Genomic DNA, 72,089 nt, shown 5'->3' with positions numbered 1-72,089 from the left:
GACACTGCAAAGTGATGAGACTGTGACCAGGGACCTGGCACAGGAAAGACATCCCTGCGGGGATAGGGAATCCCCAAATCAAAGACAGAGACATACCTTTCATAGGGAAGCAGCTGAATAATTATGTGTGGCTAGAAGATCACTGTGAGGGGCAGTTAGCCCACAACCGTCAATAAAGATGTTCCTGATTAAAGATACTCTCGTATGTGAGTGTGGAGTCATTACACCGAGAGGGGCACCACGGAGGAGTTCCTCAACAGGACCATCCCCAAGCGACAGCAGGGATCCTGATGAGGTGGAGGCGCTGCACTGGATCTAGGTAGGACTCAAGCACACTACCTCAGCTGCCTGTCTGGGTTGGCAATCCCCACACAACATCATGCGGGAGACTCAGGAGTCCTGTTGCCAACAGGTGCACCACCAGACATCACACTGTAATGTTGACTGGTTAGACCACAGGGGCCAATATGAGATTGGGTGGGTCAGCCCAGTCCAGAAAATCCATTACATATAGTTATCAAATCAGCAGATAAGGGCAGAGGCGTAGTGACCCTTGATAAGGAGAACTACATTGCGGAGTCCCTTAAACTGCTTAATGATACAGAAATTTAGATTAGATTATCTAATAATCCTACAGAAGATTATCTGTATGAATTGGAAAACATTCTAACCATAGGTTTAAAAAACATTTTGTGTGTAAAGAAGAATTTAAATTTATTTTGATCAAAAAAAAGAATTTTGTTAATTCTTTATTATTTACCAAAATTGCATAATGACCCCATATATCCCCCTGGTAGACCTATAATTTCAGGGGTTCAATCTATCACATTTGGTTTTTTTCTTGCAGAAATCGGTCAAGAAACTCAAAGACACTGCACACATTTTAGAATTAGAAGGCATTTATTCTTATTTTTATATGCATTTGTGGGGCGTGGGGTATTTTTTATATGCATTTGTGGGGCGTGGGGTATTTTTTATATGCATTTGTGGGGCGTGGGGGTATTTTTTATGTGTTCGGGGGGTTGTCAAGTATTTTTGGACAACCACCTGGCATCCCTACCCATGCGTGCCCACCAATGCTAAAAATCTCCATTCTAAGTCTAACTAGGAGGGCTCGCTCTCTCCCCGCCGTGGCGCCCGGCACCCCGGCTCGCTCTCCCTCCCCCGCCCGCCCAGCACCCCGGCTCTCTCTCCCCCACCCGCCCGGCACCCCGGCTCGCGTCACAACCGCTCGCAGCCTAGCAGTGCAGCATTTCCAGTGCCTGCTGCTGCTAGTGAGTGTCTGGGAGGCTGGGAGCGACAGTGTAGGCAGGGCCCCGTGCACTCAATGTTGTTAAGATGGCCCTGCCCGCTCCCGCCTTCCCGCGAGCCGCAGAGAACCCGCTCCCGCCTCCCCATGACCAGCCGAGAACCCACTACCGCCTCATGAGCCGCCGAGCTCCCGTGAGCTGCCCTCCCCCCAGTGAGCCGCCGCCGAACGCCCCGGTGTCCTCTTACCTCGGGGGGAGCTGGAGGGCTGGCTCCAACAGAAGGTACCAGCGGTGGGGAGGAGGGTCAGACAGACCCCCCATATGTCTCCACGGGGGAGAGAGTCAGGAGAGAGGGGGGAAGGACCCTGAGTGACACACACACACTGACAGTCAGTGTGTGTGTGTGTGTGTGTGTGTGTGTCAGTCAGTGTGTGTGACTGACAGTCAGTCAGTGTGTGTGTCTGTCTGTCAGACAGACAGACACACACTGACTGACTGACACACACAAGAAATTCAGTTACTATAAATATAGAAGTGCAAATAGTTAAAACTCGCGTTCTATGTCAAACTTCTTTGCGTTTTGGCACTGATTGTGTTTTCATTATTAATTAAAAACATCACCATTACAAATACAATTTCTGTGACGAAAGACAAAGTAGTATGGTAAAGTATACTTATATTACTGGTTGTTTTAAATTATATTACTTAAATGTTCTTTTGTATTGGTTACATTTTATATGTTATGAGTTCATAATCTCATATTGTCTACACCTGTCACCTGTATGGGGCTTTCATCTGGTTGGTATAGATGTTCCGACTTGTGACCAATCATGGCGGCGTTCAATCTACTTAAGATCCCCACACAGGTGTGACTACATACCCCTGGAAAAAGTCTGTTAAGACGAAATGCATAGGGCTACGATAGTCTTGTCGCCTGAATCTTAATAACCTTCTTTAAGCTGCATGCCTTATTTAAGGCAATTCGAAATTTAATTAATATCCTCACGCTGACGGCACCAACGGAGATACTTCCGGAACAAACAGATGGAAGCAAAAACGTCATCGCGCAAACATCGCGAGACTTCGCGATCGAGGAGGCAGAGAAATGGAGCACAAGCGTCGGATATCAGACAGTGTCCCATCAAGTTCGTGCAACGGATCCTGTGGTTACCTGTTCCTTTATTGCAGTTAATGACTAGCATTTTATCCTGACATGTCCATTATTATCTACCACTTTGTAAGTAGAATCTGTGCGTACGCTGTGTGTCACTAAACATACTTACGTCACCATATTTGGCTATTTTTCTTATTTCTAGGTTTCTCCCCGCTTTGGATTCTACAGATTGGACTTTCATTATACCATATCCCTACAAGTATTTATTAGTTTAAACATGGTTTACAGTGGTTTGCACCATTTGTTTTTTTTCTTTCCTTTATATTTACTAGAGTTGTGTGTTTCCTACACAGTGTGGCAGCATCCACTAGTATCCTTATAAATCATTATAAAACATTGTTTACAGTGGTTTGCACCCTTTGTTGTTTTTATATGTACCGGTTCTAGGGCCCCCACCCAATCTCAGATTGGCCCCTGTGGTCTAATCGGCCCCAATTACGTCTGTGTGGTGTGGTGCACCTGCTGGTAACAGGACTCCTGAGTCTCCCGCTGGGTTGGTATGGGGAATATCACCATGACAGGCGTCTGAGGTAGTGTTCTGAGTTCTACTCACATTCGGTACAGCGCCTCCACCCCATCAGGATCCCTACGGCAGCAGGGGGAAGTATCTGATGGGGAATTCCTTCTTGGTGCATCCTCCTGGGGAATAACTCCACACTCACACAGGAGGGATCTTTTGAACCAGGGCATCTTTAATGTCATCTCCTCTGGCAGACTGCCCCTCATAGCGGTCGTCCTTAGCCGCTCATTTTATATATATATCATACCTTTCATTTTCCCGCCCAAACTCCCTAACCACGCCCTCCCTCTAATCACAGCCCACCTGCCCAGCACCTACTCCTCAGCCAATCACCTGACACCTGTCCCACATCTGCCTGGTAACAACAGGATCTGTTTCCCACCAAAACTAAACTAGCCCCAAACAAAGGCCAGAGGTGAGCGAGGGGCTTCCCTAGTCCTGTGCCCCCCCCCCCCCACATTCCCATACATCCCCCCACTCCTGTGCGCCCCCACAGTCCCATGCCCCAAACCCCCCGCAGTCCCGCGCCCCCAACACCCTGCAGTCCCGCGCCCCTCAGCTAAATGCTTTTCATTCTGGGTTAGAGTTACAAATACAAAATAAAGTTGGGTGTGTCTCCTGGACTCTGACCATAGATTTTGGCCTCAGATTCCCCTATGAACACCTCCCTCAGCCTGGCAATGTGTGTGTGGGGAGGTAACGCCAGCGCATGTGTAACAGGAATCTCTGCCATAGAGGTGTGCAAGTGTAACCATCACTGGGAAAGGCCCATGTTTGAGCTGGCACCACTTGTTACATCATTACTGCAAATGTATATGTCATTTATAAAGGGACACTTAACCCCCTCAGGTGCATTATCATATATACGTGTAACCTGTGAAATAGATAATCAGCTCTTGCTGTCTCTAGAGATATTAAAGGAACATGACACACAGTATGTAAAGGCGGCTGCATTTATGTCCCTCACTTGGGACCTTGCTCTGTGTATTTGTCCTCCACCTCAGTATTCACAGGACATTCTAGGACATTTGGTCGTGGCTGTTTCGCCACTACTCACCACACCACTGGCAACTTCACCACTAATGTAAGTGCCTAAACCCCCTACCCTAAACCCCTTCTTTCCAAAGCCCCCTCTTACCCTAAAAAACGCTACCTCAAGTCCTTAAACACCCTTTGCTAAGCTTACCCTAAAACCCCTTAAATTAATTCCCTACCCAAAACAGTAATACAATTTACATTAGAAGCGGCCGGTGGTGGAGGGTCTGTCTGCGGCCTAACGACGACGGCCAATTGGTCGCAGTGAAACTATTCCGATTCACAGCTGAGTGAGACTACTGACCGCTTCAGCATAATGAGGAACGCACATTTTATTAGAACCAACAGCATGGAAAGTAAAAGTACAATAAGTAGTTATGAAGTTTAAAAAGGAAGTTGGGTATATTGAATCACTGATCTCATCTCATCTCTTCTCTTTCCTCAGGTAAAAACATATTTCAAATTGTCTGTCTGTCCTGATATCCTCCCCTGCTGTGTATTTAGTTCTATTTAGGTAAAACATATTTCAAATTGTCTGTCTCCAAATCACCCCCCTGCTGTCTTAATTTAATTCAGCTTTCACACTTGTGCAAGACAACACCCATCTTAGAAAAACCATTTGCTTTAACGTCCCTCACATGTGCTAATTAAGTTTGTTAGGCCAGCCAGGTGACTTTGTAAAAGTATATAAGTAAACTCATAGCAGCCATAGCTGCCTGTAGCCATGCTCTTTTAAGCAGATATGTTTAAAGTAGTTATGAAGTTTAAAAAGGAAGTTCAAAAAGAAGTGGAAAAGTGGACACCACCTACTGCTTCTGATTCCTGCATTTGATCTACGTTGGAAAGGAGGATATTATCCCAGACTGCACATCTCAACACTTCACTATTGCTGTGATGCCACCTTTACTTTTATATTTGCTGTGACCTCACTTATTTTCAAATTATGACCTTCCTTCCATCAGTCTCCTTATGTCTCTAACTCTATTCATATATCTCCATCTCTCCTTTCTTCCCCACTTCTCAGTTCACATGAACTCCTTTCTTACCTGCGCCCTCTGTCACCACACAGCTATACACCCTGCACTAAAACACACCCCTACAATTATCCTCACACATTCTCTTTCTATCCATGCTTCTCCTCCTTGCTTCTGGGGATATCTCTCCCAATCCTGGTCCCTGCCTTATTTCTACTTGCTCTCGTCCTCGCCTCCCACATGCAACTTCTACTCCTTCTGGTGTTAACCCCTTCAACCTCATACCCATCCCCTGCCACCCTCCCTCCTCTCTCCCTTTCTCCTGTGCCCTTTGGAATGCTCGCTCCCTCTCTAACAAGTTCCTCTCTGTGCATGACTTCTTTCTCTCTCACTTCCTGCTCCTATTTGCTATAACTGAGACCTGGCGCACCCAGTCTGACTCTGCTCTGGAAGCTACCCTCTCCTATGGTGGCCTTTCCTTCTCCCACACTCCGTGTCCGGATGGCAGTGGTGGAGGCATGGGGCTCCTGCTCTCCTCTCTCTGCCGTTACCGAACCCTTCCTATTCCCCCCTCTCTTGCTTTTCCCTCCTTTGAGGTTCACATTGTCCAGATCTTCTCTCCTCTCCCTGTCCATGTGGTGGTCATCTATCACCCACCTACCTCTACTCATCCCCCTTCTGCCTTTCTCTCTCACTTTGAATTATGGCGCTCTTTCTTTCTCTCCTCAGACTCCCCTGTTCTTCTCTTTGGGGACATCAATTGCCACATTGATAACCCCTCTCTCCCTTGGGCTTCCCGCTTTCTTTCTCTAACCTCTTCTTTTGGCCTTCAACAGTGGACTGCAGCCAGCACCCACAAGGATGGCCACTACTTAGACCTGGTTTTCACTAAAAACTTCTCTCTCTCTGATTTCTCCATTTCCCCTTTTCCTCTCTCTGACCATCACCTCATTTCATTCTCTCTATCTCGCTTCTCCCCTTCTCCACCTCCATCTACCCCCTGGTTCTGCAGAAACCTGCGCTCTATTCACTTACCTGACTTTGAGTCCACTTTACACTCCTCCCTCTCCTCTCTCAGCTCTGCTACAGACCCCGACAACTTGGTCCAGAACTACAACTCTGCCTTGTCCTCCTCTCTTGATCTACATGCCCCGCTTTCTCTCTGCCGCACTCGCCCTTCTAACCCTAGACACTGGGTTAATTCCCACACACGCATGCTGCGTTCCTCCACTCGTTCCTCTGAACGCCTCTGGAGGAAATCTCATACTCTCGCAGACTTCCTTCACTACAAATTTATGCTATCCTGTTTCAACTCTGCCCTCTCGCAAGCTAAACAAGCCTACTTTTCTTCACTAATCAACATGCACAAGTCTAACCCACGCTGACTGTTTTCTGTCTTTGATACTCTACTCAAACCACCCTCAGCTGCCTCTCCTTCCTCCATCTCCGCTCAGGACTTTGCTGACTATTTTAAGGAAAAGGTGGAATCCATACGTCAGAACATCCCCTCTGTTTCTTCCTCCCATCCTACACCTCTTCCTAACTCTCCTCCTGCCTTCCTTGACTCTTTTTCCACTGTCTCAGAGGATGTGTCGCTGTTGATCGCTTCTTCTCCCTCGACCACTTGCCCTCTTGACCCCATTCCCTCCCATCTCCTAAAACCTCTTGCTCCTACTATAATCACTACGCTCACACACATTTTTAATTCCTCCCTCTGCTCAGGAACCTTTCCATCCTCCTTCAAACATGCAAGTCATACCATTACTCAAAAACAGCAAGCTTGACCCTACCTACCTAACTACCGACTTGTCTCCCTCCTGCCTTTTGCCTCTAAACTCCTTGTACGTCTTGTATTCTCTCGCTTGCTCCATTTTCTCAACACCTATTCTCTCCTAGACACTCTACAATCTGACTTCCGCACTGCTCACTCTACGGAAACAGCCTTCACTAAAATAACTGACAACCTCCATGCTGCCAAAGACAGAGGTCATTACACTCTGCTCATATTACTCGACCTCTCTGCAGCATTTGACACCGTGGAGAATCCTCTTCTCCTTCACATTCTCCATACTCTTGGTATTCGGAACAAAGCTCTATGCCGGATCTCACCCTACCTCTCCCATTGTACTTTCAGTGTCTCTTCTGCTAACACCTCCTCCTCTATTGATCTCTCTGTGGGGGTACCCCAGGGCTCTGTCCTGGGACCTCTTCTCTTTTCTCTGTACACACTCTCTCTAGGTGACCTAATAACATCTTTTGGGTTTAATTATCACCTCTATGCTGACGACACACAAATATACTTTTCAACACCCGACCTTACACCTGCTGTACGAACCAAAGTTTCTGAATGTCTGCTATATCATCCTGGATGGCCATCCCCCCGCCTTAAACTCAACATGGCTAAAACAGCGCTCCTCATACTTCCTCCCAAACCTGGCCCTACTACCTCCTTCCACATTACTGTTGGAACTACGATCATTCACCCAGTAGCCTAAGCACGCTACGTAGGGGTCACACTCTAATCCTCTCTCACATTCGCCCCTCACATTCAAAACATTTCTAAAACCTGTCGCTTTTTCCTACGCAACATAACAAAGATCGCCCTTTCCTCTGTTGCTCGACTGCTAAAACTCTGACTCAGGCCCTCATTCTCTCCCGTCTTGATTACTGTAACCTCCTGCTGTCCGGCCTTCCTGCCTGTCACCTGTCTCCCCTACAATCTATCCTAAACGCTGCTGCCAGAGTCACACTACTCTTTCCTAGATCTGTCTCAGCATCTCCCCTCATGAAATCACTCTCCTGGCTTCCGATCAAATCCCGCATCTCACACTCCATTCTTCTCCTCACTTTTAAAGCTTTACACTCTTCTGCCCCTCCTTACATCTCAGCCCTAATTTCTGGTTATGCACCATCCAGACTCTTGCGTTCTTCTCAAGGATGTCTTCTTTCTACCCCCTTTGTATCTAAAACCCTCTATACACAAAAGAGAAACCCGCACAGCTGATGCTAACCACAGTGAGGTGCTGACTGGATGGAGACTGATTGTATCATATGGGAGAAAAAAGAACCCAGTCTTCCAGCACTCAATCACAAACAAATGTATAATTGTAAATTTAAAATACTTTATTGATGCCAAGAATAAAAAAATGGGTGTTAAAACGTAATTAAACGATGTATTGCAACAGCACGTGACTGTGTCCAATTGTTACCCACCTAGAGCTGGGTGGGTGGATGTTGTAATAAAATCCCTTATAGATATTCGGGATTTGGACTGCTATATGTTATAGCTTCCTAAAAGGTATAGGAAAGGAGCCTATAGAAACTCACCCAGAGGTGTTGTCAATATAAGTGTATCCGGGTATGTAGTGCACACTCACAAGATACACTTATGGCGCACTTGTATTAGTATAATGTGCAAGGTCAGACCGTATCCACCCCTATTGTGGGAATAAACTGCTCCCTGCGTGATATCTTAATTGGCGCTAGATCTATTGTGGATTCATATTACGCCCACATAATATGGTAAAACACAGGCTTGTAGGCAAGTATAAGGTTCATCAGGTATAAACTTTATTGACTGCAGAGTGTTAATTGATATAGAAACACCATAGGTGATAGTGATAATGCCGTGGTGTTTCTATGTGTACTATAAACCCTGAGGGCTCACCTATGGTACTGTCAGTGAGGTGTAGGTGATCTTGACTCAGTATAGAGGTCTGTATATATTTATATTAGCCTGTTGATGCAAACCCCACTGTAGTTGTGGTTGCTGCAGCTGAGATCAGCACTAGTTATGGGGCTAATAAATAGACATAACAACTGACAGAATATATGAATCTCCTGAGCAGTTAAACACACTGACAAAATGCAAATAATGCCACCTAATAGGGTATGTGTGGGGTTAATGATGGGATGGAATCAGTGTGCAATCACCCCACCCCCCTTTCCCTATATAGCAGCTATATACCAATTGCCAGTTTATATAGGGGCCGGTCTAGCTGTAATGTATATAGCATGCCTGTCTGTAGGTGAGTTGTATAGTCCCCTAGAGGTACGAGGATCACGCTATATTGTTACAGAGCGCGATCCCGGCTTCACATGCACGCCGGGGGAAGCCGCAAATCACTCAACGCAGATCAGTATCCAACTGCTGTAGAATTTCAAATGCACTGGCTTCCCGCGTGTGCAGGAGATGATTGCCTGGGTAAGAGGATCACGCTGTATGGTAACAAAGCGTGATCCCCACTGAACATACACTTCGGGGGAAGCCACAAATCTTTTAACGCGGATCAATATCCCTCTGCTGTTAGTTTTGAATGAACTGGCTTCCCGCGTGTGCAGGAGAAAAATGCCGACGCGCGCGTTTCACGTAGTGAACGCTTCTTCAGGGCACGTAGGGGGAGGTCCCTGCGTGTGGAGGCAAGTTTATATAGCCAACGTGAGAGTGCCTGTTCCTGCACTTAACCCCTTCGTTACTGCTGATAGACAGATATAATATCCCATTGCCATAGATGCACTAATTGTGGTCTACAGACTAGTAACTGCCTTATTGCCAGATTCAATATGCCCATTAGGTAGTTGCATAAGTTGCAAACTAATTACAACTTTTGTAATGGGCTGAATGGCTATGGCTACAATACTGGTAATATATGTGATGTATTACTGTTGTATTTACTCACATGAGCTGGGGTGTTCGTGTTGTAAATTTTTATATTCATGGTAAGGAGTGATGGTTGGTCACTAATATTGAAGGTAAGTCTATGTTTCTAGATCATACCAAAAGCAAATACACTGTATTCCATTGATGGAAATAAAATGAAATAAACTAAAAGTCCACTATGTCATTGTTTTATTTGTACTCAATTCATTGTCAGAGTGTAGGTGTGTGATGGCGTCCGAGTGGTTGTTAGTATACTGCAAATAGTGCAGGGGAATGGAACATGGGAGATGTTTTACGTTCAAATTCGTGGGTACGGTGTTATAGGTATAGTTTCTGGATTACAGGAATGTTCGGGATTCATTTCTTAAAGTGGGGTTGGTAACAGGGGATAAGGGATTTATATGAAGGGGCTAAACACGAAGCCCTCATTGAGTCCAAGTGGATTTAATGTTCCCAAGGTATAAATCCATCTGGCTTCGATCTTTAATAGCTCATTGTCCCAGTCCCCACGTCTTATTCCTGGAGAAAATTGATCTATCCCCATGAAGGTCATGGCTTTAAGGTCTCCAGGTTGGCACCTGTTGGCATGATTGGCCACTGGAGTATCTAGCTTATTCCGGATAGAGCCCACATGTTCGAGTATCCGTATTTTGAGTGGGCGGCGGGTTTTGCCCACGTACTTTTTCCCACATTTGCATGTTCCCATGTAAATTACTCCCACTGTATTGCAGTTGATAAATTTGCGTATATCGAAATGCTTTCTGTTGTTGTGATTACTGAAGGTTTTGGAAACTGTCATATACTGACAGGCCTTGCACCTTTGGCAATGGTAATTGCCGTTTATACGGGGTGGTAGCCAGGTGGCCCTTGGTGTTGCCACATTGTAGTGGCTATGGACCAGATGGTCTCTCAGGTTTTTTGCACGTCTGCTGACCATTGCTGGAAAAGTTGGTATGGAATCGCATAAGTCTTCATCCGCCCTTAGTATGTGCCAGTGTTTCTGGAGGACTTCCCTAGCCACCTTCCATTGTTTGTTGAAGGTGCCTATGAATCTCACTGTTCTTTGTTCTGGCTGAGTTGTTTTATCCATAACCAGTTCCGATCTGGCTTTATGCTTTGCCCATTTATATGCTCTTTTAATTGTTGTTTGGCTGTATCCCCTTTCGGTGAACCTTTCCTTCATGTCCCTCGCCTTTTCCTCGAAATCTTGATCCTTACTGCAGTTTCTTCTTAGGCGAAGAAACTGCCCCACTGGTATCCCCCTGATAAGGGATTTGGGGTGATGACTGCTGGCTAGGAGTATGCTGTTTGTGGCTGTCTTTTTACGATATATAGTCGTTTCAAGATTGCCAATGTCATCCTTCGTAATCAGTAGATCAAGGAAGCAAATTTGTTTAGGGCTGTATTCAAGAGTCAGGCGGAGGTTGAGGTCATTTTTGTTGAGAATTTCAATGAAGTCTTTCAACATAGCCTCAGTCCCGCGCCACACTATCAGCACGTCGTCAATGAAACGCAACCACATTTCCACAAAGGTGGTTAGATATTCCAATTCCTCAGAGAAAACTATCTCTGATTCCCACCATCCCAGATACAGGTTCGCATACGTGGGGGCACATTTAGTGCCCATAGCCGTGCCCTGTATCTGGTGGTAAATGGTTTTGTTGAACCAGAAATAGTTTCTTTTAAGAACGAATTGTAGTAATTCCACTGTGAAGCTATTGTGTTTATGATGGTGTTGACTGCGTGTGCTGAGGAAGTGGTTGACTGCCTGTATTCCCTGATCATGCCTGATACTGGAATACAATCCCTCTACATCCAAAGTAACCAGAATACAGTCATGTGCCACTGATATGCCGTCCAGCTTAGTAAGAACATCTTTGGTGTCCTTAATAAATGACGGCAAGGTGGTGACAAAAGGCCTTAGAATCTTATCCACATAGGCACTAGCTTTCTCTGTAAGGTTTCCAATTCCAGAGACTATGGGTCTGCCTGGGGGTGGTTGTTTGTTCTTATGGACCTTGGGAAGGCTATAGAATGTGGCGATTTTGGGTGTACGAACCAGTATATAATTGTATTCTTTCTCTGAGATGAGCTTCGAGGACAGTCCCCCATTTAGAATATTGAGCAATTCTTTAGTGAATCTCTGAGTGGGGTCTGTCTGGAGAATCTCATAACAGGTCCGATCCGACAGGATTCTGATGTTTTCTTTCTCATAATCTTCAGATCTCAAAATGACAAGGTTGCCACCCTTGTCTGATGGTTTGATCACAATGTCTTTAGCAGTAGCTAATTCTTCAAGGGCTAGAGTCTCATCTGCACTCATATTGTCAAGTTGTTTTGTCCTCGGTAGAGATTCAAGATCTTTAGTAACTAAATTTACAAAGGTATCAATATGGGCATATTGTTCCCCATAAGGCATAAATTTAGACTTTGGTCTGAGGTCAGTAAAAGGACCTTCGCCTGGAGTTCTGTCAGACTCTGCCTGTAAGGATAAGAGATCCTCAATGGCTTCGGTTTCTCTTATGTCAGGTATTGGGGCCCCCTCCCGATTCGCCAGTCTCCTATCTCTTGATCTGTACATTTTGTGTAATTTGAGCTTTCGTGCAAATAGGTTCACGTCTTTAACCCACTCAAATGTGTTCAGATTATTGGACGGCGAAAAGGACAGGCCTCGTTTCAGGACTCGTATATGGTTTTCATTGAGGATTTTATCAGTTAGGTTTATAATTTGAAGCTCATCCCTTCCTAATATCCCTGGTAACCTCTCCCTTTCTTGTTTCTGGGTTTGTTTCTGGATGTACTCATGTTTCCGCTTCTTAAAGCCCATACCTTTCACTCTCCTAGTTTTTCTTTTTCCCTCTCTTTTTCTTTTGGTCGTGTTTCTACTGACTGTCTCTGCTCTAAAAAAGAAACCTGGGGTAGGTAATGTGCAATTGAGGACCTGCGTCCTGGTGTAGTACTTTCTGAGGTTGTTGGTCTCTCCTCCTCACTTTCTGATATCTCCCACTCTGTTGAGGACTCCTGGATGTTTGATTTGGGTTTTGTTTGTTTACGGCCTTTAGATGTAAATTTATATCTATAAATCTTCCCTGTTTGATAGTCTTCAGTGTCTCTCATAAATTTCTTGTGTTTTCTGTCCTTTAGGTCACTTGTAAATTTATCTATGTTGTTTTTTAGACGGCCTTCTAAATCAGTGAACTTGTCATTGGTTTTCCATACTTCTACTTTAGTCAGTAAAGTATCAAGTTCAGAGTTGGTCTGTTTGAGTTTGTCTTTTTGATAGGTGATCAATAGTTCCATTAACAAAATCGAGCACTGATTAAGTACTAACTCCCAAGATCTGGTAAAGTCTTCATCTACTATATCATACGCTGGTGCAATATTAGCCCTTAAACCTCTAGGGGTAAATCCAGCCTTGAGATATTTCTCGAAGCTAAATATCTCCCACCAGGCTTTCCTCTGGGCTTTGTAGACTTTATCCAGTTCTCTAAAGAAGTCACTTATGTTCGGTGTAGATGAGGATTCTGGGGCTACATAATCTGTTGAAAACATTCGTTCCGCCTCTGCCTGCCATTCATTAAAGTCAGTTGTGTTTGATAAGAAACCAGACATAGTGTGCTAAACAATGGATGGTATTGTCGCGTGCTGGGTGTAGTAATGGGTCAAGATACCCCAAATGAAATTGCTATACACAAAAGAGAAACCCGCACAGCTGATGCTAACCACAGTGAGGTGCTGACTGGATGGAGACTGATTGTATCATATGGGAGAAAAAAGAACCCAGTCTTCCAGCACTCAATCACAAACAAACGTATAATTGTAAATTTAAAATACTTTATTGATGCCAAGAATAAAAAAATGGGTGTTAAAACGTAATTAAACGATGTATTGCAACAGCACGTGACTGTGTCCAATTGTTACCCACCTAGAGCTGGGTGGGTGGATGTTGTAATGAAATCCCTTATAGATATTCGGGATTTGGACTGCTATATGTTATAGCTTCCTAAAAGGTATAGGAAAGGAGCCTATAGAAACTCACCCAGAGGTGTTGTCAATATAAGTGTATCCGGGTATGTAGTGCACACTCACAAGATACACTTATGGCGCACTTGTATTAGTATAATGTGCAAGGTCAGACCGTATCCACCCCTATTGTGGGAATAAACTGCTCCCTGCGTGATATCTTAATTGGCGCTAGATCTATTGTGGATTCATATTACGCCCACATAATATGGTAAAACACAGGCTTGTAGGCAAGTATAAGGTTCATCAGGTATAAACTTTATTGACTGCAGAGTGTTAATTGATATAGAAACACCATAGGTGATAGTGATAATGCCGTGGTGTTTCTATGTGTACTATAAACCCTGAGGGCTCACCTATGGTACTGTCAGTGAGGTGTAGGTGATCTTGACTCAGTATAGAGGTCTGTATATATTTATATTAGCCTGTTGATGCAAACCCCACTGTAGTTGTGGTTGCTGCAGCTGAGATCAGCACTAGTTATGGGGCTAATAAATAGACATAACAACTGACAGAATATATGAATCTCCTGAGCAGTTAAACACACTGACAAAATGCAAATAATGCCACCTAATAGGGTATGTGTGGGGTTAATGATGGGATGGAATCAGTGTGCAATCACCCCACCCCCCTTTCCCTATATAGCAGCTATATACCAATTGCCAGTTTATATAGGGGCCGGTCTAGCTGTAATGTATATAGCATGCCTGTCTGTAGGTGAGTTGTATAGTCCCCTAGAGGTACGAGGATCACGCTATATTGTTACAGAGCGCGATCCCGGCTTCACATGCACGCCGGGGGAAGCCGCAAATCACTCAACGCAGATCAGTATCCAACTGCTGTAGAATTTCAAATGCACTGGCTTCCCGCGTGTGCAGGAGATGATTGCCTGGGTAAGAGGATCACGCTGTATGGTAACAAAGCGTGATCCCCACTGAACATACACTTCGGGGGAAGCCACAAATCTTTTAACGCGGATCAATATCCCTCTGCTGTTAGTTTTGAATGAACTGGCTTCCCGCGTGTGCAGGAGAAAAATGCCGACGCGCGCGTTTCACGTAGTGAACGCTTCTTCAGGGCACGTAGGGGGAGGTCCCTGCGTGTGGAGGCAAGTTTATATAGCCAACGTGAGAGTGCCTGTTCCTGCACTTAACCCCTTCGTTACTGCTGATAGACAGATATAATATCCCATTGCCATAGATGCACTAATTGTGGTCTACAGACTAGTAACTGCCTTATTGCCAGATTCAATATGCCCATTAGGTAGTTGCATAAGTTGCAAACTAATTACAACTTTTGTAATGGGCTGAATGGCTATGGCTACAATACTGGTAATATATGTGATGTATTACTGTTGTATTTACTCACATGAGCTGGGGTGTTCGTGTTGTAAATTTTTATATTCATGGTAAGGAGTGATGGTTGGTCACTAATATTGAAGGTAAGTCTATGTTTCTAGATCATACCAAAAGCAAATACACTGTATTCCATTGATGGAAATAAAATGAAATAAACTAAAAGTCCACTATGTCATTGTTTTATTTGTACTCAATTCATTGTCAGAGTGTAGGTGTGTGATGGCGTCCGAGTGGTTGTTAGTATACTGCAAATAGTGCAGGGGAATGGAACATGGGAGATGTTTTACGTTCAAATTCGTGGGTACGGTGTTATAGGTATAGTTTCTGGATTACAGGAATGTTCGGGATTCATTTCTTAAAGTGGGGTTGGTAACAGGGGATAAGGGATTTATATGAAGGGGCTAAACACGAAGCCCTCATTGAGTCCAAGTGGATTTAATGTTCCCAAGGTATAAATCCATCTGGCTTCGATCTTTAATAGCTCATTGTCCCAGTCCCCACGTCTTATTCCTGGAGAAAATTGATCTATCCCCATGAAGGTCATGGCTTTAAGGTCTCCAGGTTGGCACCTGTTGGCATGATTGGCCACTGGAGTATCTAGCTTATTCCGGATAGAGCCCACATGTTCGAGTATCCGTATTTTGAGTGGGCGGCGGGTTTTGCCCACGTACTTTTTCCCACATTTGCATGTTCCCATGTAAATTACTCCCACTGTATTGCAGTTGATAAATTTGCGTATATCGAAATGCTTTCTGTTGTTGTGATTACTGAAGGTTTTGGAAACTGTCATATACTGACAGGCCTTGCACCTTTGGCAATGGTAATTGCCGTTTATACGGGGTGGTAGCCAGGTGGCCCTTGGTGTTGCCACATTGTAGTGGCTATGGACCAGATGGTCTCTCAGGTTTTTTGCACGTCTGCTGACCATTGCTGGAAAAGTTGGTATGGAATCGCATAAGTCTTCATCCGCCCTTAGTATGTGCCAGTGTTTCTGGAGGACTTCCCTAGCCACCTTCCATTGTTTGTTGAAGGTGCCTATGAATCTCACTGTTCTTTGTTCTGGCTGAGTTGTTTTATCCATAACCAGTTCCGATCTGGCTTTATGCTTTGCCCATTTATATGCTCTTTTAATTGTTGTTTGGCTGTATCCCCTTTCGGTGAACCTTTCCTTCATGTCCCTCGCCTTTTCCTCGAAATCTTGATCCTTACTGCAGTTTCTTCTTAGGCGAAGAAACTGCCCCACTGGTATCCCCCTGATAAGGGATTTGGGGTGATGACTGCTGGCTAGGAGTATGCTGTTTGTGGCTGTCTTTTTACGATATATAGTCGTTTCAAGATTGCCAATGTCATCCTTCGTAATCAGTAGATCAAGGAAGCAAATTTGTTTAGGGCTGTATTCAAGAGTCAGGCGGAGGTTGAGGTCATTTTTGTTGAGAATTTCAATGAAGTCTTTCAACATAGCCTCAGTCCCGCGCCACACTATCAGCACGTCGTCAATGAAACGCAACCACATTTCCACAAAGGTGGTTAGATATTCCAATTCCTCAGAGAAAACTATCTCTGATTCCCACCATCCCAGATACAGGTTCGCATACGTGGGGGCACATTTAGTGCCCATAGCCGTGCCCTGTATCTGGTGGTAAATGGTTTTGTTGAACCAGAAATAGTTTCTTTTAAGAACGAATTGTAGTAATTCCACTGTGAAGCTATTGTGTTTATGATGGTGTTGACTGCGTGTGCTGAGGAAGTGGTTGACTGCCTGTATTCCCTGATCATGCCTGATACTGGAATACAATCCCTCTACATCCAAAGTAACCAGAATACAGTCATGTGCCACTGATATGCCGTCCAGCTTAGTAAGAACATCTTTGGTGTCCTTAATAAATGACGGCAAGGTGGTGACAAAAGGCCTTAGAATCTTATCCACATAGGCACTAGCTTTCTCTGTAAGGTTTCCAATTCCAGAGACTATGGGTCTGCCTGGGGGTGGTTGTTTGTTCTTATGGACCTTGGGAAGGCTATAGAATGTGGCGATTTTGGGTGTACGAACCAGTATATAATTGTATTCTTTCTCTGAGATGAGCTTCGAGGACAGTCCCCCATTTAGAATATTGAGCAATTCTTTAGTGAATCTCTGAGTGGGGTCTGTCTGGAGAATCTCATAACAGGTCCGATCCGACAGGATTCTGATGTTTTCTTTCTCATAATCTTCAGATCTCAAAATGACAAGGTTGCCACCCTTGTCTGATGGTTTGATCACAATGTCTTTAGCAGTAGCTAATTCTTCAAGGGCTAGAGTCTCATCTGCACTCATATTGTCAAGTTGTTTTGTCCTCGGTAGAGATTCAAGATCTTTAGTAACTAAATTTACAAAGGTATCAATATGGGCATATTGTTCCCCATAAGGCATAAATTTAGACTTTGGTCTGAGGTCAGTAAAAGGACCTTCGCCTGGAGTTCTGTCAGACTCTGCCTGTAAGGATAAGAGATCCTCAATGGCTTCGGTTTCTCTTATGTCAGGTATTGGGGCCCCCTCCCGATTCGCCAGTCTCCTATCTCTTGATCTGTACATTTTGTGTAATTTGAGCTTTCGTGCAAATAGGTTCACGTCTTTAACCCACTCAAATGTGTTCAGATTATTGGACGGCGAAAAGGACAGGCCTCGTTTCAGGACTCGTATATGGTTTTCATTGAGGATTTTATCAGTTAGGTTTATAATTTGAAGCTCATCCCTTCCTAATATCCCTGGTAACCTCTCCCTTTCTTGTTTCTGGGTTTGTTTCTGGATGTACTCATGTTTCCGCTTCTTAAAGCCCATACCTTTCACTCTCCTAGTTTTTCTTTTTCCCTCTCTTTTTCTTTTGGTCGTGTTTCTACTGACTGTCTCTGCTCTAAAAAAGAAACCTGGGGTAGGTAATGTGCAATTGAGGACCTGCGTCCTGGTGTAGTACTTTCTGAGGTTGTTGGTCTCTCCTCCTCACTTTCTGATATCTCCCACTCTGTTGAGGACTCCTGGATGTTTGATTTGGGTTTTGTTTGTTTACGGCCTTTAGATGTAAATTTATATCTATAAATCTTCCCTGTTTGATAGTCTTCAGTGTCTCTCATAAATTTCTTGTGTTTTCTGTCCTTTAGGTCACTTGTAAATTTATCTATGTTGTTTTTTAGACGGCCTTCTAAATCAGTGAACTTGTCATTGGTTTTCCATACTTCTACTTTAGTCAGTAAAGTATCAAGTTCAGAGTTGGTCTGTTTGAGTTTGTCTTTTTGATAGGTGATCAATAGTTCCATTAACAAAATCGAGCACTGATTAAGTACTAACTCCCAAGATCTGGTAAAGTCTTCATCTACTATATCATACGCTGGTGCAATATTAGCCCTTAAACCTCTAGGGGTAAATCCAGCCTTGAGATATTTCTCGAAGCTAAATATCTCCCACCAGGCTTTCCTCTGGGCTTTGTAGACTTTATCCAGTTCTCTAAAGAAGTCACTTATGTTCGGTGTAGATGAGGATTCTGGGGCTACATAATCTGTTGAAAACATTCGTTCCGCCTCTGCCTGCCATTCATTAAAGTCAGTTGTGTTTGATAAGAAACCAGACATAGTGTGCTAAACAATGGATGGTATTGTCGCGTGCTGGGTGTAGTAATGGGTCAAGATACCCCAAATGAAATTGCTATACACAAAAGAGAAACCCGCACAGCTGATGCTAACCACAGTGAGGTGCTGACTGGATGGAGACTGATTGTATCATATGGGAGAAAAAAGAACCCAGTCTTCCAGCACTCAATCACAAACAAACGTATAATTGTAAATTTAAAATACTTTATTGATGCCAAGAATAAAAAAATGGGTGTTAAAACGTAATTAAACGATGTATTGCAACAGCACGTGACTGTGTCCAATTGTTACCCACCTAGAGCTGGGTGGGTGGATGTTGTAATGAAATCCCTTATAGATATTCGGGATTTGGACTGCTATATGTTATAGCTTCCTAAAAGGTATAGGAAAGGAGCCTATAGAAACTCACCCAGAGGTGTTGTCAATATAAGTGTATCCGGGTATGTAGTGCACACTCACAAGATACACTTATGGCGCACTTGTATTAGTATAATGTGCAAGGTCAGACCGTATCCACCCCTATTGTGGGAATAAACTGCTCCCTGCGTGATATCTTAATTGGCGCTAGATCTATTGTGGATTCATATTACGCCCACATAATATGGTAAAACACAGGCTTGTAGGCAAGTATAAGGTTCATCAGGTATAAACTTTATTGACTGCAGAGTGTTAATTGATATAGAAACACCATAGGTGATAGTGATAATGCCGTGGTGTTTCTATGTGTACTATAAACCCTGAGGGCTCACCTATGGTACTGTCAGTGAGGTGTAGGTGATCTTGACTCAGTATAGAGGTCTGTATATATTTATATTAGCCTGTTGATGCAAACCCCACTGTAGTTGTGGTTGCTGCAGCTGAGATCAGCACTAGTTATGGGGCTAATAAATAGACATAACAACTGACAGAATATATGAATCTCCTGAGCAGTTAAACACACTGACAAAATGCAAATAATGCCACCTAATAGGGTATGTGTGGGGTTAATGATGGGATGGAATCAGTGTGCAATCACCCCACCCCCCTTTCCCTATATAGCAGCTATATACCAATTGCCAGTTTATATAGGGGCCGGTCTAGCTGTAATGTATATAGCATGCCTGTCTGTAGGTGAGTTGTATAGTCCCCTAGAGGTACGAGGATCACGCTATATTGTTACAGAGCGCGATCCCGGCTTCACATGCACGCCGGGGGAAGCCGCAAATCACTCAACGCAGATCAGTATCCAACTGCTGTAGAATTTCAAATGCACTGGCTTCCCGCGTGTGCAGGAGATGATTGCCTGGGTAAGAGGATCACGCTGTATGGTAACAAAGCGTGATCCCCACTGAACATACACTTCGGGGGAAGCCACAAATCTTTTAACGCGGATCAATATCCCTCTGCTGTTAGTTTTGAATGAACTGGCTTCCCGCGTGTGCAGGAGAAAAATGCCGACGCGCGCGTTTCACGTAGTGAACGCTTCTTCAGGGCACGTAGGGGGAGGTCCCTGCGTGTGGAGGCAAGTTTATATAGCCAACGTGAGAGTGCCTGTTCCTGCACTTAACCCCTTCGTTACTGCTGATAGACAGATATAATATCCCATTGCCATAGATGCACTAATTGTGGTCTACAGACTAGTAACTGCCTTATTGCCAGATTCAATATGCCCATTAGGTAGTTGCATAAGTTGCAAACTAATTACAACTTTTGTAATGGGCTGAATGGCTATGGCTACAATACTGGTAATATATGTGATGTATTACTGTTGTATTTACTCACATGAGCTGGGGTGTTCGTGTTGTAAATTTTTATATTCATGGTAAGGAGTGATGGTTGGTCACTAATATTGAAGGTAAGTCTATGTTTCTAGATCATACCAAAAGCAAATACACTGTATTCCATTGATGGAAATAAAATGAAATAAACTAAAAGTCCACTATGTCATTGTTTTATTTGTACTCAATTCATTGTCAGAGTGTAGGTGTGTGATGGCGTCCGAGTGGTTGTTAGTATACTGCAAATAGTGCAGGGGAATGGAACATGGGAGATGTTTTACGTTCAAATTCGTGGGTACGGTGTTATAGGTATAGTTTCTGGATTACAGGAATGTTCGGGATTCATTTCTTAAAGTGGGGTTGGTAACAGGGGATAAGGGATTTATATGAAGGGGCTAAACACGAAGCCCTCATTGAGTCCAAGTGGATTTAATGTTCCCAAGGTATAAATCCATCTGGCTTCGATCTTTAATAGCTCATTGTCCCAGTCCCCACGTCTTATTCCTGGAGAAAATTGATCTATCCCCATGAAGGTCATGGCTTTAAGGTCTCCAGGTTGGCACCTGTTGGCATGATTGGCCACTGGAGTATCTAGCTTATTCCGGATAGAGCCCACATGTTCGAGTATCCGTATTTTGAGTGGGCGGCGGGTTTTGCCCACGTACTTTTTCCCACATTTGCATGTTCCCATGTAAATTACTCCCACTGTATTGCAGTTGATAAATTTGCGTATATCGAAATGCTTTCTGTTGTTGTGATTACTGAAGGTTTTGGAAACTGTCATATACTGACAGGCCTTGCACCTTTGGCAATGGTACAACATCCACCCACCCAGCTCTAGGTGGGTAACAATTGAACACAGTCACGTGCTGTTGCAATACAGTACATCGTTTAATTACGTTTTAACACCCATTTTTTTATTCTTGGCATCAATAAAGTATTTTAAATTTACAATTATACATTTGTTTGTGATTGAGTGCTGGAAGACTGGGTTCTTTTTTCTCCTATCTAAAACCCTCTCCTGCCTTAAACCTTTTTCACTAACTGCCCCACACCTCTGGAATGCCCTTCCCCTCAGTTCCCGACTAGCACCCTCTCTATCCACCTTTAAGACCCAACTTAAGACACACTTGCTTAAAGAAGCATATGAATAGCTCTGGGTATATTCTGAACACGATACATAAAGCTTGGCCCCCTGCAGACGCACTTACCAGAACTCCCTCCTACTGTCTCTGTACGTTCTCCCTACCTACCAATCAGACTGTAAGCTCCTCGGGGCAGGGACTCCTCTTCCTTAATGTTACTTTAATGCCTGAAGCACTTATTCCCATGATGTTATTCATATTATCTGTTATTTATTTGATTACCATGTGTATTACTACTGTGAAGCGCTATGTACATTATCGGCGCTATATAAATTAAGACATAAAATACAATAAGAATGATACAAATAACCTGCATTTAAAACGTTATAACATTTTATCCTTTTAAAATGCTCGTTTTATGCACCATAAACTAAAGTCAATTTTCATTGGGATTTAGCGTAACACAGATACACGTGTGCACTTATATGTGAACGTGTTAGTCACTGGTTATGCCTAAACATGCCTGGCTTTAGAGATAGGTCTCTCCCCTGTGTGTGTCCTCGTGAGTGTTCAGGCTGGATAACTGACCAAATCCTTTCCCACATTCTCCACATACATGCGGTCTCTCCCCTGTGTGTGTGTCCTCTTGTGTATGTTCAGGTGGGAAAACCGATGAAATCCCTTCCCACATTCCCCACATACATGCGGTCTCTCCCCTGTGTGTTCCTTCTTCTGTCTGGCCAGGTTGGATAAGTCACTAAATCCGTTCCCACATTCCCCACATACATATGGTCTCTCCCCTGTGTGTGTCCTCGTGTGTGTGTTCAGGTGGGATAACACACTAAATCCCTTCCCACATTCTCCACATACATGCGGTCACTCCCCTGTGTGTGTCCTCTTGTGTATGTTCAGGTGGGAAAACAGATGAAATCCCTTCCCACATTCCCCACATACATGCGGTCTCTCCCCTGTGTGTTCCTTCTTGTGTCTGGCCAGGTTGGATAAGTCACTAAATCCGTTCCCACATTCCCCACATACATATGGTCTCTCCCCTGTGTGTGTCCTCGTGTGTGTGTGTTCAGGTGGGATAACACACTAAATCCCTTCCCACATTCCCCACATACATGCGGTCTCTCCGCTGTGTGTCCCTTCTTGTGTCTGTTCAGGCTGGATAAGTCACTGAATCCCTTCCCACATTCCATACATACTGTACATGCGGTCTCTCCCCTGTGTGTGTCCTCTCGTGCGTGTTCAGGGTGGATAACCGACTAAATCCCTTCCCACATTCCCCACATACATGCGGTCTCTCCCCTGTGTGTTCCTTCTTGTGTCTGGCCAGGTTGGATAAGTCACTAAATCCCTTCCCACATTCCCCACATACATACGGTCTCTCCCCTGTGTGTGTCCTCGTGTGTGTGTTCAGGTGGTATAACACACTAAATCCCTTCCCACATTCCCCACATACATGCGGTCTCTCCCCTGTGTGTGACATCTTGTGTGTGTTCAGGTTGGATAACACACTAAATCCCTTCCCACATTCCCCACATACATGCGGTCTCTCCCCTGTGTGTGTCCTCTTGTGTGTGTTCAGGTGGGATACGTGACTAAATCCCTTCCCACATTCCCCACATACATACGGTCTCTCCCCTGTGTGTGACCTCTTGTGTGTGTTCAGGCTGGATAACTGACTAAATCCCTTCCCACATTCCCCACAGACATGTGGTCTCTCCCCTGTGTGTATCCTCATGTGTGTGTTCAGGTGGGATAACACACTAAATCCCTTCCCACATTCCCTACATACATGCGGTCTCTCCCCTGTGTGTATCCTCATGTGTGTGTTCAGGTGGGATAACACACTAAATCCCTTCCCACATTCCCTACATACATGCGGTCTCTCCCCTGTGTGTGTCCTCTCGTGTGTGTTCAGGTGAGATAACACACTAAATCCCTTCCCACATTCCCCACATACATGCGGTCTCTCCCCTGTGTGTATCCTCTTGTGTATGTTCAAATTGGCTAACCGACTAAATCCCTTCCCACATTCCCCACATACATGTGGTCTCTCCCCTGCGTGTGTCCTCTTGTGTCTGTTCAGGTGGTATAACACACTAAATCCCTTCCCACATTCCCCACATACATGCGGTCTCTCCCCTGTGTGTGTCCTCTTGTGTCTGTTCAGGTGGTATAACACACTAAATCCCTTCCCACATTCCCCACATACATGCGGTCTCTCCCCTGTGTGTGACATCTTGTGTGTGTTCAGGTTGGATAACACACTAAATCCCTTCCCACATTCCCCACATACATGCGGTCTCTCCCCTGTGTGTGTCCTCTTGTGTGTGTTCAGGCTGGATAACACACTAAATCCCTTCCCACATTCCCTACATACATGCGGTCTCTCCCCTGTGTGTGTCCTCTCGTGTGTGTTCAGGTGAGATAACACACTAAATCCCTTCCCACATTCCCCACATACATGCGGTCTCTCCCCTGTATGTATCCTCTTGTGTATGTTCAAATTGGCTAACCGACTAAATCCCTTCCCACATTCCCCACATACATGTGGTCTCTCCCCTGTGTGTGTCCTCTTCTGTAGGATCTGATCTGATAACCAAGTCAGACTCTTCCCACTTTCTCCAAGATCTTTTCCTTTGGCAGCTGCTAATATATATCTTTTGGGATGAGAAGCAGTTACATTGTTTATTAATTGCATTGACGGGTTGAAAGATGCATTTTCTGTCCTATTTATTAGAATGTTGCAAGATTGTTCTGTCCTCATCTTTTCCATATACTCAGCTGGGTGTTTGAACTTCAGATGTTTGAGGAGGTAATCCGGACTGCTAAAAGCAACCTTGCAGTGTTGGCATGGGTGGGTTATTGGTGCTTGGCTTTGTACTAGATGAGACAAAAAAGTCACTGTTACACAAACTGTCTTACAAAAGGCCATGCAGGAGAGGTAAGTTGGCATATCACAAAAAGTTCAGGATGAAAGTAAACTGTAGACGTACATTGTAAAAATGAAGGGTTTAGCACAACATGTGCAGCATTAGGGCCGGAGAGCAGATGTAGTGGATCATACATTTAAAGTAGATCATAATATTTAAAAGGAAATCTCAGTAGCTGCAAAACACCAATTAAAGTGGAAGAAATCTTGTCAAATCCTTTGATAGATAGTAAGTCGATAGTTTCAGTTGTGAAGGTATGATTAAAAATGTTTGTACAATTAATAGAAAACGTGTCTCATTAGAAGCTCACATATCAGTCACCGGGTGTTCCCGTTACCGCACCATGTACCAGGTCTCTAATAGTTATAGGATGACCAACTTTCTGCTAAATATCCATTGTTAGATCAGGAACCAAATGCCCAATTATTGTATTTGACATCACAGATGTTATTCAGACTTAATTAAGTTATACCTTTTTTAATACAATTGTTTAAAAGTTAAAAAAATTTTAGGGAACAAGGAGTCTGTACTTGTGTTACTGATTTTCCCCCATACAAACATTGCATGCGATCGGATAATGGCCAGTAACCCTTTCCCTTCTCTGCACAAAAAAAAAATCCCCTGTTCAGGGAAAAAAACAAAAAAAAAAAAAAAAAACAAATCGAAAAATAAAAATTCGTAGCTGATTGGCTGTGACGCAGGATGGAGTTGCCAGGACTTCTAACCGCCCTTTCTGCATGGGTAAGTAATGGGGGGGGGGGGAGGGGTTGAGTGCGGGCGTGTCTGTTGCTCCTCTTCCTCCTCATATCCTCCTGTATAATTGTGTCAACTCCTATAATTTACAATTTACTGATCCGGTCATGGAGGTGTTTGGACAGATTCTTCAGGTGGGGGGAATTTAATGCACTTTAAATATTTATATACTGTATATACTGATACATTCTTTCCCCTCTCTCCGGTGCTCCCGCTACCCCGCGCGGTTCGGAACATACTGTAAAAGCCGGGGGTTTCCCCCCCCCCCCTCCGGTCCGCGCGGGTCACATACTGTACTGTCCGGGATGTTTCTTACCCCCCTCCCCCCTCCGGTGTTCCCGCTGCCCGCGCGGGTCACATACTGTACTGGCCGGGGTGTTTCTCGCCCCCCCCCCCCCTCCGGTGTTCCTGCTGCCAGCGCGGGCCACATACTGTACTGGCCGGGGTGTTTCTCAACCCCCACCCCTCCGGTGTTCCCACTGCCCGCGCGGGTCACGTAGTGGCCGGGGTGTTTCTCGCCCCCCCCCCCCCTCCGATGTTCCTGCTGTCCGCGCGGGTTGGAACATGCTGTAGTGGCCGGGGTGTTTCTTTCCCCCCCCCCCCCCCCCCCCTCCTGTGTTCCCGCTGCCCGCGCGGGTCTGAAGATGTTGCAGTTGCCAGTGATTCTCTCTCCTCGGTGCTCGGGCGGGCGGAAGTAGCGGGGTGTTTCTCCCCTCTGGCGCACGTCCCTTCCCGTGTGTGTGTATGGGTATGAGAGAGAATGTGTGTGTGCAGGACACCAGAATGTGTGTGCAGGACACCAGAATGTGTGTGCAGGACACCCCCCAGTCAGTCACCCCCCCTCCACCAGTCAGTCAAAAGTCTCTCTGTCCTCTCTGTCTCTCTCCCCTCTCTGTCTCTCTCCCCTCTCTGTCTCTCTCCCCTCTCTGTCTCTCTCCCCTCTCTGTCTCTGCCTCACACTCTCGATCTGGATATCTTTTTTACCCTGTATATCTTAACTGCCCTATACTACACCGAAATAACCTATACTGCTTTCTTCCAGATCTGACTCAAGCTTCACACGGGAGACATTGGTATCCTCCCTAACCCAGAAGACAGGTAGGGAACATCTCCCCTCCAATGTATAACATTGCGGGAATGAGAGTACCTGGACATTGAAGGACTGCGGATCAGGTAAGATCCCAGGCGGGATTGCTGCTTTAAATATTGTGAAGCGGGGGCATCCAGACACTGGTTAAGGGGTGCTGGAAACTAGTCATTCACGTCTGGCTTTTTTTTCTAGATCCGACATTTATACACACACACACACACACACACACACACACACGTAACAAGGACTAATTGTAGTATAATGTGTAATACAATAAATAAACCTATGTCAAAAACGAATGTTCTTACTAGGAATTTATTCAATTTATTTTATTTATGTATTTTTTTAAAAAGCGGGGGCGGGACTAGGTGGCGAGTAGATTTTTTTGGTTCGGCGAGTAGATTTTTGGGTGATTTGTCAAGCACTGTATATATATATAGATATATATGCCCCACACTGATGAGACCCATTAAGGTCAAAACAGCTGTCTGTGGGTGGTTTTCTGGGTATGCACCTTAACCCTGGCTGTGCTCAAAGCTGTGACCATGCAGCAAGCTTAAGCCTATAGGGAACCATGTTAAAAATGGTTTTTGAAGCAAAAAGTGGCACTGTGTGCTCATTTGCATGTCATTTCCCAGAATCCCTTGCTGCAGTGGAAGTGCTGTGTGCTGGGTGATAATGGGGAAAGGTGGGGTTGCAGACCTGCCTAAGATATGCAGATGAGCATACAGTTGTATTTACATTTGTATATATATATATTGGAACAGGATGAACGGCAGAAATACCGCAAATATTTTAACACCTACTGCAGCCCTGTCTTTTCTATGTATATAATGGCCAATATACTGCCCATTATATACATAGGCAAGATAAGCTAAACCAACATGGAATAGATGATAAAATAGTTATTAAAATACATTACAGTACATGTTAACCCCTTAATAGTCCACGGGTCAACAAGTCACCGGTTTCTGCTGCTAGCTGCTCCAGGGGAGGTTAACTCCCTGTAGGCTGGAAAGCACCTTTTGTAGCACCACATTTTAGCACTACTAAGGGGTTAACATGTACTGTAATGTATTTTAATAACTATTTTATCATCTATTCCATGTTGGTTTAGCTTATCTTGCCTATGTATATAATGGGCAGTATATTGGCCATTATATACATAGAAAAGACAGGGCTGCAGTAGGTGTTAAAATATTTGCGGTATTTCTGCCGTTCATCCTGTTCCAATAAATATCGGAACTTGACGTATGGCCTTTTTACTTGAAAATGTGATATTATGCCTGTTTTGTATCGGATTTGATGCTTTTAACGGGTCCAATTAAAAGTGCTTTCTTTTTGGCGTTGCAACGCTGATTCATTGTATGATAATAATAATAAGGCACTTTTTTATTGGCGTAAATACGGCATTTTTGGTTACTGCAGCTTGATGTATCCGGCCCTTTGACTCAAGTCAGGTTTAGTGATATTAAGTTCTAGTTGACCTGTAATGGTGTATGCAGATCTATCAATATTTACAATTCAACATCAGTAATAAGACAATAGAGATGTAAAAACCATAAAACACACACATTCCTGATTACCTGGTGCTGGCGCGTTACTTTTCTACAGCGTACCCCACTTCATACCAAGCTCTTTCCCATATTCATCTCCATACCAGAGCAGGAGCTCTGTGTGTGGGGGGAGGTCTGTGCAGGTTCTATAGTAGATTTTCCTGTGGTAATGCAACGCCACAAGGTTCTGTTCTTCCTCGTTTCTCACACAATTTACAAACCTAAAATTGGGACAGTTAGTGAGGTCTCAAAGTAATGTCTATTTTATAAAAGAAGAGCTGAAAAAAGATACAAGTTGTTAATAGTTACATAGTTATATAGTAGATGAGGTTGAAAAAATACATACGTCCATCAAGTTCAACCTATGCTAAATTTAGAGAACAGATACTTTATCCTATATCTATACTTACTTATTGATCCAGAGGAAGGCAAACAAAAAACCCCAGTGACATACCATCCAATGATATATCATAAGGGAAAAAATACATTCCTTCCCGACTCCAGGAATTGGCAATCGGATTACTCCCTGGATCAACATCCTTCCCATGTTTCACAGTCTCCATGGGTAATGAATTCCACATTTTAACTGCCCTTACTGTAAAGAACCCTTTCCTTTGTTGCTGGTGAAATCTCATTTTCTCCACCCTCAAGGGATGACCCAAGTCCTCTGTACTGTCCTTGGGATAAATAGTTCTTTTGAAAGCTCTCTGTACTGTCCTCGAATATATTTGTATATAGTTATCATATCCCCTCCTAGACGCCTCTTTTATAATGTAAATACTGTAGATCTAATTTAGCTAGCCTCTCCTCAAAAGTTAGATTGTCCATCCCCTTTATTAATTTGGTGGCTCTTCTCTGCACTCTCTAGTTCCATAATGTCTTTACTAAGGAGTGGTACCCAAAATTGGACTCCATATTCAAGGTTTGGTCTTACTAATCTATACTATATTTCTAAGTTAGATTCCGTTTGTTTGTTTGTTTGTCCGAAGCATCGAAATCTCACAAATGGCACGACGTAGATGTCCTGGCAGCGAGGGGAGATGCGGCAGCAGCGCGGGGAGATGTGCCGGCAGCAGGGGGGGGGGTGAGGGGGCGGGGAGATGTGCCGGCAGCCGGGGGAGACACAGACACACACACAGAAAGACACACACAGACACACACAGAGACAAATCTTCCCCCGCTCTACATCTCCCTCCCCCTCCTCCCTAAAAACCTGTTTGTCCTCGCCGATATTAAAAAACAGACCAAAAATATTGTCTACTCACAGGTGTTGAAGGATTAAAATAAATAACTTTCACATTAAAAAAATTTTTAATACAATGTATTCAATATTATATTCTTGCTTCCCAAATGCATAACCTAACATTTATCTGTATTAACATGTTCTGCCCTTTACCTGCCCAAGTTTCCAGTCTCTCCAAGTCCTTCTGGAGAGAAATTACATCCTGCTCTGATTCTACTACCTTACACAATTAAGTATCATCTGCAAGATGGAGACTTTGCTCTCGATGACAACCTCAAGGTCATTACTAAACAAGTTAAAAAGCAGGGGTCGCAGTACCAATACCTGAGGTACTCCACTCATGACCTTAGCCCAACCTGCAATAGTTCCATTTATGACAACCCTCTGTTGTCTATCCATCAACTAAATTTCAATCCAGGTGCATATATTTGCTTTATTTTGTGCACCAACCTTGTGTGTGGAACCATATCAAAAGCCTTGGCAAAATCTAAGTAGACCACATCAACTGCATTACCCTGGTCTAAATTCCTACTTACCTCCTCAAAGAAACAAATAAGGTTAGTTTGGCATGATCTATCCTTCATAAATCCATGCTTACTAATTTTGTTTTCCATTAGGTATTCCTGAATATTATGCCGTATTAAATCTTCAAGTAGCTTCCCCACTATTGAAGTCAGGCTTACAGGTCTATAAATTCCCCGGTTTTGATCTAGCTCCCTTTTTAAATAAAGGCATCACATCTGCTTTACGCCAATCTTGTGGTACTGAGCCTTGGGACATGGACTCCTTGAATATTAAATGTAATGGTTTGGCTATTACTGAGCTTAACTTGTTGAGAACTCTTGGATGTATGCCATCGGGGCCAGGTGCCTTATTTACTTTAATTTTTTCAAGCCGCTTATGAACTTCTTCCTCAGTTAACCAATTGTTCATTAATATGAAGGTTGTGGCTTCCTCCTGCAGCACTACTATTGAACTTGATTCTTCCCTGGTAAACACAGAGGCAAAGAATTTGTTTAATACCTCTGCTTTTTCATTATCTCCAATAATCTGCCTACTATATTTTATTTTCTCATTAAGGTACTTAAAGAACTTTTTAGGGTTCATCTTACTTTCTATTGCAATCCTTTTTTCATTATCCATTTTTGCTAATTTTATTGCCCTTTTGCAGTTTTTGTTACATTCCTTATAATTCTGATACAATGTCTCCGTCCCTTCTGACTTAAAGAATCTTAACGCCTTCCTCTTCTTGTCCATTTCCTCCCCTACCTGTTTATTTAGCCACATTGGTTTTGACTTATTTATTTTATACTTATTACCCAAAGGTATACACTGATGAGTGTGCTTTTCTAACAATATTTAATTACTGCCCATTTATCTTCTACATTTTTCCCTGAACAAACTTAATCCCAATGTAACCTTGTTGAACCCAAGTTATCTGTTTTTTGATCCTTTATTTAACACTAGCTGAGAGACCCGGCGTTGCCCGGGAGTACAATTTCCTGCTCCCCCCCTCTCTCCACTCCCCCTGTCAGTTTCTGCGCTCCCCCTCTCTGTTTGTGTTCCCCCCCCCCCCTACACACACACACACACACACACACACACGGTCCCCCACACACACTGTCGTCCCCCAACACACACACACTGTCCCCCCCCCCCACACACACACTGTCGTCCCCCCCCCCCCCCACACACACACTGTCGTCGTCCCCCCATACGCACTGTCGTCCTTCCCACCACACACACGCACACACACTGTCCCCCCCACACACACACACACACACACACAGTCCCCCCCACACACATTTCCCCCCCACACACACACTGTGGTCCCCCACATACACACTGCCCCCCCAACACGCACTGTCGTTCCCCCCCACACACACACACACACACACTGCCCACCCACACACACTGTCGTTCCCCCCCACATACACTGCCCCCCCCACACACACACACTGTCCCCCCCAACACTGTCCATCCCCCCCCCACACACTGTCCGTCCCCCTCCCCCCACACACACACAAAGCCCCCTCCCCTATTACAGGACCACAAAGCCCCCTCCCCTGTATTCTTCCGAAGGTACGGACCACAAAGCCCCCTCCCCTCTGCCAGGACTCACAGCACCGCTCCTCTCTCCCACACTCCTCCGATTGTCGCGCGCCTAGCCCTTCTCTGCTCTCCCTCCTCCCGTCCGGGGAGTGCTGCGCATGTACTGTACCCCCTCTCTGCACCTGTGAGCGCGAGCTACCGGGAAGCTTGCAGCTAAGGTGCGGGGCCTGTCCAGCTTAGGGGGGAGAGTGACAGCCACCAGGAGAGGGGAAGGTGAGCTGCGGTCCGGCTGACGGGGGAGAGTGACAGCCACCGGGAGAGGGGGGGTGGTGTGTGTGTGTGCTCTCTCACAGTGTGCGGTGTTGGTCAGAGGCGCACGCGGTCATGGTGTGAGGAGAGTGTGCGTGTGTGTCTCTTCTCCCTGCCTGGCTCCTCCCTGCCTGGCCCGCAGGCCAATGAGCTGTCCAGCAGACATACACACACGAACATTATTTGAGACTTATATATAGATGAGACCATGTTATGATCACTGTTACCCAAATATTCCAGGACTTGAATATTTGACATTACTTCTACCTTGTTTGATATTGCCAAATCCAGTACTGCCCCTCTCCTTGTTGGATCCTCAATAATTTGGGTCATATAATTGTCTTTAAGCACTCCCAAAAAACTGTTTCCTTTTGCTGTAATGCTAATCTCATTGCCCCAGTCTACGTCTGGATAATTAAAATCACCCATTATGCAAACATGACCTAGTTTTGATGCCTTCTCCATTTGCAACAGTATTTTAGCTTCCTCAATCCCCAGATATTTGGTGGTTTATAGCAGGGGTGCACAAACTTATCTTCATGCGTCCCCCATCTCCTCTCCCCTCCGGCTTGCGCCCCATACCCCCGCACGGCCCCGGCGTCAAATTACGTTGCAGGGTCGTGTGTCGTTACGTTGCGGGGCCTCTCTAACACCCGCGGGCCCCCAGACAATCTAGCGCCCCCACTTTGCGCACCGCTGGTTTATAGCATATCTCTACAAACATTTTCTTTGTATATTTACCTCGGCTGAATTTCTATCCACAAGGTCTCTACATAATTTTAGATCCAGTTTAACATATAAAGCATACTTCACCTTCTCTTCTATACACACATACACACACACGCAAATATATGTTGAACAATTTTATTAAAACAGGGCAAGCAAATTCCCTGATGTATTGATATATTACGAAGATAAAAAACAATGGTACAATGTATAAGAAACAAATATAGCCAATTATAAGCTGTATTTCAGTAAATAGAGGGAGGGGGAGAGGGGGGCGTCCGGACACTCACCGCAGAGGGGGGATCCTGCCTGACTCTCCCGGCCCCTCCCAGCTGCTGCATGTGGGGGAGACGCTGCTGCTGCTGCTGCTCTCTGCCCGGCTGAGAAGGGATTGCTTCCTGCTGCTCAAGCGCCTCCGGTCTAGAGCGATCACGTGACCAGCAGCAGCCAATCACAGCAATAATAATAACCAGCAGCAGAGGGGTTAATGTTAAAGGGGATGAGACCTATGGTTTGAAGGGTAATGCTGCACTCCCCAAGGGAAAAAATATGATATCAATACCGGTGCTCCTGGTCAGGAATCTCTGCTAGGTTCTCCCAATATCATGTATGAAAGGAAAAGCCTGGGCACTGCGGATTTCTGCATAGAAAATGTATTAGCCAATAGTTGACGTTTCGCCCTCATGGGCCTTTCTCAAAAGCAAAAGGCATAATGAATAAATAACATGTGAAAAGTTCCATATATAGACCCCACCACAAGTCTCCTTAATTGTCTCTGATTGATGTAATTATCTTCCTTAAGTCTCAATCCATCTTTCTGATGATGCACAAGGCTGATATAGTCTCATTTGCTCCAAAATCTCCTCCAAATCCCGCGATGTTATGATGTCATCAGTAGGTTCCTGTCCTCACGTTGTCCTGCCGTCTCTGCTCTCCATTTTGCCATTCTGATGATGTAATTCTTTCCTTCATCCATTCCAGTAGTGGGGCGGTGCTTATCATTCACTCCTCCTTCCACATTCATTGGCAAGTGATGTCATCAGTAACCGGAGTCGCTGTACTTCTTTCCCTGTGAGGTTTATCAGTACACAAGAAAGAGACTTAGAAAATGTCTGTTTTAACCCTATGAGTGAATCGGAAGGCACAGGCTGCAATGTATATTCCAATTAAAAATTAAAATCTGTATTTTAATTTTAAAATACTTAAAAAAAAAAAAACTCCAGAGGTGTGTATGTTATTTTATACCCCATATGAACGAAAGGCAAACATACAAACCAATACACCAATCAGAGAACTCCAACAGCAGCAGGTAAAGAATCATCGTTCAGTAAGAAAACAGCCTAAGGATAAATTATCGTTTAGCCCTCTTGGAAAAACTGTATCCAACGTGAATATCCAATAAGCCTCACGTTGCAATAAAAATATATCTTTATCCATACCTGTCATGCTGTTTTTACCTGTTCTATACCCATTACTTTAAGTGAGGTCACTAAATGCCTGAACTCCCTGCTGTGTTTTATTAATTCTGTTTCTGCATTATTAATCTTGCTTTTATGCTCAATATATCGCGTTTTGAGCATACTTTTAGTCTTGCCAATGTAGCTGTAACGGGTTTTCCACCCCACCCAATCGCATATATAGTGTGGGTGAGTAGAACATGCGGTGTTACCGGTGTGGTGCGTATACCTGCAGGCTCACAGGAGGTCTGAGCCTCCGCTAGTGAGAGCCTGGGGTGAATCCTCTGGAACGGATCTTCTTTCAGCGCCTCCACCTATGTAGGATTCTAGGGAAGTGTAGAATGACCCTACATAGGAACCCAATCAGAAACCACACACACAGTGATTATATACTAATGACTTTACTAACATGTATTATAATAACCTGTGTCTCTCTCACAAGGAGACACTAACAGTGACGTCTCGCAGGACGATTCCCCGACACCAGGTGATCCCACCCAGTGTCCCAAGAACCCCACCCAATGTCCCGTACTCCTACAGAGATAGTCAATGGGTGACTGCGCAGTCACTAAGAACCTCTAGGCCTGTTGGTGCACATATGATGGTATAATACCTGCCGAGCACTCCGGTGCTCGGGTCAGCAACAATCTTCTCAAAGGGTCAGACGTGTGATGAATCCGTCTGATCCTCCAACCGAACTCCTTGCCCGTGCGCAGACCGCCAGGGCGGTCTCCCTCTGGAATAGTCTGTAATGTAATGGGTCCGAACCACTTTACAGGAACTGCAGCGTCCGCTGAGTCCCTAACTAACACTTGGTACTAACGTGGCAGGAACCCTAACCTAGGGCCTGTCCCTGTAGTACAGCAACCTGTAGTGGCTTGGGGAACTCCTATGGCCGGTAGGGGGTAATGACCTGTCCCACTCCCCTAACTACCCAAGTCCCTTCAGCCTCACTACTTTCTAACTAGTCCCAGCGCCTACAGCAGCAAGCTGTAGCTCACTGGAGGCTGCAGCCAACGTGCTGCGCAACAAGGTGCCTGCCTGTCAGACCTCACAGCACTGCCCGCTGTGACTCTGACAAGGCAGCACTCCAAACTAGGGGCCGCGTCCCTCTCTAGGACCTCCCTAAGCAGTTACCCACCCAACTAGTGGGGAGTTGGGGCCTACCTGGGGTGTAGGTACCTATATGGGGCAGAAGCTGCACTCGCTCCCCGCACCCTTCCTTCCCTACAGCTCCCTGACTCCAACTCTCTTAACTGCAGACTTCCTTTTTCCAGCTCCCACTAATGTAAGTGGCAGGGTCCCTAACCTGAGGGCTGCCCCTGGCAACACTCACCTTACTGGGGAGCTGAGCTATCTTGGACCAAGGGGGTGCTGGCCTAATACAGAGAGTCCCTCTCTCCTGTACCCTACCTCCTTCCCTTGTCTGCTCCGGTCTCTGACTGACTAACGTGGCCTCAGCGCGCGAAATGTATCCACTTGCTTTCTGAGGCTTCCTAAGCCCTATTGGCTCCCTGGGGTCACATGGGGTACGCAGAGGCTCATGGGATCTGTAGTCCCTCTCTAGAGCCTCTCCTAACTGGCTACAGCTTCGCGGGCTTTCTCTTCCCTCTCCTGCGCCTGCGCAAGCTTTATGGGGCAGCCTCAACATCTCCCTGATTTTCCCTGCTCTCGCGCGAGCTATCTGGGGGCCTTTCGCGCTAACGCTACCACTGCGCATGCGCGAACCGGCGCCCTGCTCTATGAGCCGCCGGGGCCGTGACAACGCGATCGCGGCCTTAGCGACGGCCCGATCGCGTCCCGGCAACTGGCCTGCACTAGGGGGCAATGCGCTACTCCATGCTCCGGCCCTACACTTGCGCGACCACTGCGCATGCGTGAGCTAACTCGCAATGGCGGCGCCCTCTCCACCCGGCTCCGAGAGCGCCGGGATCTCCGTGATCTCCGGGATCTCCGAGCCGGGGCCTGACCGCCTTCACCTTGGCGATCGCCGCGCGGGGCCGACAGTGTACTTGGCGGCGCCCGCGATCGAATACCAGGTGAGGGGGGTGCTGTTCAGCAGGGGAGACCTGGCTACATAGCATAAGCCACATGGGCATGTGATCTTATAAATGACAGGCATAGTGGTGCAAGTGATCCTTCCTTTAATTTTATATTTCTTTCCACTCCTTGGATGGGTGAATTCTGTACCTGTATTAAAGCTGTTGCAGATTGAGCAATTGCAGCACCGATAGCACCCTGGCTTAGGGTTACCTAGAAAGTGGGGCGTAATATAAGCCTCCCTTCTGTCTGCACTAATCAGTAAATCCTTAAGATTTTGTCCCCTCTGATATGCAAATCTTGGTTGCAATCTGCAAACCTCTTTACGAGTACTATACTGTCACTATTCAGAATTTTCCAGTGTTTCAGAATGCTCTGTCTTAAGAACTCACTGGCAGTGGTGTACTTTGTCACAATCGTTATTCTCTCAGGATCATCCCGCCGCTGTTGAATCTGGGTGATAGGACGTGTGAATGCTTTCTCAACCGTTGACTTAGGCCTCGGATATAGTGGGCGCTTAGGTGCTGCTGCTCGCTCTCGCTTGCTGACGCTCGCTCTACCAGGAGCTTTTTGCTGTCCTGACAGAGGAGACAGCAAGCGCGCTTGGGAGGCGTGTATCACTGTGTGTGTGTGTCACTTGGTAGCTGTCAGTGTGTGTGTGTGTCACTTTGAAGTGGTCTGTGTGTTTGTGTGTCACTGGGGAACGTGTGTGTGTGTGTGTGTGTGTGTGTGTGTGTGTGTGTGTGTGTGTGTGTGTGTGTGTGTGTGTGTGTGTGTGTGTGTGTGTGTGTGTGTGTGTGTGTGTGTGTGTGTGTGTGTGTGACTGTGTGTGTGTGTGTGTGTGTGTGTGTGTGTGTGTGTGTGTGTGTGTGTGTGTGTGTGTGTGTGTGTGTGTGTGTGTGTGTGTGTGTGTGTGTGTGTGTATTATATAATATTTAAAAATGTAAAAAAAAATGACATGTTCTGAGAATAAATAATTTATTAACATTGTGCAACTTTGATAAATATATTCAAGCACACGCGCACACACACACACACACACACACACACACACACACACACACACACACACACACACACACACACACACACACACACACACACACACACACACACACACACACACACAATAATCTACTGTAACTGCTCTGCCATCTGTATACACACACACAAACACACACACATTATATATACACACACATATATATATACACACACACACACACACACACAATGCACACACACACAATGCACACACACACATACACACACGCATACACACACACACACACATGCATACACATACACACACACACACACAATGCGCACACGCACATACACACGCACATACATGCATACACATACACACACATGCATACACATACACACACATGCATACACATACACACACAAACAATGCGCACACACACATATGCACATGCACACATGCACACATGCACACACACACATGCACACACACATGCACACACACACATGCACACACACACACACACACATTATTATCTACCACTTTCGTAAGTAAAATTTGTGCTTGTGCTGTGTGTCACTAAACTGTGAGGAATCGGGGAACACGTCCTTTGTGACGTGTTCCTTCTTTACCTAAGGCTGCTGCTGCCTCTGCTACACTCTCCGCTCGTGCGCGCATCCCAGCTCTGATTACAGAGTGCGCGTGCACCCGCAGCTCTTCAATCCCTGCCACGGAGCTTGGCTCCGCCCCCGAATACGCCGTGCGGCCCTCACGCACGACGTGCGCACGTAATGACGTGCACCGATCCCCAGCTGCGTGTCAAGCATTATTAGTGCCTCTTGTCTCCTGCAGCCTATCCCAGCTTCCGCTGGGGCCGCGCCTCCGCTCATTGGTTCTGTCTGCCTACATATACCCTGCGCCTGCTCAGTCAGTGCTCAGCATTATTCGGTGTAGCCTCGCTGCCTCCTACAGTTGTGCCTTGCCTTGTTCCAGTCTTGTCTTTCAGAATAAGCTCTTGTGTACCGACCCGGCTTGTAAGTGGACCCCCTCTGGATATTGACCTCGGCTTACCCATGACTACGACAACTTCTCCAACCCCTGAACAGGGCTAACGGACCTGGACTATCCGACCATCTATAATCCCAGACCACGGCTAACGGACTTCTACGATTCCACTCTCTCCAATCCCATGACCAGCAAGTATACCAATTAACCCTCTCTCTCCAACCCAGACCCGGCAACGCTAGACAATTCGCCTTCCAAGCAAACTTTCGCTGCTGTGGGTGCGTGGCTTTGTACCTTCCCATCTCAGTGCCGGGGTCTTGCCTTGTTTGTGGGTAGCGCAAGCGTTACATAAACATACTTACTTCACCATATTTAGCTATTTTTCTTATTTCTAGGTCTCACCCCGCTTTGGATTCTACAGATTGGACTTTCATAATACCATATCCCTACAAGTGTTTATTCGTTTAAACATGGTTTACAGTGGTTTGCACCATTTGTTTTTTTTCTTTCCTTTATATTTACTGGAGTTGTGTGTTTCCTACACAGTGTGGCAGCATCCACTAGTATCCTTATAAATCTGTTTGTTTTTATATTTTGCACACCTTTATCTTTTCAATGTATTTTATACACACATTAGGTTGCTGCATTTGTAACACTTACCATTTATCACTATGGAGGAATATCAGTCTAGTATATTTAACATGAGGGCACTGAGAGGTTTTAATGTTTTTAATATCTTTGATGAAGACAAAATCATTGACAATACCTTAGTAGAAATTGACAACCTCTCTGATTAACTTTTTTGCACTTGAAAAGCTTCTTGTTAAGGATGTTAAAGATTCTTGGGATATTGTCACTTTAGAAAAGTACATTTCTGTTAAAAGAATTCCTAGCGGATTGAGACTATTTAAAACACCCAGTGTGGATACTACAAATGAGACATTCATTAATTAATGGAATCAACAATTGGATCATTGTTCGTTTGAATTAATCAAACTTTTGATTATTCATAGGAAACTGTAAGGAATCCGCTCCTGGGTTTTGCTGAAACCTTTTCCTTACAAAGCCTTGCAGCTTCTAGACAACTCCCCCCTTGTTTCTGCAATCAGCATCACCTGCTTCTGCAATTAGACTGCAGCCTGCTTCTTGCTGCCTCCTGGGCAGCTCTGCCTCATTGGCTGCCTGTTCTATTTAACTCCTGCCCCGCCCAACAGGAAGTTTCTGAACATAGACTTTCTAGTAACTGTGCTTGCGACAGCACCTCTGCTTGGCCTTCTTGCCATTGCTCCTAGTTACTGGCAGACTCCGCCGCGCCGCTGTGGTTACTCCTGCATATCCCTCGTGCAGAGGCCTGCATCGGTGTTCCTGTTACCTATCTGCATATCCCTCGTGCAGAGGCCTGCATCGGTGTTCCTATTACCTATCTGCATATCCCTCGGGCAGAGGCCTGCATCGGTGTTCCTGTTACCTGTCTGCATATCCCTCGGGCAGAGGCCTGCATCGGTGTTCCTGTTACCTATCTGCATATACCTCCTGCAGGGCCTACATCGGTGTTCCTGTTACCTATCTGCATATACCTCCTGCAGGGCCTGCATCGGTGTTCCTATTACCTATCTGCATATACCTCCTGCAGGGCCTGCATCGGTGTTCCTGTTACCTACAGTATCTGCATATACCTCCTGCAGAGGCCTGCATCGGTGTTCCTGTTACCTATCTGCATATCCCTCTTGCAGAGGCCTGCATCGGTGTTCCTATTACCTATCTGCATATACCTCCTGCAGGGCCTGCATCGGTGTTCCTATTACCTATCTGCATATACCTCGTGCAGAGGCCTGCATCGGTGTTCCTGTTACCTATCTGCATATACCTCGTGCAGAGGCCTGCATCGGTGTTCCTATTACCTATCTGCATATCCCTCGTGCAGAGGCCTGCATCGGTGTTCCTATTACCTATCTGCATATACCTCGTGCAGAGGCCTGCATCGGTGTTCCTGTTACCTATCTGCATATACCTCGTGCAGAGGCCTGCATCGGTGTTCCTGTTACCTATCTGCATATACCTCCTGCAGAGGCCTGCATCGGTGTTCCTGTTACCTATCTGCATATCCCTCCTGCAGAGGCCTGCATCGGTGTTCCTATTACCTATCTGCATATCCCTCCTGCAGAGGCCTGCATCGGTGTTCCTGTTACCTATCTGCATATCCCTCGTGCAGAGGCCTGCATCGGTGTTCCTGTTACCTATCTGCATATACCTCCTGCAGAGGCCTGCATCAGTGTTCCTATTACCTATCTGCATATACCTCCTGCAGAGGCCTGCATCAGTGTTTCTGTTACCTATCTGCATATCCATCTTGCAGAGGCCTGCATCGGTGTTCCTGTTACCTATCTGCATATACCTCCTGCAGAGGCCTGCATCGGTGTTCCTGTTACCTATCTGTATATACCTCCTGCAGAGGCCTGCATCGGTGTTCCTGTTACCTATCTGTATATCCCTCCTGCAGAGGCCTGCATCGGTGTTCCTATTACCTATCTGCATATCCCTCGTGCAGAGGCCTGCATCGTGTTCCTATTACCTATCTGCATAGCCCTCTTGCAGAGGCCTGCATCGGTGTTCCTGTTACCTATCTGCATATACCTCCTGCAGAGGCCTGCATCGTGTTCCTGTTACCTATCTGCATATCCCTCCTGCAGGGCCTGCATCGGTGTTCCTATTTCCTATCTGCATATACCTCCTGCAGAGGCCTGCATCGTGTTCCTGTTACCTATCTGCATATACCTCCTGCAGGGCCTGCATCGGTGTTCCTGTTACCTATCTGCATATACCTCCTGCAGAGGCCTGCATCGTGTTCCTGTTACCTATCTGCATATCCCTCTTGCAGAGGCCTGCACCGGTGTTCCTGTTACCTATCTGCATATCCCTCGTGCAGAGGCCTGCATCGGTGTTCCTATTACCTATCTGGATATCCCTCGTGCAGAGGCCTGCATCGGTGTTCCTGTTACCTATCTGCATATACCTCCTGCAGGGCCTGCATCAGTGTTCCTGTTACCTATCTGCATATCCCTCGTGCAGAGGCCTGCATCGGTGTTGATATTATCTATCTGCATATACCTCCTGCAGGGCCTGCATCGGTGTTCCTATTACCTATCTGCATAGCCCTCTTGCAGAGGCCTGCATCGGTGTTCCTATTACCTATCTGCATATACCTCCTGCAGAGGCCTGCATCGGTGTTCCTGTTACCTATCTGCATATACCTCCTGCAGAGGCCTGCATCGGTGTTCCTATTACCTATCTGCATATACCTCCTGCAGAGGCCTGCATCGGTGTTCCTGTTACCTATCTGCATATCCCTCGGGCAGAGGCCTGCATCGGTGTTCCTGTTACCTATCTGCATATACCTCCTGCAGGGCCTGCATCGTGTTCCTGTTACCTATCTGCATATCCCTCTTGCAGAGGCCTGCATCAGTGTTCCTGTTACCTATCTGCATATACATCCTGCAGAGGCCTGCATCGGTGTTCCTATTACCTATCTGCATATACCTCCTGCAGGGCCTGCATCGGTGTTCCTGTTACCTGCTGCATATACATCCTGCAGGGCCTGCATCGGTGTTCCTGTTACCTATCTGCATATACCTCCTGCAGGGCCTGCATCGGTGTTCCTATTACCTATCTGCATATACCCCCTGCAGGGCTTGCATCGGTGTTCCTGTTACCTGCTGCAATCTCCTGCTTCCAGTGGCCTCCACTACTCACAGCTGTACCCGGCTAGGGAGTGCTGTTTTGTGCTGAAGCACTGGATCCCCTGTTCCTTTCTACGTTGAAGCACCTTTGCTCAAGCATCCTGTTGCCGAACCCCAGCATGGATATCGTTTACCCAGCCTTCTCTAATCCTGACCCCGGCTTGTGCACGGATTCTCCTGCCTTCTCCAGTCCTGACTCGGCTATGTTTGACCACGGAATTTGCAACCCGGATCCGGCTTCGTGGTCTAAGGTCGGTGTATATCTATCCCCACCTCAACCCCGTGGTCCGGTCCAGGTCGGTGGTGAGCACGTACGTTACAGAAACAATCATTAGCCAATGTTGAGGTTGAAATCAAGAAATTACAAACTAAAATGGAAACCAAATCCTCACATGAAGAATACAAAAGATTTGAGAACATTCTTAAAAGTAAGATTGACACTTTAGAAAAGGAGGCAATAGTTTATTTTTTTTTAGGAGAGACCAAGAGGACTACCATAACAAATGTTATAGAAGTTGGAAAGATAGAGCACAGTCTGCCCAAAGACTGTTTAAGGTAGACAATGCTCCGTATAGAAAGGAACCAGCTTTTCATCAAGAGATACAACGCACCACTTTAACCCCAACGTACGTGTGTACACACACACACACACACACACACTTATTAAGGTTATGGTGGGTAAAAAAAGTGACAAAAACCCTCCACAGTAAAGCATATAGCAACTGTAAATATTACTGTATGCTCATTTGCATGTCTTAGACAGGTCTGCAACCCTGTCTTTCCCCATTATCGCCCAGCACACAGCGTTTCCACTGCAGCAAGGGATTCTGGGAAATGACATGCAAATGAGCACACAGTGCCACCTTTTGTCTCAAGCTCGTATTACACAAGCAAATCCTCAAGCCAATGCATACTATTTTAAACACAGCTTTTAGACAGAGGCTGGGATGAGATGCAAAACCAGTAAACCCACTCACAGACATGTTTCAACCTTGATGGGTATCATCAGTGTGAGGTTGGTTGCTGGCTTAGCTGGTTTGAGACTAGACTAGGTATTCACCACAATTATTAAGGTTATGGTGGGTGAAAAAAGTGACAAAAACCCTCCACAGTAAAGCATATAGCAACTGTAAATATTACTGTATGCTCATTTGCATGTCTTAGACAGGTCTGCAACCATGTCTTTCCCCATTATCGCCCAGCATACAGCGTTTACACTGCAGCAAGGGATTCTGGGAAATGACATATATATACATACATACATACGTATGCAAGTCAAAAGATTTTAAGGCACAACAGAAAAATGAATATTGCAGTAGATACAAAATCACATGGAAGTAAAGATAAACGGAAGGAATCAGTTCCAGGTAGAGGAGATAGATAAGAAAATAAATCACCAGAAGAGTGGTCTAGATTTAATACACTCAATAAATTTACATTGGAGTGATCATCTCCTTTTTTAGATGTGACCAAAAAGATACCCAAAGGGAAAATAAAATTGGGGGAGAAGGAAAACATAAAGGAGTCACTAGTGAGGAAGAGAGAAAACTCACAAAATGAGGAAGAAGAAGGGGACAAAAAACAAAAATCAAGACAGATAACGATTTAGTTACTAAACCAGAAGGGATCTTTAACCTGTGTAAAAAAGTGTTAACTAATGAACAGGTACACGTTTTAAATACGGGTCTCATTTGTCCTATCAAATAGGATGAACGTTTTCAATACCTATATTGATGTAGGCAAATTTGTTCAAAATCTCTCTTTGAAAAAATATTTAATCAAACAAAAATGACATAGCCCTTCAGATACAGTGCTACACCCCCCACTATAATTAGTGACACCATTCACACTATGTTTAGAAAGACGTCACAGTTCTATCCCAGTTATTTGAAAGGTGGTTGCCTTGATTTATTTGAGAAACCTGTACAAGATGATTTGGACAAAATATCGAAACAAAACAAGTATATTAAGCAAAACTTGAATAAAAAACAATATAACACAATTAATGAATTGAAAAATGATAATTCTATATGTACTGCTGCGGCCGAGTTTATTCGAGCATTTGCCCGTTCTCGGCCGCAGCAGTTACCTGGCGCGCGCCGGAGGGTGCCGGGCGCGCGCCGAAGCAGCGGAGGAGAGGCCCGCCGATCGCAGCTTCCCCCTCTCCTCTCCGGGTCCGCCGGGTCCCCCGGAACCCCCTGCCGCCGTCCCCCACATCGCGGGACACCAGGGCTCCCTCGGGGAGCCCTGGACGCACGTGCAGGGGGCGCAGGCACCCGATGACGCGTGACCGCCCATCGGTGACGCGCGGCACGCCGAGGGGATGCCACTTGCAAGCCGGGAAATCTCCCGGCTTGCGGAACTGGCCACACTTCAATAAAGTGTGTCGCCAGTGTAGCCATGCTGTAAAATGGCTGCAGTCATCTCTCCTGCTGACAGTAAGGCCTGGTAAATTATGGGCATGCCAGCAGTAATTATGGAGGTTTGCCCTCACACCCTGGTGAGGTGCCCTATGTATGGATGGGAGTGGTCACATGCTCTGAATCCATAATCAGTGATGTCAGAGTTATGTCAGCCCCCAGAGGATACATAAGGCACAGCACTGATCAAAAGTTCAGAAGTGGTTGCTAAGCTGTTGAAGGGTTCAGTTCTGCAATGTTAGGCAAGGAGTAAAAGTAGTTGGTATAGTTAGACACTGCAAAGTGATGAGACTGTGACCAGGGACCTGGCACAGGAAAGACATCCCTGCGGGGATAGGGAATCCCCAAATCAAAGACAGAGACATACCTTTCATAGGGAAGCAGCTGAATAATTATGTGTGGCTAGAAGATCACTGTGAGGGGCAGTTAGCCCACAACCGTCCATAAAGATGTTCCTGATTAAAGATACTCTCGTATGTGAGTGTGGAGTCATTACACCGAGAGGGGCACCACGGAGGAGTTCCTCAACAGGACCATCCCCAAGCGACAGCAGGGATCCTGATGAGGTGGAGGCGCTGCACTGGATCTAGGTAGGACTCAAGCACACTACCTCAGCTGCCTGTCTGGGTTGGCAATCCCCACACAACATCATGCAGGAGACTCAGGAGTCCTGTTGCCAACAGGTGCACCACCAGACATCACACTGTAATGGGGACTGGTTAGACCACAGGGGCCAATATGAGATTAGGTGGGTCAGGCCAGTCCAGAAAATCCGTTACATATAGTTATCAAATCAGCAGATAAGGGCAGAGGCGTAGTGACCCTTGATAAGGAGAACTACATTGCTGAGTCCCTTAAACTGCTTAATGATACAGAAATTTAGATTAGATTATCTAATAATCCTACAGAAGATTATCTGTATGAATTGGAAAACATTCTAAGCATAGGTTTAAAAAACATTTTGTGTGTAAAGAAGAATTTAAATTTATTTTGATCAAAAAAATAATTTTGTTAATTCTTTATTATTTACCAAAATTGCATAACGACCCCATATATCCCCCTGGTAGACCTATACTTTCAGGGGTTCAAGCTATCACATTTGATTTTTTTCTTGCAGAAATCGGTCAAGAAACTCAAAGACACTGCACACATTTTAGAATTAGAAGGCATTTATTCTTATTTCTTCTTATTTTTATATGCATTTGTGGGGCGTGGGGTATTTTTTATATGCATTTGGGGGCGTAGGGGTATTTTTTATATGCATTTGGGGGCGTGGGGTATTTTTTATATGCATTTGTGGGGCGTGGGGTATTTTTTATGTGTTCGGGGAGTTGTCAAGTATTTTTGGACAACCACCTGGCATCCCTACCCATGCGTGCCCACCAATGCTAAAAATCTCCATTCTAAGTCTAGCTAGGAGGGCTCGCTCTCTCCCCGCCGTGGCGCCCGGCACCCCGGCTCGCTCTCCCTCCCCCGCCCGCCCGGCACCCCGGCTCCGGTGTCCTCGTACCTCAGGGGGGAGCTGGAGGGCTGGCTTCAACAGAAGGTACCAGCGGTGGGGAGGAGGGTCAGACGGACCCCCCCATATGTCTCCACGGGGGAGAGAGTCAGGAGAAAGGGGGGAAGGACCCTGAGTGACACACACACACTGACAGTCAGTGTGTGTGACTGACAGTCAGTGTGTGTGTCTGTCTGTCTGTCAGACAGACAGACACCGACTGACTGACACACACACTGACTGACTGACACACACAAGAAATTCAGTTACTATAAATATAGAAGTGCAAATAGCTAAAACTCGCGTTCTAAGTCAAACTTCTTTGCGTTTTGGCACTGATTGTGTTTTCATTATTAATTAAAAACATCACCATTACAAATACAATTTCTATGACGAAAGACAAAGTAGTATGGTAAAGTATACTTATATTACTGGTTGTTTTAAATTATATTACTTAAATGTTCTTTTGTATTGGTTACATTTTATATGTTATGAGTTCATAATCTCATATTGTCTACACCTGTCACCTGTATGGGGCTTTCATCTGGTTGGTATAGATGTTCCGACTTGTGACCAATCATGGCGGCGTTCAATCTTCTTAAGATCCCCACACAGGTGTGACTACATACCCCTGGAAAAAGTCTGTTAAGACGAAATGCATAGGGCTACGACAGTCTTGTCGCCTGAATCTTAATAACCTTCTTTAAGCTGCATGCCTTATTTAAGGCAATTCGAAATTTAATTAATATCCTCACGCTGACGGCACCAACGGAGATACTTCCGGAACAAACAGATGGAAGCAAAAACGTCATCGCGCAAACATCGCGAGACTTCGCGATCGAGGAGGCAGAGAAACGGAGCAAAAGCGTCGGATATCAGACAGTGTCCCATCAAGTTCGTGCAACGGATCCTGTGGTTACCTGTTCCTTTATTGCAGTTAATGACTAGCATTTTATCCTGACATGTCCATTATTATCTACCACTTTGTAAGTAGAATCTGTGCGTACGCTGTGTGTCACTAAACATACTTACGTCACCATAATTGGCTACTTTTCTTATTTCTAGGTTTCTCCCCGCTTTGGATTCTACAGATTGGACTTTCATTATACCATATCCCTACAAGTATTTATTAGTTTAAACATAGTTTACAGTGGTTTGCACCATTTGTTTTTTTTCTTTCCTTTATATTTACTGGAGTTGTGTGTTTCCTACACAGTGTGGCAGCATCCACTAGTATCCTTATAAATCATTATAAAACATTGTTTACAGTGGTTTGTGCCCTTTGTTGTTTTTATATGTACCGGTTCTTGGGCCCCCACCCAATCTCAGATTGGCCCCTGTGGTCTAATCGGCCCCAATTACATGTCTGTGTGGTGTGGTGCACCTGCTGGTAACAGGACTCCTGAGTCTCCCGCTGGGTTGGTATGGGGAATATCACCATGACAGGCGTCTGAGGTAGTGTTCTGAGTTCTACTCACATTCGGTACAGCGCCTCCACCCCATCAGGATCCCTACGGCAGCAGGGGGAAGTATCTGATGGGGAATTCCTTCTTGGTGCATCCTCCTGGGGAATAAATCCACACTCACACAGGAGGGATCTTTTGAACCAGGGCATCTTTAATGTCATCTCCTCTGGCAGACTGCCCCTCATAGCGGTCGTCCTTAGCCACTCATTTTATATATATATCATACCTTTCATTTTCCCGCCCAAACTCCCTAACCACGCCCTCCCTCTAATCACAGCCCACCTGCCCAGCACCTACTCCTCAGCCAATCACCTGACACCTGTCCCACATCTGCCTGGTAACAACAGGATCTGTTTCCCACCACAACTAAACTAGCCCCAAACAAAGGCCAGAGGTGAGCGAGGGGCTTCAATAGTCCTGTGCCCCCCCCCACAGTCCTGTGCCCCCCCCCCCCACAGTCCTGTGCCCCCCCCACATTCCCATACGTCCCCCCACTCCTGTGCGCCCCCACAGTCCCATGCCCCAAACCCCCCCGCAGTCCCGCGCCCCCAACACCCTGCAGTCCCGCGCCCCTCAGCTAAATGCTTTTCATTCTGGGTTAGAGTTACAAATACAAAATAAAGTTGGGTGTGTCTCCTGGACTCTGACCATAGATTTTGGCCTCAGATTCCCCTATGAACACCTTGACAAAGATGAGATATTAGGGGGTCTGGCATAACAACATAACAGCATTTAGGATGAAGCCATTTTGTGTGAATATTTCAATCCGCCATCTTGTCTTGTCTTTGTGAGTCTAATTTCTGTGTTTCATTTCTGTATAAACAAATGTGTGAAGCAGAGAATGGAATGTTTTCGCTCTTATTGACTCTTCCTCATCCAATCAGCTTCAAATTGAAAGTGTAAACAGGCTAAAAGTTATGAGAACCCATGAGATAAGCTTAGATTCTTGCAGTAGAATTTATTCTCATAACATATTGCTAGGCGACAGAATAAGCACATCCCATTTAACCCCAGAATGGTTTCTAGCTGACAGGTAGTTATACAATATTGTTATGTATTACAAAATGACATCAACTTTAATATTGTTATGTATTACAAAATGAGGTAATGTTTAGTGACGTGCAAGCCCCCCCATAAAGGGGTGGAGCTTTAGGATTTAGGGTATAAATATATGGCATATCGTGTTATTATTTAGAGAGCTTTTATTTTGAAGCTGTCTCCGTTGTGCACTTGACTTGAATAAATTCACGTGTTATTCTGTTTCAAAATAACCTCAGACTGTGTTTTTTTATTTACGCTTTCCACAGATGGCGCAATCCTCATAGGGACTCAATATCATCGGAATCGAGCACCCGGATGAATCACTCCTCCATCACTCAAACCTGAGCTCACATATGAATCAAGGTAAGGCTACCTGCATTTTTTAGACAAACAGCCTGATTAAATAGTTTTGAGTGGTGCGGGGAGCTGATTTTTGAACGGTGTCTTATCTGATGTGACGAGTAAGAATCCCTAGCAGTTTCACGTGAATTTATTATTCTCTGTTCCTGTATTCATTTTAAAGTGTAAGAGTTGTTAAGAGTTGTTAGGGGCTAAGGTAAGAGTCCCGTTAAAGGTTTTGGTGTTTTGGTGATGAAAGTGAGTGTTTTTGTGCTTAAAGGGATTGTTTTCAGACCGTCCTGGGTTGTGATAAATATTTTTGTTGTCTGAGCAGGACGGGTCCCTGATTGTACATTTGCTCTGTTTTGTCATTTACATACCAAGTGAGTTCATGGATATCTGGTTAGAATGTCTTATCTGTATCCATTTTATAAAAGTATAAGGTTTATCAGGACTGGGTTGGACCCGCTGAAGTGATTCAAGTTTTTCTTTGGTATAGTTATAATGAGAAAATGTTTATGGTGGAACAGTCTCGTGACAGGTCCTTATCTGCATATTTACACTATTCAGAACAATAACATGCCAAAAGAGTTGTACGTAATCAGCTTGCGTTGATTATTGTAACGCTAAATTGTACAGGTCAATTAATAGTTGATTGCTGTAGCCGAAGTATTGTACAGGTCAATTAAATTTGATTTCTGTAACCGAAGAAGTATTGTACAGGTCAATTAAATTTGATTTCTGTAACAGGGGAATAATGGGAAACCAAAAATTCTCAAAGGATTGTGTGTCTGCAGACGAAAATAATAAAGAATGAATACAGAGAACGAAAAGAGACAATATAAATATTTTGTTGGCCAGTGAATGGCACTGTTTTTGTTTGTACTATTATCAACTAATTGCGCAGATGTTTAAATGAAAGAGGGGTCTTTTTCTGTGGGATTGATAAGCTCAGGGAGCGCCGTCTCGTGTGTTTTTGAATCCCACAGGGAAACATACCTTACGTTAATATGGGTCAAAAGAATTCTGTTGAGGGACAGAAGGGTCCCGCTGTATTAATTTTTACTATTGCCAGGACAGAAGTTAATATAATAACAAGTGAAAAAGAAAGTGAATAGGAAAGAAATAGCAAGTGAATTTGCCGATAGATAATTAAGGCATATGTGGTGTTGAGGAAGTAGAGGGTTATTTTTATGACAGGTTTACAGTAGCGACATACTTTATTAAAGTAAATGCCGGCGGCATGCCGGGATCTACCCCAGCTGCCGCCAGTCAGAAACGCGCGCCGCCGCGTTTCCCCCACGCACCCTCCCTCCACATCGCGCGCAATTACCCCCCCAAAGACACCCCGAACCCGGCTTCTACTCTGCCCCTCTGCTTCCCCGCACCCCCGCTTACCTAGATTTGAACTCCAGGGGTGTCGGGGAAGCCTGGGGAAGCCGGGGAAGACGGGGAAGCCGGGCGCGCTTGTGACCGTGACGTCACAGTGCGCCGCCACGCGCCGTGGCTACCCGCTTCCCAGCCTCATTCAGCCAGCGGCATTTGCTCGAATAAGAGCTGCCGCTGCTGTATATGCAGAAATTGGGATACAATTAGAGACTGTGTGTATATTGTTTGGAAGGGACAGAAAGTGTTTGGAAGGGACAGAACGTGTTATAAGTGTAAAAAGGTAGGACATGTTGCCAGTAATTGCAGAGCAGCCCTAAAAGAGAGAGTAGAAGAAAAAGAATGGAATTGAAAAGATTTGTTCGTACTGGCCACACGAATAGGTCTTTTGAACCAGAAAATATTCTTTTTCCTTCTGTTCTAATGGCAACTAGAAAGAGAATAAAAGCAGGTTATTTATATGAGAAGCTGATTCGCTGTGTAGGAGAGAAGTTTGTGTCTATGTTCTTTGGGTGTCTGTATTGTGTGTGTTCTGTATTGTGTGTAACCAGTAAAAACACATGGAATATTTTGTGTTTAAAAATATGGGTAAAAGCTCATAAGCATTGTTTGAAGTATATATTGTATTGTATGTTTTCATGTATAGAACGCCATTAATAGGCTCAGCGCTTCACAGGAGTGGTGCATGTCGTAATCATATAGTTATCAAATGGTAAAGGTAAGAGGTCATAGAATAAGTGATCCAGACATAAAAGTAAAAGTTGAGCAAAGAGAAGTCACTGCTCTGAGGAGCTTACAATCTACTTGGTAGGTAGGGAGAGCATACAGAAACAGTAGGACTTGATTAGAAACCAGGAGAGGAATTTCAGGAGGGGAAAAGCAGAATCAGAGTTTAAAGAGTAGAGTGATTCTTGCAGCAGCGTTTGGGATAGATAGTAGGGAAGACAGGTGAAAGTCAGGAAGCTGGGATAGCAGGGGATTACAGTAATCAAGAGGGGAGATAATGAGGGTCTGAATCAGAGTTTTTAATAGTTGAGCAACAGAGGAACAGGTGTATCTTTGTGATATTGTGGAGGAAAAAGCGACAGTTATAGAAATGTTTTGAATGAAAGAGGAGAATATGAGAGAGGAGTTGGGAGTGACCCCTAAGCCGCGTGCTTGAGCTACTGGATGGAAGATTCAAGAGTAATGTGGAAGGAGATAATAGGGTCAGGTTTGGGAGGAAGTATGAGGAACTCTGTTTTTGCCATGTTAAATTTAAGGCGAAAGAGGGTCTTCCAGGATGAGATAACAGAGAGACATTCAGAAACGTAGGTTTGTATGGCAGGTGTAAGGTCAGGGATTGAAAAGTAAATGGTGGTGTTGTCAGCATAGAGGTGATATTTAAACCTAAGAGATGTTATTAGGTCACCTAGAGAGAGTGTGTACAGAGAAAAGAGAAGAGTGTGGTCCACAGAGGCAAATGCTTCAGAGAGGTGGAGTAATAGGAGCAGAGTGTGATGACCTCTGTCTTGGGCAGCATGTAGTTCATGAGTTATTTTAGTGAGAATTGTCTCCATGGAGGGAGCAGTGCAGAAGTCAGATTGTAGAGGGTTAAGGAGAGAATGGGTGTGAGAAAATGGAGCAAGCAGGAGAATGCAAGACAAGTTCAGTAGTTAGAAAGAGAGGTAGGGTCAAACTTGCTATTTTTGAGTCATGGTATAACTATTACATGTTTGAAGGAGAATGGAAATGTAGCAGATTAGAGGGAGAAGAGGAGATCAACAGTGATGGTGACACTCTTTTGAGGCAGTCGAAAAAGAGTTAAGGAAAGCAGGTAGAGAGTTGGAAGCAAAGTAGGATAGGAGGAAGAAGAGGGAATGTTCTGGTGTATGGATTCAACCTCTTTCTTAAAAATAGTCAGCAAAAGTCCTGAGGTGAGATGAAGGAAGAATTTGTGTGGGGTAGACTTATGAGTGTTGATTAATGGAAAGAAATAGGTTTGTGTAGCTTGAGAAAGGACAGAATTGCAACAGGATAGCATAAATTTGTAGTGAATTAAATCAGTGAAACTATGAAAGTTCATACAGAAGGCATTAAAGAGAACTGAGTGGAGGGAGATAGCATGAGCGTGTGGCGTTATTTGTGTGTTAAGAAGTTATATGAACCTCAGCTATATAAAAGCCCGTTGGTTAATTTTTGAAAGGTCATAAAAAAATGTAGTTCTTAGGGCTCTGTATAAAGCTCCATGTATTTAAACTTTAAGCAAAAGTTCCAATCCAATAATAATTAATTTTCAGGAAGAAGCCGTGGTGTGTCATCTTATCTTTTCAGGGTCAATTGGCGAAACGCCCAGAAACAAAATGGCTCTTTGCCCGGAAACAAGTCTTATAGAAAATATTTTTTCTTTAGTCAGATGAATATGCAGAGTGTCTTTAAAATGATAAAGCTGACCGTGTGCTCAGCACTGTGCAAAGAGATTATATAAAGCAAGACATTAGTGTGAAGTCTTATACAAAATCATTTGTCTATTAACTGAATATGTGATATATTTTATAACTTTTAACCATTTATTTTTCCATAGGTGTACAATTTTATTATAAGCAGTAGTTATTGTTAAAATATTTGTAGAATGTTTTGCCAAAGTGGTGCATTGGGAGTCACCTCTCATTTTTGGATATGTTCTAGGTATAGAGTTAAAGGACAGGTGATACATAGTTACAAATACAATTACATAAGTGAGCAGGGTATATATTATATGCAAGGCATTTCACATTTTAGCAGAATAGTTACAATGGAGTGTTTGGGGTGGAGGCCTGACTGGAATTGGCTAGGGGTATTTGTCTTAGTATAGTAATTGTTTAATTGGGAGTGAACACATTTTTGTCCATGACTTTGGATAGTAGTGTATTGCAATGTATGACTTATATATATAGCGTCAATAATGTTCTCAGCACTTCATAAAGAATACAGTAGAGGGAATTATGATAGAATAGTAAGTGCAGCAAAATCAGACAATAGGAAAGGAAATCCCTGCCCTTAAGAGCTTACAATCTAAGGTTTAAGGGAAATTTACAGAGATAGCAGGTGAGGGAATAAGTGCTGTAGATGGCAGTGCTTGGCCACAATGGGTGTGGTAGGAGTGACTGTGTGTGAAATAATAGCCATGAGTGCAGGCTATTGGGATGTTTAATTTGTGGGGCAAGTTTTAAGGTTAGTTAGTATTTTATGAAAAGGTTGATACCATTTGCATCGGAGGAGATGATAGTGAGGCATGAATGAGAGCAAGTGTGTATTGGGAGAAGAAATATTGGTCTGTAGTTTGAGACAGTGTTTTTGTCCCCACTTTTGAAGATTGGGACAGCTCTGGTAGTTTTCCAGGTCTTAGGGATATGGCCTGTAGACAGGATAGAGTTGATTATGGAAGCAATTGGTTTGACAATGACTGAGGCCCAAAGCCTTAGGAACTTAGATTGTAGTACAGTAAAGTCCACATTAGCTGCTTAGTTTTAAATATGAGGAGCATTAATAGGAGATACCTCTGTCTATATGCGGATGTTAAGACAGTAGTAAACACATTGATACAAGAATTTGTTCCTAGGTATAAATTATCTCCCTATGAGACACTTATGGGATGACTTATGACTATCAGTAGTTCAAAGGAACAAATTAAGGACCATCTATTGGTAATAAAACAATTAATAAGTATTGTATGCCACTAATATATTTTTTGAGTCTCTCTAGGCATAAGGTATGATAAAAGTGCACCTACACGAGACGAAGTTAAAGGTCAAGTAGTGCCTAAACAAGCATGCTCTTCATCCCAGATGAAAGGGCCCGTACTAACCACCAATACAGCAATTAAAGTGGCAGAGTTCTTTCCCTGGACCCAAAGTACAGTAAAGCTCATTCCAGCTCCACCAAAGACCAAAGTCATCTAAAGCACAGCCGCATCAAGTTAACGTCTTGCCGAGTCAAAACTCTAACCGTTAACCAACGAGGAAAATAAGATACCAGGCAGAGGCCTGGTCTTATCAGGAACATTTCATTTTTTCAAAGACTCAAAACATTTTATTTTTCAGAGACTCAATATTTTTATTCTTTAGAGTGTGTTTAAGTTAGAAATTTAAGGTGTATGTAGAATTGAGCCTTGATGGGAGGATTGGTTTCCTGGAAGCGTGGCTTGTGAAAGCTCTTGTATGTGTTTTGGCAGTACTCTTCACTCTCTATGTATGTGTCATATGCAGCAAAACTTTGATCCAGAAGTGTGTTGCACCTCCACCGAGAGGAGGGGGTCACCCAGGGGGTGTGTCAGCCACAAGGAAAGGATCATAAGTCAGCCATGTTGACCATCGCAGACATTGTCTGTTCTGATATTCAGAGTGAATGATGTATACAATGCGTGCAGGGGTGAGGATCATGCATTTCGCTTCCACAGATACCAAACCCCTTCAATTCTCAGTAATAGCTGAAAGTATATGATGATAGAGATAGATGCAATTTCCTTTATCTAGCAACTGCATATCCAAAGAAAGGTTGCTTGCATAAAATAAGGTTTTTAGTATTATGTGTATAATTTCTGTATTTTCCAATTTTTTAAGGGAACCTCTTTAAAGGGTGTATCACACACTAGGAACAAGAATCAATTTATGGGTCAAGTGTCTCCACCAACCAATGAAACCTGTGTAAAAATGTATGTTCAGTCAGATAACAATTTACAGGAAGGATGTGGCCTTAATTTTGCAGTTTTTAATTTCATCATTAAACCAAGAACAGGTTTAGATCAGGCTTATGGCCTTACAAAATAGAATGGTTTTAGATTATATTTTAGCATTAAAAGGAGGTGTATATGCCCTATTTAAAGAACAATGTTGTGTTTTCATCCAAGATCAGAGTGGCAAGGTACAACATGAGTTAGATAAGATAGGAGAAATTCAAGAAAGACTTAGGAAGGAAGGTGACACAGACTGGGACCCTTTGGGGCTGACTGGATTGGTGGGATCACTAGGTGCGAAATTTTTGAATGTGTATGATTGTGATACTCGTTGTCTTCTATGTTTGTGTTACGTTTGTCAAAGGCATGATCCACAAATATGCAACCCCCTCTGCAGACATGATGCCATTGTTTGCAGAACCAATCTACAGCAGTCCCTTAAAGAAAGAAGATGCCAATTACAATGTTCTAACTCTGGAAAAGAATTTGGCTATAACGCCATACTACGAGACTATGACTACATTTGGCAGGCACCCTCGTGCACTGTCCTACACCCTCAAGCAGCATTATGAGATGATGGAGCACCCTTGTGCCTCCCAACGTGTTTCTGGACTAACATCATTCCAATAATTCTAAAAAAAAACAATGTTTTAAAGAATCAGAGGAGGGACTGACAAAGATGAGATATTAGGGGGTCTGGCATAACAACATAACAGCATTTAGGATGAAGCCATTTTGTGTGAATATTTCAATCCGCCATCTTGTCTTGTCTTTGTGAGTCTAATTTCTGTGTTTCATTTCTGTATAAACAAATGTGTGAAGCAGAGAATGGAATGTTTTCGCTCTTATTGACTCTTCCTCATCCAATCAGCTTCAAATTGAAAGTGTAAACAGGCTAAAAGTTATGAGAACCCATGAGATAAGCTTAGATTCTTGCAGTAGAATTTATTCTCATAACATATTGCTAGGCGACAGAATAAGCACATCCCATTTAACCCCAGAATGGTTTCTAGCTGACAGGTAGTTATACAATATTGTTATGTATTACAAAATGACATCAACTTTAATATTGTTATGTATTACAAAATGAGGTAATGTTTAGTGACGTGCAAGCCCCCCCATAAAGGGGTGGAGCTTTAGGATTTAGGGTATAAATATATGGCATATCGTGTTATTATTTAGAGAGCTTTTGTTTTGAAGCTGTCTCCGTTGTGCACTTGACTTGAATAAATTCACGTGTTATTCTGTTTCAAAATAACCTCAGACTGTGTTTTTTTATTTACGCTTTCCACAACCTCCCTCAGCCTGGCAATGTGCGTGTGGGGAGGTAACGCCAGCGCATGTGTAACAGGAATCTCTGCCATAGAGGTGTGCAAGTGTAACCATCACTGGGAAAGGCCCATGTGTGAGCTGGCACCACTTGTTACATCATTACTGCAAATGTATATGTCGTTTATAAAGGGACACTTAACCCCCTCAGGTGCATTATCATATATACGTGTAACCTGTGAAATAGATAATCAGCTCTTGCTGTCTCTAGAGATATTAAAGGAACATGACACACAGTATGTAAAGGCGGCTGCATTTATGTCCCTCACTTGGGACCTTGCTCTGTGTATTTGTCCTCCACTTCAGTATTCACAGGACATTCTAGGACATTTGGTCGTGGCTGTTTCGCCACTACTCACCACACAACTGGCAACTTCACCACTAAAGTAAGTGGCTAAACCCCCTACCCTAAACCCCTTCTTTCCAAAGCCCCCTCTTACCCTAAAAACCGCTACCTCAAGTCCTTAAACACCCTTTGCTAAGCTTACCCTAAAACCCCTTAAATTAATTCCCTACCCAAAACAGTAATACAATTTACATTAGAAGCGGCCGGTGGTGGAGGGTCTGTCTGTGGCCTAACGACGACGGCAAATTGGTCGCAGTGAAACTATTCCGATTCACAGCTGAGTGAGACTACCGACCGCTTCAGCATAATGAGGAACGCACATTTTATTAGAACCAACAGCATGGAAAGTAAAAGTACAATAAGTAGTTATGAAGTTTAAAAAGGAAGTTGGGTATATTGAATCACTGATCTCATCTCATCTCTTCTCTTTCCTCAGGTAAAAACATATTTCAAATTGTCTGTCTCCATATCATCCCCCTGCTGTCTTAATTTAATTCAGCTTTCGCACTTGTGCAAGACAACACCCATTTTAGAAAAACCATTTGCTTTAACGTCCCTCACATGTGCTAATTAAGTTTGTTAGGCCAGCCAGGTGACTTTGTAAAAGTATATAAGTAAACTCATAGCAGCCATAGCTGCCTGTAGCCATGCTCTTTTAAGCAGATATGTTTAAAGTAGTTATGAAGTTTAAAAAGGAAGTTCAAAAAGAAGTGGAAAAGTGGACACCACCTACTGCTTCTGATTCCTGCATTTGATCTACGTTGGAAAGGAGGATATTATCCCAGACTGCACATCTCAACACTTCACTATTGCTGTGATGCCACCTTTACTTTTATATTTGCTGTGACCTCACTTATTTTCAAATTATGACCTTCCTTCCACCAGTCTCCTTATGTCTCTAACTCTATTCATATATCTCCATCTCTCCTTTCTTCCCCACTTCTCAGTTCACACGAACTCCTTTCTTACATGCGCCCTCTGTCACCACACAGCTATACACCCTGCACTAAAACACACCCCTACAATTATCCTCACACATTCTCTTTCTATCCATGCTTCTCCTCCTTGCTTCTGGGGATATCTCTCCCAATCCTGGTCCCTGCCTTATTCCTACTTGCTCTTGTCCTCGCCTCCCACATGCAACTTCTACTCCTTCTGGTGTTAACCCCTTCAACCTCATACCCATCCCCTGCCACCCTCCCTCCTCTCTCCCGTGCCCTTTGGAATGCTCGCTCCCTCTCTAACAAGTTCCTCTCTGTGCACGACTTCTTTCTCTCTCACTTCCTGCTCCTATTTGCTATAACTGAGACCTGGCGCACCCAGTCTGACTCTGCTCTGGAAGCTACCCTCTCCTATGGTGGCCTTTCCTTCTCCCACACTCCGTGTCCGGATGGCAGTGATGGAGGCGTGGGGCTCCTGCTCTCCTCTCTCTGCCGTTACCGAACCCTTCCTATTCCCCCCTCTCTTGCTTTTCCCTCCTTTGAGGTTCACACTGTCCAGATCTTCTCTCCTCTCCCTGTCCATGTGGTGGTCATCTATCGCCCACCTACCTCTACTCATCCCTTCTGCCTTTCTCTCTCACTTTGAATCATGGCTCTGTTTCTTTCTCTCCTCAGACTCCCCTGTTCTTCTCCTTGGGGACATCAATTGCCACATTGATAACCCCTCTCTCCCTTGGGCTTCCCGCTTTCTTTCTCTAACCTCTTCTTTTGGCCTTCAACAGTGGACTGCAGCCAGCACCCACAAGGATGACCCCTACTTAGATCTGGTTTTCACTAAAAACTTCTCTCTCTCTGATTTCTCCATTTCCCCTTTTCCTCTCTCTGACCATCACCTCATCTCATTCTCTCTATCTCGCTTCTCCCCTTCTCCACCTCCATCTACCCCCTGGTTCTGCAGAAACCTGCGCTCTATTCACTTACCTGACTTTGAGTCCACTTTACACTCCTCCCTCTCCTCTCTCAGCTTTGCTACAGACCCCGACAACATGGTCAGGAACTACAACTCTGCCTTGTCCTCCTCTCTTGATCTACATGCCCCGCTTTCTCTCTGCCGCACTCGCCCTTCTAACCCTAGACACTGGGTTAATTCCCACACACGCATGCTGCGTTCCTCCACGCGTTCCTCTGAATGCCTCTGGAGGAAATCTCATACTCTCGCAGACTTCCTTCACTACAAATTTATGCTATCCTGTTTCAACTCTGCCCTCTCGCAAGCTAAACAAGCCTACTTTTCTTCACTAATCAACATGCACAAGTCTAACCCACGCCGACTGTTTTCTGTCTTTGATACTCTACTCAAACCACCCTCAGCTGCCTCTCCTTCCTCCATCTCCGCTCAGGACTTTGCTGACTATTTTAAGGAAAAGGTGGAATCCATACGTCAGAACATCCCCTCTGTTTCTTCCTCCCATCCTACACCTCTTCTTAACTCTCCTCCTGCCTTCCTTGACTCTTTTTCCACTGTCTCAGAGGAGGATGTGTCGCTGTTGATCGCTTCTTCTCCCTCGACCACTTGCCCTCTTGACCCCATTCCCTCCCATCTCCTAAAACCTCTTGCTCCTACTATAATCCCTACACTCACACACATTTTTAACTCCTCCCTCTGCTCAGGAACCTTTCCATCCTCCTTCAAACATGCAACAGTAATACCATTACTCAAAAACAGCAAGCTTGATCCTACCTACCTAACTACCGACTTGTCTCCCTCCTGCCTTTTGCCTCTAAACTCCTTGTACATCTTGTATTCTCTCGCTTGCTCCATTTTCTCAACACCTATTCTCTCCTAGACACTCTACAATCTGGCTTCCACACTGCTCACTCCACGGAAACAGCCTTCACTAAAATAACTGACAACCTCCATGCTGCCAAAGACAGAGGTCATTACACTCTGCTCATATTACTCGACCTCTCTGCAGCATTTGACACCGTGGAGAATCCTCTTCTCCTTCACATTCTCCATACTCTTGTTATTCGGAACAAAGCTCTATCCTGGATCTCATCCTACCTCTCCCATCGTACTTTCAGTGTCTCTTCTGCTAACACCTCCTCCTCTATTGATCTCTCTGTGGGGGTACCCCAGGGCTCTGTCCTGGGACCTCTTCTCTTTTCTCTGTACACACTCTCTCTAGGTGACCTAATAACATCTTTTGGGTTTAATTATCACCTCTATGCTGACGACACACAAATATACTTTTCAACACCCGACCTTACACCTGCTGTACGAACCAAAGTTTCTGAATGTCTCTCTGCTATATCATCCTGGATGGCCCTCCCCCGCCTTAAACTCAACATGGCTAAAACAGCGCTCCTCATACTTCCTCCCAAACCTGGCCCTACTACCTCCTTCCACATTACTGTTGGAACTACGATCATTCACCCAGTAGCCTAAGCACGCTGCGTAGGGGTCATACTCGAATCCTCTCTCACATTCGCCCCTCACATTCAAAACATTTCTAAAACCTGTCGCTTTTTCCTACGCAATATAACAAAGATCGCCCTTTCCTCTGTTGCTCGACTGCTAAAACTCTGACTCAGGCCCTCATTCTCTCCCGTCTTGATTACTGTAACCTCCTGCTGTCCGGCCTTCCTGCCTGTCACATGTCTCCCCTACAATCTATCCTAAACGCTGCTGCCAGAGTCACGCTACTCTTTCCTAGATCTGTCTCAGCATCTCCCCTCCTGAAATCCCTCTCCTGGCTTCCGATCAAATCCCGCATCTCACACTCCATTCTTCTCCTCACTTTTAAAGCTTTACACTCTTCTGCCCCTCCTTACATCTCAGCCCTTGTAAGGTTAAAACTGTCTTCTGTCTTCTGGAATTGATAAGGTTAAACAGAATACGCTGGCCTTGCTATTTTCACGGGAGGCTATCGTAAATAGCTTCAGACCAACTGTTTCATGCCTGTCAAAATATTGTTAAAATAAGACTACAGAGGATAGGGCTGCCTTATAAGTCACCATTATATATGTCTCTTGCTCAGCAGTTAAATGTTTTAAGCTCTTCAGAAAAGGCATTATGTGAAGGATACATGTAAATTTAGATGTGTACCCATATTTGTAACAGATGACAACTGTATTTTTGTCCCTGCCTTGTGTATAAAAACCTGCTTGTGAACCATTAAAATTTAGTTGTAAGAACTCAGCCAAGGCGCCTCCCTGAATTCTTACAGCTCCGAGCTCGTATATGTCATACTATTTGAAATAATCTCATATCTGTTGCGTTTCAGTAGCTCCCGGGAGAAGTTTTGTTTTGCTTGCCCTAGATGACCTGATCTGTAGAGATCTAACAGCCCTAATTTCTGGTTATGCACCATCCAGACGCTTGCGTTCTTCTCAAGGATGTCTTCTTTCTACCCCCTTTGTATCTAAAACCCTCTCCTGCCTTAAACCTTTTTCACTAACTGCCCCACACCTCTGGAATGCCCTTCCCCTCAGTACCCGACTAGCACCCTCTCTATCCACCTTTAAGACCCAACTTGACACACTTGCTTAAAGAAGCATATGAATAGCTCTGGGTATATTCTGAACACGATACATAAAGCTTGGCCCCCTGCAGACGCATTTACCAGAACTCCCTCCTACTGTCTCTGTACGTTCTCCCTACCTACCAATTAGACTATAAGCTCCTCGGGACAGGGACTCCTCTTCCTTAATGTTACTTTAATGCCTGAAGCACTTATTCCCATGATCTGTTATTTATATTATCTGTTATTTATTTGATTACCATGTGTATTACTACTGTGAAGCGCTATGTACATTAATGGCGCTATATAAATAAAGACATAAAATACAATAAGAATGATACAAATAACCTGCATTTAAAACGTTATAACATTTTATCCATTTAAAATGCTCGTTTTATGCACCATAAACTAAAGTGAATTTTCATTGGGATTTAGCGTAACACAGATACACGTGTGCACTTATATGTGAACGTGTTAGTCACTGGTTATCCCTAAACATGCCTGGCATTAGAGATAGGTCTCTCCCCTGTGTGTGTCCTCGTGAGTGTTCAGGCTGGATAACTGACCAAATCCTTTCCCACATTCTCCACATACATGCGGTCTCTCCCCTGTGTGTGTGTCCTCTTGTGTATGTTCAGGTGGGAAAACCGATGAAATCCCTTCCCACATTCCCCACATACATGCGGTCTCTCCCCTGTGTGTTCCTTCTTGTGTCTGGCCAGGTTGGATAAGTCACTAAATCTGTTCCCACATTCCCCACATACATATGGTCTCTCCCCTGTGTGTGTCCTCGTGTGTGTGTTCAGGTGGGATAACACACTAAATCCCTTCCCACACTCCCCACATACATGCGGTCTCTCCCCTGTGTGTCCCTTCTTGTGTCTGTTCAGGCTGGATAAGTCACTAAATCCCTTCCCACATTCCCCACATACATGTGGTCTCTCCCCTGTGTGTGTCCTCTCGTGCGTGTTCAGGCTGGATAACCGACTAAATCCCTTCCCACATTCCCCACATACATGCGGTCTCTCCCCTGTGTGCCCCTTCTTGTGTCTGTTCAGGCTGGATAAGTCACTAAATCCCTTCCCACATTCCCCACATACATACGGTCTCTCCCCTGTGTGTGTCCTCGTGTGTGTGTTCAGGCTGGATAAGTCACTAAATCCCTTCCCACATTCCCCACATACATGCGGTCTCTCCCCTGTGTGTGTCCTCTTGTGTCTGTTCAGGTGGCATAACACACTAAATCCCTTCCCACATTCCCCACATACATGCGGTCTCTCCCCTGTGTGTGTCCTCTTGTGTGTGTTCAGGTGGGATACGTGACTAAATCCCTTCCCACATTCCCCACATACATACGGTCTCTCCCCTGTGTGTGACCTCTTGTGTGTGTTCAGGCTGGATGACTGACTAAATCCCTTCCCACATTCCCCACATACATGGGGTCTCTCCCCTGTGTGTATCCTCATGTGTGTGTTCAGGTGGGATAACACACTAAATCCGTTCCCACATTCCCCACATACATGCGGTCTCTCCCCTGTGTGTGTCCTCTCGTGCGTGTTCAGCCTGGATAACCGACTAAATTCCTTCCCACATTCCCCACATACATGCGGTCTCTCCCCTGTGTGTCCCTTCTTGTGTCTGTTCAGGCTGGATAAGTCACTAAATCCCTTCCCACATTCCCCACATACATACGGTCTCTCCCCTGTGTGTGTCCTCGTGTGTGTGTTCAGGCTGGATAAGTCACTAAATCCCTTCCCACATTCCCCACATACATGCGGTCTCTCCCCTGTGTGTGTCCTCTTGTGTGTGTTCAGGTGGTATAACACACTAAATCCCTTCCCACATTCCCCACATACATGCGGTCTCTCCCCTGTGTGTGTCCTCTTGTGTCTGTTCAGGTGGAATACGTCACTAAATCCCTTCCCACATTCCCCACATACATACGGTCTCTCCCCTGTGTGTGACCTCTTGTGTGTGTTCAGGCTGGATGACTGACTAAATCCCTTCCCACATTCCCCACATACATATGGTCTCTCCCCTGTGTGTGTCCTCTCGTGTGTTTTCAGGTGGGATAACCGACTAAATCCCTTCCCACATTGCCCACATACATGCGGTCTCTCCCCTGTATGTATCCTCTTGTGTATGTTCAAATTGGCTAACCGACTAAATCCCTTCCCACATTCCCCACATACATGTGGTCTCTCCCCTGTGTGTGTCCTCTTCTGTAGGATCTGATCTGATAACCAAGTCAGACTCTTCCCACTTTCTCCAAGATCTTTTCCTTTGGCAGCTGCTAATATATATCTTTTGGGATGAGAAGCAGTTACATTGTTTATTAATTGCATTGACGGGTTGAAAGATGCATTTTCTGTCCTATTTATTAGAATGTTGCAAGATTGTTCTGTCCTCATCTTTTCCATATACTCAGCTGGGTGTTTGAACTTCAGATGTTTGAGGAGGTAATCCGGACTGCTAAAAGCAACCTTGCAGTGTTGGCATGGGTGGGTTATTGGTGCTTGGCTTTGTACTAGATGAGACAAAAAAGTCACTGTTACACAAACTGTCTTACAAAAGGCCATGCAGGAGAGGTAAGTTGGCATATCACAAAAAGTTCAGGATGAAAGTAAACTGTAGACGTACATTGTAAAAATGAAGGGTTTAGCACAACATGTGCAGCATTAGGGCCGGAGAGCAGATGTAGTGGATCATACATTTAAAGTGGATAATAATATTTAACGATTTAAAAGGAAATCTCACCTGCTCCTAAACACCAATTAAAGTGGCAGAAATAGAATAGATATAGTGGAATAGAACTAAGTGGAACTAAGAATAGATGTAGTGGATCAAACATTTAAAGTGGATCATAATATTTAAAAGGAAATCTCAGTAGCTGCAAAACACCAATTAAAGTGGAAGAAATCTTGTCAAATCCTTTGATAGATAGTAAGTCGATAGTTTTAATTATACGTTCACAACTGAAACTGTTTGTACAGTGAATAGAATACGTGTCTCATTAGAAGCTCACATATCAGTCACCGGGTGTTCCCGTTACCGCACCATGTACCAGGTCTCTAATAGTTATAGGATGACCCAACTTTCTGCTAAATCTCCATTGTTAAATCAGGAACCAAATGCCCAATTATTGTATTTGACATCACAGATGTTATTCAGACTTAATTAAGCTATACCTTTTGTAATACAATTGTTTAAAAGTTAAAAAAAATTTAGGGAACAAGGAGTCTGCATATTATTAAATACAGACACACACACACACACACACACACACACACACACTAGCTGAGAGACCCGGCGTTGCCCGGGATGTAATGTTCCCGCTCCTCTCCCCTCTCTCCTCCCCCCTCTCTGTTTGTCCCCCATTCACATCAATCCAGTCCCCCCCCTCCCTCCTTTACAGCTCTGTTTGTCCCCCTTTACAGCTTCATGCAGTGTGTGTGCGTCAGTCAGTCACTGTGTGTGTGCGTGCGTCAGTGAGTCTGACGCAGAAACACAAACACACACACACACACAGACTGACTGACGCACACACACACATTCAGTGTGTGCGTGCCTCAGTCAGGGTGTGCGTGCGTCTCAGTGTGTGTGTGTGCGGCAGTGTGTGCGCGTCAGTCAGTGTGTGCATGCGTGCGGCAGTCAGTCAGTGTGTGCATGCGTCAGTCACTGTGTGTGTGTGTGTGTCAGTCAGTGTGTGTGTGTGTGTGTGTGTGTCAGTGTGTGTGTGTGTGCGTCAGGGTGTGTGTACGTGCGGCTGTCAGGGGTTGTGTGCGTGTGCCAGTCAGTGTGTTCATGCGTCAGTCACTGTGTGTGTGTGTATGTGTGCATGCGTCAGTCACTGTGTGTGTGTGTGTGTGTTTGCCAGTCAGTGTGTGTGTGTGTGTGTGTGTGTGTGCGTCAGTCAGTGTGTGTGTGTGTGTGTGTGTGCGTGTGTGTGTGTGTGCGTGCGTGCGTCAGTCAGGGTGTGCGTGCGTGCGTCAGTCAGGGTGTGCGTGCGTGCGTCAGTCAGGGTGTGCATGCGTGCGTCAGGGTGTGCGTGCGTGCGTCAGGGTGTGCGTGCGTGCGTCAGGGTGTGCGTGCGTGCGTCAGGGTGTGCGTGCATTCGTCAGGGTGTGCGTGCGTGCGTCAGTCAAAGGGCAGGCGTTGGGGGGGTGAAGGGCAGGCGTGGGGGGGGTGAAGGGCAGGGGTAGGGGGGGTGAAGGGCAGGGGTAGGGGGGGTGAAGGGCAGGGGTAGGGGGGGTGAATGGCAGGGGTAGGGGGGGTGAAGGGCAGGGGTAGGGGGGGTGAAGGGCAGGGGTAGGGGGGGTGAAGGGCAGGGGTAGGGGGGTGAAGGGCAGGGGTAGGGGGGGTGAAGGGCAGGGGTAGGGGGGGAGAAGGGCAGGGGTAGGGGGGGTGAAGGGCAGGGGTAGGGGGGGTGAAGGGCAGGGGGGGTGAAGGGCAGGGGGGGTGAAGGGCAGGGGTAGGGGCGGGGGTGAAGGGCAGGGGTAGGGGCGGGGGGTGATGGGCAGGGGTAGGGGCAGGGGTTAAGGGCAGGGGGTGAAGGGCAGGGGTAGGGGGGGGTGAAGGGCAGGGGTAGGGGGGGGTGAAGCGCAGGGGTAGGGGGGGTCTGAAGTGCAGGGGTAGGGGGGGGGGGTGAAGCGCAGGGGTGGGGGGGGTGAAGGGCAGGGGTAGGGGGTGGGGGTGAAGGGCAGGGGGCGGGGGTTAAGGGCAGGGGAAGGGCGGGGGTTAAGGGCAGGGGTAGGAGGGGGGGTGAAGGGCAGGGGTGGGGGGGGGTGAAGGGCAGGGGTAGGGGGGGGGGTGGCGCGCTTACCCTTCGTGTGTCCGGGAGCCGGTTGAGAGCGAAGGGAGAGGAACCTGCAGTTGGCGGCAGGGGCAGGAGGGCCGCGCTTCCCCTCCCTCCGGGAGCCGGTGCAGGGCAGCGCACGTGATGGGGGGGACGGGGGACAGAGGGGTGTGTGAGGAGTGTGTGCAATAATAACAAGGCACTTTTTTATTGGCGGTAATACTGCATTTTTGGTTACTGCAGCTTGATGTATCCGGCCCTTTGACTCAAGTCAGGTTTAGTGATATTAAGTTCTAGTTGACCCGTAATGGTGTATGCAGATCTATCAATATTTACAATTCAACATCAGTAATAAGATAAGAGATGTAAAAAGCACACAACACATATTCCTGATTACCTTGTGCTGGCGCGTTATTTTTCCACAATGTACCCCACTTCATACCAAGCTCTTTCCCATATTCATCTCCATACCAGACCAGGAGCTCTGTGTGTGGGGGGAGGTCTGTGCAGGTTCTGTAGTAGATTTCCCTGTGGTACTGCAACGCCACAAGGTTCTGTTCTTCCTCGTTTCTCGCACAATTTGCAAACCTAAAATTGGGACAGTTAGTGAGGTCTCAAAGTAATGTCTATTTTATAAAGGAAGAGCTGAAAAAAGATACAAGTTGTTAATAGTTACATACAGGCAGTCCTCGTTTTACAACGCTTCGCTTTACAACGAATGGCTTATCCAACGCTATGCAATGCATACCTATATTCATTTTTACAACGCCAAAATGGCTTATCCAACGCACTTACGACGCTTTGCAACATTGTGTATGTGTGTATATATATATACACATTCACATAAACAACGTTGCAAAGCGTCGTAAGAGCTTATATATATAATATTATACTATATAATATTATATTATACTATATAATATATTATTTATTATGTTATATTATATATATATATATATATATATAATACAGTATATACACTATATAATTTATGTGTGTGCTGCATATCTTATTGCATGCATAAAATATTTGGTGTATTTTAGTGTTAAAAATGCCTTCAGGAACGGAACCTTTCATTTAAACAGTATTCCTATGGGAAAACGTGTTTCGCTTTACAACACCATTTTGAGTAACGCATTGTGTCGGATAACCGAGGACTGCCTGTAGTTATAAAGTAGATGAGGTTGAAAAAAGACATATGTCCATCAAGTTCAACCTATGCTAAATTTAGAGAACAGATACTTTATCCTATATCTATACTTACTGTGACAAACGCCCCTCTTTTGTAGCGCTGACGTCTGTCTGGGTTCTTCCCGACACAGTCTTCTAGGGTTGCTCACATATGCGGCGGCTATAGTCACCGCTCCTAACTGCCGCTGTTCCACCGCCCGCTGCCATGCCGCGCATGCGCAGTTGTGATGGCGCCGCTGACGGACGCCACACATACACAGAAGCGGCTGGCAGCGGTGTCGTTCCCCCCACACGCTCCTAACTGACGTGGGCGTTCGCGGGCCTCCTTTACAACGTTTCGCTTGGAGGGGCCGTCCACCCCGAAACTGGATACAGGGGAGCAGCGATACCCCCAGCCTCCAAGGAGAGAGACTGAAATGCAAACCTCTCTGCTCTAAATACCTGTGCATTTGATTAGAAGAGCAGGTGAGGGAGAACTAGACCCATTGTAATCTGCGGTCTGGATTTTCCATCCAGCAGCCTGAGTTAATGTGAAGCTGTGGAATGGACCATTTTTAACTATTCCTGCACTTTCTGACTTAAAATGGGGCAGAAAGCTGCCTAACATCTTTGGATTATGTCACATTACTTATTGATCCAGAGGAAGGCAAACAAAAAACCCCAGTGACATACCATCCAATGATATATCATAAGGGAAAAAATACAATCCTTCCCGACTCCAGGAATTGGCAATCAGATTACTCCCTGGATCAACATCCTTCCCATGTTTCACAGTCTCCTTGGGTAATGAATTCCACATTTTAAACTGCCCTTACTGTAAAGAACCCTTTCCTTTGTTGCTGGTGAAATCTCCGTTCCTCCACCCTCAAGGGATGACCCGAGTCCTCTGTACTGTCCTTGGAATAAATAGTTCTTTTGAAAGCTCCCTGTACTGTCCTCGAATATATTTGTATATAGTTATCATATCCCATCTTAGACGCCTCTTTTATAATGTAAATACGGTAGATCTAATTTAGCTAGCCTCTCCTCATAAGTTAGATTGTCCATCCCCTTTATTAATTTGGTGGCTCTTCTCTGCACTCTCTAGTTCCATAATGTCTTTACTAAGGAGTGGTACCCAAAATTGGACTCCATATTCAAGGTGTGGTCTTACTAATCTATACTATATTTCTAAGTTAGATTCTGATTGTTTGTTTGTATGTCCGAAGCATAGAAATCTCACAAATGGCACGACGTAGATGTGCTGGCAGCAGCGCGGGGAGATGTGCTGGTAGCAGGGGGGGGAGTGAGGGAGGGGGAGATGTGCTGGCAGCAGGGGGGGGAGTGAGGGAGGGGGGGGATGTGCGGCTGGCGGAGGGGGTGGGGAGTGAGGAAGCGGGGAGATGTTCCGGCAGCAGGGGGAGATAGACACACACACAGAGACAAATCTTCCCCCGCTCTACATCTCCTTCCCCCCCACCCCCCTAAAACCTGTTAGTCCTCGCCGATATTAAAAAGACCAAAAATATTGTCTACTCACAGGTGTGGAAGGATTAAAATAAATAACTTTCAGATTAAAATGTTTTTTTTTTTAATACAATGTATTCAATATTATATTCTTGCTTCCCAAATGCATAACCTAACATTTATCTGTATTAAACATGATCTGCCATTTACCTGCCCAAGTTTCCAGTCTCTCCAAGTCCTTCTGGACAGAAATTACATCCTGCTCTGATTCTACTACCTTACACAATTGAGTATCATCAGCAAGATGGAGACTTTGCTCTCGATGACAACCTCAAGGTCATTACTAAACAAGTTAAAAAGCAGGGGTCCCAGTACCAATACCTGAGGTACTCCACTCATGACCTTAGCCCAACCTGCAATAGTTCCATTTATGACAACCCTCTGTTGTCTATCCTTCAACTAAATTTCAATCCAGGTGCATATATTTGCTTTATTTTGTGCACCAACCTTGTGTGTGGAACCATATCAAAAGCCCTGGCAAAATCTAAGTAGACCACATCAACTGCATTACCCTGGTCTAAATTCCTACTTACCTCCTCAAAGAAACAAATAAGGTTAGTTTGGCATGATCTATCCTTCATAAATCCATGCTGACTAATTTTGTTTTCCATTAGGTATTCCTGAATATTATGCCGTATTAAATCTTCAAGTAGCTTCCCCACTATTGAAGTCAGGCTTACAGGTCTATAATTCCCCGGTTTTGATCTAGCTCCCTTTTTAAATAAAGGCATCACATCTGCTTTACGCCAATCTTGTGGTGCTGAGCCTTGTGACATGGACTCCTTGAATATTAAATATAATGGTTTGGCTATAACTGAGCTTAACTTGTTGAGAACTCTTGGATGTATGCCATCGGGGCCAGGTGCCTTATTTACTTTAATTTTGAAGTGAAACTTCTTTAGTGGCACTTCTGGTGGGATAAAACTGGATTGATGGGGGGCGAAATGTGAAACGGAAGTGACGTCACGTAATGGACGCCACTCCGCTCACACGTCCCCTGTCACATGTGGCGGCGGCAGCGATAGCCGCCAGCGCCGCTCCTCTCACCCTCCCACACACCCCACACCCGGTTGCTCACATATGCGGCGGCTATAGCCGCCGCTCCTAACTGCCGCTGTTCCGCCGCCCGCTGCCATGCCGCGCATGCGCAGTTGTGATGGCGCCGCTGACGGACGCCACACATACACAGAAGCGGCTGGCAGCGGTGTCGTTCCCCCCACACGCTCCTAACTGACGTGGGCGTTCGCGGGCCTCCTGCGCCCGCAGGAAGCGGTGGAGCACACGGCGCAACCCGCTCAGCACAGGGGCTCGGCGCCGGCTCCTGCTGCTGGAAGAAAGGGAGAGCCGGGCAGCGGATGGGTAATCTCGCCCGCGGCCGGTCACTCATGCCCGTGCCGGGCACATGTACCCCGTGGGGGGAGGGGGGGAAGGTGTGCGCAGAATTTGCGTAAGAGGGGGTCGGGGGGGTGCGCATAATTTGCAGAAGGGGAGGGGGGAGGGGGAGGAGGAGGGGGAGGGGGGGGTGCGCAGAATTTGCAGAAGGGGAGGGGGAGAAGTGGTGCGCAATTTACACCCCGCCCCTGGCTGCAGCAGGACACACACACACATGACTGATCCCCACACACTGACTGACCCCCACACACACACTAACCCCCACACTGACTGACCCCCACACAGACCCCCACACACACACTAACTGACCCCCACACAGACCCCCACACACACACTGACCCCCACACACACACACAGACTCACATACACACACAGACTCACATACACACACAGACCCCCCCCCCACACACACACACTGACTGACCCGCACACACACACTGATTGACCAACACACAGACCCCCACACACACGGACTGACAAACATACACACACACACACACTGTCCCCCCACACACACACACACTGTCCCCCCCCACACACACACTGTCCCCCCCACACACACACACTGTCCCCCCCCACACACACACACACTGTCCCCCCCACACACACTGTCCCCCCCCCACACACACACCTGTCCCCCCCCCACACAACACTGTCCCGCACACACACACACTGTGTCCCCCCCAGACACACACACACTGTCCCCCCCACACACACACACACTGTCCCCCACCACCCCACACACACTGTCCCCACCACCCCACACACACTGTCCCCCCCCACCCCACACACACTGTCCCCCCCACCCCACACACACGGACTGACAAACATACACACACACACACACTGTCCCCCCCCACACACACACTGTCCCCCCCACACACACACTGCCCCCCCCCCCACACACACACACACTGTCCCCCCCCCACACACACACACACACTGTCCCCCCCCCACACACACACACTGCCCCCCCACACACACTGTCCCCCCACACACACTGTCCCCCCCCCCACACACTGTCCCCCCCACACACACACACTGTCCCCCCCACACACACACTGTGTCCCCCCCCAGACACACACTGTCCCCCCCCCAGACACACACACACTGTCCCCCCCACACACACACACACACTGTCCCCCCCCACCCCACACACACTGTCCCCCCCCACCCCACACACACTGTCCCCCCCCACCACACACACAGTGTCCCCCCCCCACCACACACACACTGTCCCCCCCCACCACACACACACTGTCCCCCCCACCACACACACACTGTTCCCCCCCCCACACACACTGTCCCCCCCCACACACACTGTCCCCCCCCCACACACACACTGTCCCCCCCCCAGACACACACACACTGTCCCCCCCCCCACACACACACACTGTCCCCCCCACCCCACACACACTGTCCCCCCCACACACACACTGCCCCCCCCCCCCAGACACACACACACTGTCCCCCCCCCCCCACACACACACACTGTGTCCCCCACCCACACACACTGTCCCCCCCACCCCACACACACTGTCCCCCCCCCCCCACACACACTGTCGTCCCCCACCACACACTGTCCCCCCCCACCACACATTGTCCCCCCCCCACCACACACTGTCGTCCCCCCACCACACACTGTCCCCCCCCACCACACACTGTCCCCCCCCCACCACACACTGTCCACCCCCCACATACACACACACTGTCCCCCCCACAACACACTGTCCCCCCCCACACACACACTGTCCCCCCCACACACACACTGTCCCCCCCACACACACACTGTCCCCCCCCACACACACACTGTCCCCCCACACACACACACTGTCCCCCCCCCCACACACACACACCTGTCCCCCCCCCCACACACCACACTGTCCCCCCCCCACACACACACTGTCCCCCCCCCACACACACACTGTCCACCCCACACACACACACTGTCCCCCCCACACACACACACACTGTCCCCCCCACACACACACACTGTCCCCCACACACACACACAACACTGTCCCCCCCCACACACACACACACTGTCCCCCCCCACACACACACACACTGTCCCCCCACACACACACACTGTCCCCCCCCACACACACACACACTGTCCCACCCCACACACACACACTGTCCCCCCCACACACACACTGTCCCCCACCACACACACACTGTTCCCCCCACAACACCACACTGTCCCCCCACACACACACACTGTCTCCCCCCCCACACACACACACACTGTCTCCCCCCCACACACACACACTGTCCCCCCCACACACACACACTGCCCCCCCCACACCACACTGCCCCCCCACACACACTGTCCCCCCCCCCACACACACTGTCCCCCCCCACACACACACTGTCCCCCCCACACACACACTGTCCCCCCCACACACACACTGTCCCCCCCACACACACACTGTCCCCCCCACACACACACTGTCCCCCCCACACACACACACTGTCCCCCCCCACACACACACTGTCCTCCCACACACACACACTGTCCCCCCCCCCCCACACACACACACTGTCCCCCCCCACACACACACACTGTCCCCCCACACACACACACTGTCCCCCCCCCCCACACACACACACACACACACTGTCGTCCCCCCCCACACACACACACTGCCCCCCCACACACACACACACTGTCCCCCCCCACACACACACACTGCCCCCCCCACACACACTGTCCCCCCCCACACACACACTGTCCCCCCCCCCCCACACACACACACTGTCCCCCCCCCACACACACACTGTCCCCCCCCACACACTGTCCCCCCCCACACACACACACTGTCCCCCCCCCACACACACTGTCCCCCCCCACACACACTGTCCCC

At 46.0% G+C, this 72,089-nt stretch overlaps 1 protein-coding gene and 1 pseudogene across 1 annotated transcript; both read right to left on the bottom strand.

Moving 5' to 3' along the window:
- Positions 1 to 21,812: 21,812 nt before the first annotated feature.
- On the bottom strand, positions 21,813 to 65,662 carry LOC142475552 (uncharacterized; annotated as a pseudogene).
- On the bottom strand, positions 56,177 to 65,667 carry LOC142475554 (uncharacterized). Its single transcript, XM_075581361.1, has 2 exons — positions 65,531 to 65,667; positions 56,177 to 62,865 (listed from the first exon to the last, which is right to left on the bottom strand). The coding sequence occupies exons 1-2, from the start codon at positions 65,571 to 65,573 to the stop codon at positions 60,887 to 60,889; spliced, it is 2,022 nt and encodes a 673-aa protein (XP_075437476.1). The 5' UTR covers positions 65,574 to 65,667; the 3' UTR covers positions 56,177 to 60,886.
- Positions 65,668 to 72,089: the final 6,422 nt, after the last annotated feature.

This window comes from Ascaphus truei, unplaced genomic scaffold (genome assembly GCF_040206685.1).
Source record: "Ascaphus truei isolate aAscTru1 unplaced genomic scaffold, aAscTru1.hap1 HAP1_SCAFFOLD_1262, whole genome shotgun sequence".
NCBI classification, from domain to species: domain Eukaryota; kingdom Metazoa; phylum Chordata; class Amphibia; order Anura; family Ascaphidae; genus Ascaphus; species Ascaphus truei.
Note: the sequence above shows the minus strand (reverse complement) of the source record. Positions and strands in the feature narration are given on the sequence as shown.

Excerpts from the sequence above, each read along its gene's own strand:
- LOC142475554 (XM_075581361.1), bottom strand. The coding sequence starts at position 65,573 with ATGAAGTGGGGTACATTGTGGAAAAATAACGCGCCAGCACAAG. Across the intron at positions 62,866-65,530 it reads AAATAACGCGCCAGCACAAG|TACAAAGCCAAGCACCAATA; the intron begins GTAATCAGGAAT and ends TGTCTCATCTAG.